Below are 72,089 nucleotides of genomic sequence, written 5' to 3' on the forward strand. Positions count from 1 at the left end.
AAATTCTCCTTGCCTGGCACATGAGACAAGACAAGTGAGATCTGCATTGACTCAGTGTTTGAGGGGTGATGATTTCTCATTTTGCTTTGCATAGTGAAACACCCCAAAGATTCTGGCATTTGCGAGCACTATAAATCTTGAGGACGCCACAGCTGTGACTGGATTATTTATAGCTCTGCCTTTACATTACCAGCTCCAAAACATCACACAAAGAGGAAGGTAATGAAATCTCCACCTCTCCAGCCATCACTCTCTAATCTGAAACGGCATTTCCAGGAGACATTTTCACTCAACCAGGGAGTCTAGGAACAAACACGTTCTCACCCTCCCACTCACTGTCAGACAGCCCCACAACTGGCACACACGTACACAATCACACACACATTCATTCTCTACATTTCTCACTGAGAGATACAAAAAGTCTCATGCATTTGCAGTTTATCACATGCAAACATACGCATTTCTTCCCTTTCAGTCACACAAATACACAATCACAAACGCATTCTGGGTTAAATTCTATTTTCACTTATGCTATGCAAATATAAAAGCTGAATACTTCCATTAAGATAACAGATTTACAACTGTGTAACTGAGATCAGAATATGGTGCTGACTCTCTCATACATAAATTTCCATACTTGCTCCTGAATTTGTCTTTTTCCTCAGCCTCCTCTCCATGCATTAATCATTCAACATGTAAATCAGCCATCCACTTGCTTCTTTTTGCTTTGTCAATGAAAATTGTTCAGCATTAATTACAAAACTCATTCTCTACTGAGGTTTTCTTGGCTTTTTTCATTAGTGGGTGGAAGTGTCAATTTACAGTCATCTTGTTCTGTCTTCAAAAATACCCTGTATATCAGCTATACTGCAGAACACATTCGCTGTGTGAGAGTGCCTGTGAATGTGTGTGTGAGCTTGTGAATATGTGAGCTTGTGAATGTATATGCAAGATTGGGAATGCATGTACATACATGTGAATATGTAAATAGATATGGAGATTGTGTTTGAATTCAAAAGGCTAAATGTTTCTCAGGCTTTATTTTACAGTTTGAATGTGAACTACTTTCTGAATCTAAAGATTTTCACCCTAGCAATACAGATTATTTCAGGTTACAAAGCAAAGAGTTTTTGGCAACAGCAAATGTGTTCTAAATTGAATATCTTTGGTGACAATAACATACAGTTCTAATTTTACATAGTGGTAAAACTTCTCCAGATTTCTTTCATATTTTATAGTCAAAAGGACTGGACATTCCTGGTCCAGCACCCTGTGAAATTCTGTAGTACAAAACCAATGTGAGTACTGCAGTGCACATGGTGAGATAATAAATCAGTATGCTGTAGCCAACAGCACAACACAAGGCAATAAAACACAAAGGCTAGAGGATTTGGTTTTAATGGGAAATACTTTAGTGTATGGACTGAATACAGTAAGGCACAGGCTGACTAAACTTGTCTTTGCAGATATGGTTTTCACAATTGTGAATGTTTTACTCCCATTACTACAAAGCAAAAAACTACACCACCAAGTAAATGCTTTCCAATCTTTTCTTATACTGGGATGCTGCAACCTATAGTTAACCCAAGGGGAGGGATGTACTCAAGAAACAATTCTCTCCTTGGCAATAATTTCTCTTACCAGTTGTATAGAAACATTAGACTGCTATAGCTGTCAACCAGGGTTTACAAAAAGGGGAGGAAAGGCAATCAGGAAAAAGGTGTATTTCTCTGCAAAAATGTATTATGAACTAACCTAAGATCTGAGTCAAGAAACTGAAGTAATCTCCAAGGCAACGACAAAAAGATGAGCAACGCAAATGCTTTTCCTCTTCTGTGATTCTGGTACGAATTTTTCTTGTCCTAGTACCCTTACAGTGTCATCCCCTTCATGGGGACCTTGCTTTGTGGAAAGCAGTGGTTCAGGTAACCAGGTATGTGATGTGCTGAATCTCTCCCTTTCTCCCAGGTATTAACTATGTCTGGGCTGGTGGCTGCTGAAATATGGTGTCTGTTCTGTATGCTCTGCAGTGCTCAGATGGACTTGCAGTTTCAGTTCAGTTTCACAGAACAGCTGCCCACCACAAAACCCTGCATTGCAACAGGCAGTAATTGCCTCAATTGCAGAAAACACCCAAAGTAAAAGGCTCAGAAAAGAGATCAAGAGTGGAATCAATCCTGAACACTAAACTGGGGAGGAACAGGAAGTTGTTGAGAGGAGAAAGTTAATATTATCCAAGCTATATACATTCCATGAAAAACAAGAAACCTTCAGTCTCCAAGATTATCAGCCAGTGCTTTTCTCTCCTACTGAAAAACTGGAAAATAGAAACTGTCTTTTTACTCTATGATGGAATGAAAACAAGTAGAAGTAACAGTATTTAGTCAAATAACAGAGCATCTCTCCAATCTAACAGAAGTTGTGCTTTAGCTAATCACCCAGAGAGCTGGGAATACAGCCCAGGGCTTGGGTTTATTTATTTTGTACAGAGCTCTGCATGTGCTGCTCTGATGAGGTTAGCACAGAAACAAAGAGGCAAGACACTCTGTTAGTAAAACAGTGCTCTCTCTCCCACTGACAGAACAGAAGGAAAAAGGTGAGTTTGATTCTCATTTACCTCAAAACTGTTTTTTTTAAAGGAGTTCAAAGTCAGGCCTGCATTAGGGAGCACTTCTCTGGGGTAGGTAACCTGGGAAAGCACTATAAATGTAGTCGGAGCCTATACAGGCAAGTCATGCTTCTGTGGTATCAGGAGCAGGCTCACCAGGTGAAGAGATTAAAGGAGCTGTGGCCCCAGCACTCCCATGGCTCCCCCCCCAGAGCACAGGCTTCCAGTCATACCATGAAGAAGAGCTTTGCACCCCTCCTTACTTTCCCTTACCCACCTGCCACTCTATTTTCCTATGGAAAGTAAAATTTACTCCAGTTTGTCTCTCTTTCTCAAGTGAAAAAACAAATTCCAAGAAAAACAGAGGTTTGCCATTATAAACATATCAACACTAGAAATTCCTACTAGCAAAGCTATGCTGGTCAGAAATAATCTGATATCATACTCATGTCAGCAGGGCTATGAGAAACCTCCCTGTAGATGGACAGAAAGATATTTTGTGCCAAATTCTTATTTAAACCCTATTTACACCCATAATTCCTTACAGCTCTTGTCAGCATGAAGGTGCCTGTTCCTTGGAAGAAGCATATACCATACCTGTTTTGACCCTGCTTGCACTTCATACTAGTGTGAATGAGAATTTGGAACTGTGAGTCCATATATGCCTCCAAATTGCTTCTAATTTTTCTACACACTTCTTTTAGCAGCATTTGTCATCCTTGTGTATGCAAATAAAGCTTGCAGAGGAGTTCTGAGTAATAGGGAGAAAACAGCCTACCAGTGTTTATTAGACTGCAGCTGATGCCGCAGTAAAAAATGCTACTAGTAATTTTAGTTCCCATCCTCAGGGACACTTCCTGCCCTTCCACATCATTATGAAAACTGCTGGTGACAACACTTCCTATCCCAGTACTGGGAGCTCCTCACAGAGACTCATAACAAAACAGGCTCTTGAGCCTGACTTTTCTGCTGATCTCCCAGGTCCAGATCTTCCTCCTCTTCCAGATCAGAGGTGGAACACATGACATGGCAGAACAATTTAAGCATTTCTATCCCTTGCCCATAGTCTCCTTCTCCTAAGGTCACATAACTTCATTCACAAGAACTGTCAGTCCAGTTCCTTTTATAGCCGTGAAATTATCTGAAAGAATTTTTAATGCACTTAGATTCTACTATTGCATTTTTACACTTTTCATCTTAGGTTTCATTGTCTTTTAAAGCATCTTAGGCTTTGAAAGTCAAACTTCCTTCTGAATGATTCTGTCTTTTTCCACTTGGTAAGTGTCATGTTTTTCTGTTATTTTCTTATGGCAATTAAAGAAACAGGAGCTAGTTATTTATCTCTCTGGGCATTCACATCATTGCTCACCTCTCAAGAAAAACACAGAGAGTCAGGGTTACTGCCCCTGAAAAATCATCCAAAGAAACCCACCTATTGCATCTGACCACCAAAACTGGTGACAAATTTTGCTTTTTCCTTAAATTAAAAGTCTGATTCAGATACACAGATTCGAGTTCTCAGCAATTCTACAAATTAGGCATATACTAAATTTGAATGAAATCATTTGCACATGTGCAACCTGCATTTATGCATGCAAATCAGGCAATTAGGTACAAAATTACTTGATTTGCATACATAATCATAGAATCATAGAATTATAGAACTATTCAGGTTGGAAAAGACCCTTGGGATCACCAAGTCCAGCCATCATCCCTACTCTACAAAATTCTCCCCTAAGCCATATCCACCATCACCACATCCAACGACCCTTAAACTCAACCACCTCCCTGGGCAGCCTATTCCAGTGTCTAACCACTCTTTCTGTGTTTTTTTTTTCCTAATGTCCAGTCTAAACCTCCCCTGTTGCAGCTTGAAGCCATTCCCTCTTGTTCTGTCGCTAATTACCTGTGAGAAGAGACCAGCACCAACCTCTTTACAGTGACCTTTCAGGTAGTTGTAGAGACTGATGAAGCCTCCCCTCAGCCTCCTCTTTCTCAAACTAAACATTCCCAGCTCCTTCAAGTATTCTTCATAAGATTCATTCTCTAGGCCCTTCACCAGCTTCCTTGCCCTCCTCTGTACTCGCTCCAGCACCTCGATATCTCTTTTGAATTGAGGTGCCCAAAACTGGACACAATACTCCAGGTGTGGCCTCACTAGTGCTGAGTACAGGGGGACAATCACCTCCCTACTTCTGCTGGTCACACTATTTCTAATACAGGCCAGGATGCCACTGGCTTTCTTGGCCACCTGGGCACACTGCTGGCTCCTATTCAGCCGCTTGTCAATTAGAACCCCCAGGTTCTTTTCTGCCAAACACTTTCCAGCCACACTTCCCCAAGCCTGGAGCGTTGCACGTGGTTGTTGTGGCCCAAGTGCAGGACCCGGCACTTGGTCTTGTTGAAGCCCATACCATTAACATGAGCCCAATAATCTAATCTATCCAAGTCTCTCTGTAGAGCCTCCAAGGATCAAAAACTCAATCATCTCATGATCACTGTGCCCTAGATGGCCTCCAACCTTTACTTCCCCCACAAGATCTTCCCTGTTCATAAGAAGCAGATCCAGGGCATCTTCCCTGGTCAGCTCACTTATCAGCTATGTGAGGAAGTTATCTTCCACACATTCCAGGAACCTTTTGGAATGTTCCCTCTCTGCTGTGATGTATTCCCAGCAGATGTCTGGGAGGTTAAAGTCTCCCACAAGAGCAAGTGACTGGGAGATTTCTCCCAACTGCTTACAGAAAGCTTCATCCACCTCACTGCTTTGGTTTGGAGGTCTATAGAAGACTCCCACTGCGATATCAGCTTTATTGGCCCTTAACCTAACCCAAACACTCTCAACCTCATCATGACCATGCTTGATTTCCAAGCTCTCATAGCATTCTCTAACATACAGGGCCACTCTACCCCCTCTCATTCCCTTTCTATCCCTCCTGAAGAGCTTGCAGCCATCAATTGTGGCACTCCAATCATATGATGCATCCCACCACGTTTCTGTGATAGCCACTATGTCATAGTTTTCCTGGTGTATCACAGCTTCAAGCTCCCCCTGTTTGTTGCTCACACTGCATGCATTGGTATAGATGCACTTCAGATGAGCTAATGATTCCAACACCTTTTTTCCACCGTGGGCCCCATTTCCTACAAGACCCTTCTCAGGTGCTTCCATGCTTTCTAAACATCTTTTCTCTCAAATGAAACGACAGAGTGAGAATCCTCCCTAGTCCACCATCCTTCAAGCCCTGGCAAGTTTTTCTTGGGCTTGTCCTTAACAGGCCCAGTTATCTCCCCTTCCCCCTTCATATCTAGTTTAAAGCCTTGTCAATGAGCCCTGCTAACTCCTGCCCCAAAAGCCTTTTGCCCCTCTGGTACAGGTGCATCCCACCTGCCACCAGCAGGCCAGGTACCTTGTATAGCAGCCTGCGATCAAAAAACCCAATGCTAGAACTGAGCATGTAATATGCAACAAAACATATTCTATTAATATTATTTTCTTCTGTTCTGAAATTAGCTGCAACTGGATTAGGAAATACTCAAGATTTTAATCACTCGAAATGATTAATCTATTTGATGAACATTTCTAGGTCTACTGACGTGCTGGCTAATTACATATGTCAAATGATACTGATTTTGTACCAAGTTTGGTAAATTACAATGAATTTTACAATAAAATGTGCAATTAAACCTTTTTCACATTTAGAATTTGACTTAAAATTTATTTGCACAAATAAATCTTGGGTGCATTCATATTAAAGCATTGCAACACAGATGCCCCCAAAATTTGCTTTTTAATTTAAATATTAATTTAGGGGTTTTTGCTGTTTTTGTAATCGGCTGCTTTTCTATGCATACAAATACCGAGCTGCTGTAAAAGTAGCTGCATATGTAGAAAAATAAGACAGAGAAAACTGAGTCTGTGGAGTCTGGAGGATATTTCTTACAGGACTGCAGTTGTAAGCAGACAGATCACACTTCATAGATAATGAGACAAGCTTCCCTTGGCACAGCAACACCAGAGGGACCTGCCTTACTGGAAAGTAAGTGCATATACCCTGGGAGGGCTCTGGTGACACCCTTGACCCTGACCTCTCCTCTCCGCTGACTCTCTCTGCCTCCCACTGCCTCGCTGCTCTGCACATGTGCCAACACACTTCTTTTGGTTTGCTTCCCTTTGCTGTGCTCTGTCTTGCTTGGAAGGCAAACTCCTCAGGCACAGACCTGTCCTATTTGTCTACAAAGTCTTATGCATACTAAGGAGCTTTAGCTGTAGAATAAACAAACAATAACTGCACTTCTGCTGTGGTGCAGAGACATTTTTGCATGTCTCTAACTGTTCTCATGGGCTTATCTCCAAACCCCTTTAACTGGTTCATTATAATTTTTAAGATGGGGTCACTGATACTCTTTGAGATAAGGGCAGATCTTCTGCTCCTGTAATGGTGGTACAAAGTTCCACACAACATTCATCATTTCATTCCTTATGCATCCTCATGCATGTGTTTGCTTTCTGATCAAAGACACCCAGAGGTGAGCTTTCAGTACCCAATAGCAATCAGGTCTTCCCCCAAATGTTATGGTCTGCTGGACCTTTCCTTTTAAAGTAGGCAAAATGCTGAGGAAAATGGTTTCCTCACAGTGTGTGCAACTGAATATGCCATACATTTCACCTGCTACTATCTGGCTCATTCGCCTATCGTTAGTGTGCCAGGTCTTACTGGCTTAATTTTTTTAATGCTCTTTCAAACAGCACTTTCAAACTTTTCAACATCCCCTCCTGCTCTTTTCTCCTTTAGTATTTACATTGTAAGTATTTCTAAAAGACTATGTCTCCTAAAAACTATACTTTGCATCTTTGGCTGATACAAGAAAATAATAAACACCATCAAGATACTTGACAAGATCCACGTTTAACAAACTTGCCATTCGTTATTTGTTGCCTCTCATTTCAGGAGCTTCTCACTGTTTCTTATTCATGGATGAATTGGTAATGAGAGACTCTTCACCTCACAACCTACTGGTCAACTACCTTATTTATTTTATTTCCAGTGCTTTTGCTACTCTGCAAAGTTTTGCTGCTAATAGCTATGCAACCATGTGGCTCTTACTTGTCTGTCCATCACAACAACTTCAGAGTATCTCCGAAGCATTTAAAACCAGAAAACTCTGAGTTGCCTCCCTCTCTTTTTCATGTCTGCCTGCTGAAGGCTAGAGCTTGTCTAGTTTTCCTTTCTTGCCTTTGCCTCTGGCACTTATTTCATTCTCTGTTTCAGGCTAATGGTCTCCATATCTCCGTGGCACACATCCCAAAAAAGGTACATTTCCATTTCTTGATCTTTCCTGACAGCAACCAACACCTTCCACACTCAGCAAATTTATTTCTATGAGGAAATAAATACAGTAGTAAGTCTTCTGTACGCTCAAGAATTTGTAAAAGGCACTGGAAAGCCATGCAGGCCAAGAACATAAGTGTATCTGTAATTGGTACATATTTCAAGCTATGGAGGTAAAAAAAAACAGTTGTTCTTCTGTCCCAAGTAAGGTGTACTTCATTCTAATCCTAACATCTATCATACTTCCAAATAAACAATAATACTTAGAAAGGATTCAGAGCCTTTCATCATTCATTTTTGTCACACGTATCAAGTTTAACCTCACAAATTCCTAAAGAGGAAAAAAGCATTTTCTACGAGATGCTATGCTTGTACTGTATGCAACCCTGATGTATTTGCAAACAAATTGCTAAGTATAACTTGCCTCTCTAAGGAGCCATAGATCTGGAGCAAACCAGCTGTGTTAGGTTATCACACCAGCAAGGAAAGAACCAAAGGAATTACAGAAAGGACTTAGTAGTGGGAGCAAATTAAATGGGTGAATTTGTGTGGTTTGCCTTGTTGTGGCAAACAGGCCTCTCTAGCTATGCGCTCAAACAGAGACAAACTGCTGACTGAATGGACTTGGGACCCTAAGACAGAGTAATCCTTGGGGAAAATAAACCAGAAGTTTGTGCACCATGAAGCATGTTGGCACGTGAACAGACAGCATCACTAAGAGAAAACTAGAGCAACTATGTAAAAGACAATGGCAAAACCAATAGGTAGATATGTCTCAATGGATTCTTCTTTTGTGAAGGGGAAAGACAGACATGTTCTTTATCTGCTCCTGAAAAACCATCAGCAGGCCAAGCACTCCTCCTGCAGAGTCAACAAAAGCAACAGAACTGCAGCTTGCACCTCAGCAGGAGAGACTGCTGCAATGTATGCTGACACGGGGCCTGCAGAGCGCTGCTGGACTGGTGGGAAGTAGTTTGAGCCAGCTTAGCTCTGTGCTGATGGAGCTAAAACATTACCCTCAAATGCCCATCTGCATCTCTGAATGCCTAGTGCTGCTGGTGTGGAGGGTTAAAATTGAGTAGCTACATAGCACCTCCCCAGTAACAGCAAGCCAAGCAGCATAAAAAAGTGTTGAGCTATTTGGCTGTTGTTCTGATCAGGCTGAAACTGGCTCTGGAGGCAATACTGTCATTGCATCTGGGCTGCATTACACTCATGGGGAATGTGATCATTTGTAGGGACCAAACAGCCAGAGAACATCACTACCTGCATGTTCAGAGATGAGAATGGTGGCCTTCGAAGGACATTTACAGAGTCTGCTGCTAGAACTTAAATGATTGCCACTCTAGGCACTCTTCTGCCCAGGAAATAGAGAGGGAGGGAATAATTCATGTGGCAGATTACAGCATTCTGCTATAAAAGGCAAGGAAGACTTGTAGCTTGCCAAAAAGCTTTAGAATTATTAGTCCTACATCAGCTTACAGAAGGTTGTCCTGAGAGCAGGGAAACTCCACTAATATGCAGCTGGTATGCAAACTTATGCATATGAAGGGATTGTTCACTGGAGCCTATGCAGATATGTGCCAGCATGTGCACATATGTCATGTGTCGTGGGTGGAGGTCTGCTCAACACAGCAGCTTCCCAGCATTAGGCAGCCAGAGAAAGTCTCAAGTAATGAGTGAGGGGTAAAATGTTGAACTGACACCAAGTAGTCTCAAATTGTGTGGGAACTCCACTGTTGCACCAAAAGAAAAATCAAGATAAGTCTGGTGACTGTATTGCCAAGCTTACTTATGGAACAGCAGTGAAAAAGGCTTAATAAATCTAGTAAAAAGAGCTGCCCAGGCCCAGATATCTTTAAGCATCAAAGAAAGCTGGTGTATGGGTATGGAGACTTGACAACTCTGAAATGGAACATCAGTTAGAAGTCTGTGTGGTAATGAGATGGGTCTCCACCAAACCTTAGAACTAGAATTAGAAAGACCTTGAGGGTAATCGTGTGTGCTTCTAAGGACTGATGCCTTAAGTGCTTGCAGCAAATAACCTGGTGACTCTCGTAGAGCTGGGAAGAAATCGGATGACTCTAAAAAGAGCTCATCTGAGGAGGAAACTGTATGGAGCAGGTGACAACCTACAGTTCTCATAGACTTGGACTGAGATATGAGCACAAAGGGCCTGCTCTGAGCAGAGAAATAACCTTCATCTAGTCTTGTCCCTTGGTCCTAATGTTTGACGAACTTGTACTGGCTTTAAGCATTTGCCATCTTTTCTGGACTATAGGACAGTCGTGATGGCTACACAAATGCTGGGCAAATGAGGAAGGATACAGCTGTTTTTACAGACTCTGTGCTGGAAGGATATTTTTCCTTAAAATGTTAAAAAATAAATCCTTTATTTTATGTAACTATTTATTTGCAACAACAGGAAGGAAGTGTGGGGTGAAATTTAACCTGATGTTGTTTTCAACAAAGGTGCTATTAACAACTGTTATTGTTATACAGTTCTATAGATGTTATGTGGTAATTAATTTCCATAGAAACATGATCATGTCATGTATTATGGATCATAACTCAGAGGGAAAGAGGATGGGAAAAGCATGGAATGAAGTCTGCAGAGCAAAACCTGTCCTGATCATTACTTGAATCTTTAATGTGCTTATTACTGTAATTTGTTTAAACAGTGTTTATTTGTAGATAATGTTGAGGATCCAGCCAGGCTGCACCTGCCTCACCAGGCATGCTCAAACACAGCCTGAGATTGCACATCTTCAAGGGAGAGCAGGGTGGGGTTCCTTCAAGTGACAGAACTTTCTGCAAGGAGGAAGTTTCAAGATGTGACTTGCAAAGTATGTACAACACACTGTTGTAAAAATCCAGCCATCAGAACAAGGAAGATTTAGGCAGAGAGCTGCAGCTAATCATGCAAAAAGCTGAAAGGAGCTGGTCTTTGTTTGTATTAAAGCATGTGCAGTGCAGTTCTCAAGAAACACTGTCGTGAGGACATACAGGTACACAAGAGCATGAGAATTTCTGCATCATTTCCTGGTATTTAACTGTCACACAAGCCACTAGGCATCCTACCAAGGATGCTGACTAATTAATCTATCTTAGCTGGCAGGTCCTTGATAGCACAAAGATACTAGATCACACAAAGAGACTAGATGTCCAGGGATCACACAACAAATACTATTCCTGATGGCTGCACCTCTTGCTGCCTCCCCCCCAGCAGAAATCATGCAATGAGCACACCTAAATGAGTACAGTTAGATGAACAGAAGAGTTGACTGCAGCACTGGGCGGAGGGAGGAGCGGCTGGACACACACACAACAGAGGGAGAAAACCACTCAAAACCACAACAAATGTTTGCCAAAATACAGTATGTATACTTACAAAGGTACAGCTCTTGAAAGGCTGCATCCTTTTGATAAGATACATGGCATAATCTTTCACTGAAGGAGGTGGGAAAAAATGATGCGCCAACTGGCCTTTCTTATCAATGCAGTCTGATTTGTTCAGGGAGGAATTATCTTTACATGTAACAGGGAGTCAAGTACATCAACAACACTGAGCAAGTAATAAAAAGTACTCCAAAATTTACTGCTGCAGGAAGATGAGAGCTCTTTCATGTGTTTTAATCCTAGATGTTTGTGCCTTCTCTTTTTCTTTTACAGAAGTAAGTTACAGACACTGAGGAAGAGTTCTAAGAGCAAATGTCTAGCATATCAAGCTAGATCAAATAAGCCTGCAACATATTCAAGTCAGTGGCCTATATTTTCCAGTAGCAGACCAGCTATTCAGGCTTCCCACTCCCTCCCTCTTTCTGCCCCTTGCTCCAACACAAATCATACCTACAAAAGCATGTTATCCTTAGCCCAACTGTCTGCGAGCCTGGACATGTTCAAATGAAAACCTGGGCTACACTATGATCTTGTCTCTTGTTACCACGGCGTGTGCAGTGAAGAGTAAGATTGCCTCAGACAGGTCCAAAATACAGCAATTCAAAGCAACCCCCTCCTGTCTTTGATTTGTATGTGCTGTACTTTCCATGATAGCCAAAGGGGAGCTCCTACCTCTGACACACAGGTATGCACTCTCCTTCACCCCAGTCCTTGGTATGTTGCATCAGCAAGAACAGCAACAGCCTCCAGCCTTAGAGCTATCTCTCTGAGTGAAGGACACAGGCTAGAGGCAAACGGCCTGGCACCGAACATGGTTGTTCCCAAACACCTGTGTCACACAAGTGCTTTCAAGATCAGCTGTACACAGTCATTACAACAACATGCCTTTATCCAAGTAGAAGGGAAAAGAGCAGTTGGGGCAGTAACCAAAGGCCACTGTCTCACTCACTCTGATAGGCGTTTGCTGTGTGACCTTGGCTAAAACACTTCAGATTACCCATCTGGAAAAAGGATAAACTAACATAGTGACTTGAAGAGTAACTTTGCCCTTTTCTGGTCACAGTCCTCGATTATGGTTTGCAACATCCCAGCCAGCTTTGAATAAAAAGCACTTACAGAAGGGCAAAATGCTGTTTTGGCTTCAACAAAGAGTTGGGGCTGCCCCCTCAGCAGAAGCCCCTAGCCCCTCGCCAGTCTTCGGCTGCCCGGAGGCAGAAACAGGCTGCTAAATCGGTGGTTTGCCCGAGGAGCGAGCAGAGGCTTGCAGCAGCATGGCTGCTTTCTCTGCACATTCCTCGGGTGACGCTGCTTATTACCCAGCATGCAGATAACCCTGAGTCAAGACTTTGGTATGAGTGGCGCTGCCAGGAGCTGCGTGCTCAGAATAGAGGGTTACAGTTTAAATCGAGGTGAAGCGCCGTCCCAGCCAGCTGCACCCTGCCTGCCTCCCCTCCCCGGCTGCAGCCCGCCACCCCTTCACCTATTTGCAGAAAAGGAGCTTTCCAGTCCCTCCCCTCCGCCCAACCGCTCACTCAGGGATCATTCCCATTGAGAAGCTCTCAGCCTAATAGTAATCCCGACGAATTTAGCTGCTGCTAATAAATCCCACCCCTCTGCCCCTCCCAACCTGCCTCCATGCAAATCCATTTGTAGGTTACTTGAACAATAGCGGAGCTGTAATCAGCCCTCCCCTCTGGCAGCCTGCAGGGAGGGAGGGGAGGAGGATGATGACAGTGGGGAATTCTGCTCGGCTTCTTGAAGCTGCACAGACATGTTTCATGTCCCCATTCCCAGCCCGGGCGCAGAGTCAGGCAGGCGGGCAGGCGGGCAGAGGATCACATGGCCGTCTAGGCCGGGCCCAGGCCAGCGGCAATGACATGCCGTCGTAGCCTGGTGCCCCCTCCCTGGCCCGGCCCAGCCTGGTTCGGTTCAGCCCGGTTCCGTTTGCCTCCTCCCAGTCCTTGCCTGAGCTGCTGTGCCGCAGCCGTGCCAAGCCACGCCGTGCTGCGATGGGGTTGCCAGGCTCAGCCTCCGCTGACAGAGCACTGAACAAAGCAAAGGGCCTTCGCGCTGGCCGGAAAAAAATCGAGTAAAAGCCCCCGTGAAGCAGGCTCGGGAGCAGGGGGAGCCGATCGCCCATTACTGCTGGGAGAGCCGTGACAGCGAGAGAGAAAGTGACAGCTCCCCATTATGGCTGTCTATGGGGACAAGAAAAATACAGTCTTCTCGCTTTTAAAGCTGATGGGTGTGAGAAGGGGGTGTTTTCCTGAAAATAAGTTGCTATTCGACAGCAGCTCACATCTGTGAGGTTTCTTTGCATAAAGCAGCAGCGAGTGCATGTGGCCGCGCAGGGCTGCTGGGGGAGGGCTGTGAGCGGATGCCAAATCAGCTGAAACCTAAGAAGCTTGACCTTCCTCACCTCCACCCCTGCTCCCACCGCCTCCAAATAACCTTACAAGGGCGCATCGGGAAGGCAAGGCACACAGCAGCGAGGGGAATGCGATCTCAGCCCAGCCGCGGGCAGGGCTGCGAGGCTGTGTGTCAGGGAAGGGGGGTAGAGAAAAGGGCACTTCAGGGTAGCTGCAGCCACAGTCAGCAACACACAGATACCAGCAAGATTCATTTCATCAAGCCAAGCACAGTAGTCAGACTGTGCAATCTTGAACCTACGTTAGCCTCAAGTGGTTCACCCAGTTCAACCAGTCAGAGACTGTACTGGCTGGACGGACTGGTGACGAGCATCCTCCCCCTCCCATTCACATGTTTAACTGCTCCCTTCTGCTTTTCACTCTACAGTTCCCTGAATGGCTGAAAGAGAGTGGGTTTGCTGTCAGAAACTTGAAATGACACGTAATCTCCCGTGTTTCTTCTCACAAAGGTAGGCAAGCCTGTTCCCGGGAAGAAAAGCTGGGTTCCCGCAGAGCCTCCCAGTCAGGGCTGGCAGCATGGGGCTGGGCTGCCCTGTGGCGAACATGTGGAGAGGGAGATGTTTGGCTGGTTCTTTGGAGGAGCTCAGTAATAGCCTCACTCAGTGCACACACACCTAATCCTTCATTTAAGACATACACCAGGGAAAAGACCTTGTCTGCAGTTCTTTTCACATCACCCCATCGGCCGAGGCATTCCCATTCCCAGTTTGCATTACAGGTTTTAAGGCAGGGACTGAAGCAACAAAAGCTCATTACATGGTTTTCAGACACTTTGAAAATAAACCCAGCAGTGCCTGTTTCTATATGGGAGGCTAAACTAGGTCCTCTGCATCTTCCAGGGGTTGGTTGTAAGTACAACCATGTAGGTATAGAGCTATGTTTTGGGTAAAAACTGCATGCTGTAATGGATTCTGATGGCTGAAAGCCAAGAGGGAAGCTGTTCTTGCTTCAAGAATAGCCTTACAAGAGTCAGCATTACAGTGACAGTTCAGTACTCTGCTGCAAATCTAAAGGATGTCACTTTGGCAGAGAAACAGACTGCTAATGCACAAACCAAACCATCCTACTATGAATGGAGAATGGCTGCATACCACCAAAAAAAAAAAATAATTAAAAAAAATGGCAAGACCTAGGGAAGAGGGAGCTGCAAAGCTACTGCATAGTAAGCTAGGAACCTGAGAGCTCTGAGGAGACAAAGCCCTTTCCCTTGAGGGGAAGAAAAACTCAGCTCGCAAGACGTGTAAAGAAGCAGACAACCCTTTTTCCAGTGACTGCTGCAGCTCTGCAAAGCTATGCTGGCAGCCAGCCTATTTTAAGAGATTTCAGCTTCAAAACAATGTTAGTCCTGACTAGTTTGGAGCTCAAATGTTAAAGGGGAGGTGGCAGAGGGGGGGAGAAAACATGCCTAAATGCACAACGTTGCTAAACAAATAAAAAAAGATAACAAGGTTTGTACTAAACACAGTTAGCATTGGTGAACTTGAGCTCCTGATGGAACTGTGTAGTATTTCCCTCAAACGGACATAGCATCTCTCCACTGCACAAACACTTCCATCTCCAGCTCACACAGAGCTGCCAATGCTTGAAAAACAAACAGCCAGTGACACACATGTTCTAACCCATTTCTTAGAAAATAGGCTACAAGGCTATTAAAAGAAATGTCGAGAATAATCTAACTGGAAAAAAACAAACAAAACAGCTCTCCTTGGGAAAATAAACCATGTAAATACTTCGCCATTACAAGAAGGAATGAGAACACAACAAATGACCACCTGGACAAATAAATTCACTTACAGGATTTATTCAAGCAAACACTGGGCTTTACCTTAAATAACTGGCAAATATGGGGGAGGGGAGCATTGCTGTGAAATACAGAAATCAGCTGAATCTCTGTACATGAGACTCACTCAGCAGCTCTCTTCTCAAAAAAAGGTTACAACTTGTTTGTCAGCTGAGGACAGAAAGAGAAAAACCTATGGAGTGGGTTCAAAGAAATGCTGGATAATATGCCCAGACGGGCTGCTTAATGAGCCACAGTAAAAGAAAAGGTCACATGGTTACAAAAAACCTCCATTCAACAAATGCCCTGTAGCTACAGTTAACTTTAATTAACTACAGTATTACAATTAACTTCAACTGTATTTTCTACCTATGTCTACTGCCCCTTACCTTTCCTTTACCTGCTACAAATCAAATTGATGAATCTCATAAGTGGGTTTATGTTTCCAAAATTCTGCCTGATGAGAGCCTTTCAAGAATGCTCTGCAATTAAAGAAATCCACCAAGTGGGGCTCTTTCTAACTCCAACTACTGATGACTGATTTCAAGATTACAGGAGTGGTTCTGTTTATATAAATCAGGGTATTCATGCTTCTGTGACATAATTAAATGTTGGATAGCCTGTAGTTTTTCTCTTTTAATGACAGTTGCGACTCAAACATTAATACTACTTCTCCACTCCTTAGGTTTAAACTCAGATTTCATCCATGTGTACCATCTTTTTCTGCCAGTCATGAGCTCACAATATTTAGTTCCCCTACCTCATGATTTAGACATAAACTGCTGTGAGGGAACTGCATGCTTATAAACAACTGAAAATAGAATTATGAAAAAATCTATAGTCTAAAAAACATTTAGGTTGTATCCAACAATTAACTCAAAACATATAGGTTGGATCTAGTAATGAACTCAAAACATTATTTTTCTGCACTATGCCTTCCAATTAGGTACATAAGGACAGTATGTTCTGAAATTTTTAAGCACAAATTTATAATTTGGCAGGAAAATTATATACAGAGTCATTGTCTGAAATCACAGATACAGTGATGCCAAAGACTAAATCTCAAAACATAACCCACCCCCACACAAAATAGCCCAAGAATGTACCTACACAAGAGAGCAAAGAACTGTAGACACACTAAGCTTATAGTCTCAAAGCTTCTACCATCCTATCCACCAGGAATACAAAATGAACACTGTCTTCTTAGGAGCAAGCAGATACCAGATGCCATCCAGACTTTTACAAAGTACCTCTTTATACAATGATGGGATCTGGGAGAGCAGGGATCCTTACAATTCAGTAAAACCCAGAGCTTATAACCTATGACACTGTTGCATTTGCAACAGCATTCTGCTGGTCAAACTGCAAAGGATTTCTGCAGTGCTGCTGGTTTTTTTCAGGTTTCCTATCTTCCCTCCATTTGCCTCACTGGAAAGGACAAAGTTCATGTTAGGTTTGTTTGCATTTTCTAGCTAGTGTGAGGCCTGTGTATTTACTTTGCCTGTTGATCCCCTAGCAGGTATTGCACTGCTCCCCAAGCTCCAGAAAATGCCAGTGTCACATGAAATTGTTAGTTATACAAAGAATTACATATGATCACTGCCAAAAGGAAAGCATTTCCTTTCAGTGCTTTAAGGAAGATTCCTCACCTGAAAACACAACACAGCCCTGAACTGTTCACCAACACTCCATTATGAAAAGTCATTGCCTAAATGGGGTAGCTCCCCACCAGCTGTAACACCAACTATAGGAGCTGCTATTTCATGCTACCTTTTTTTTATGCTGTGCTCTACTACAATCCTGCCTTACCAAGAGGCTACAGCTAATGTCGAGCTTTGATGACTGCTCTTAAAATCAACCAAAATTAACCACATTATGCTATTTTTTAAATTTCTTTTTTCTTTTTTTTTTGTGAAAGAGGGCTCCGTTTCAAATCCTTATTAAATTGCAGGCAATGGATGCATCCTGTATTGCTGTTTGCAGCTGGAGAGCTGGGGGGGGGGAGGGAGAAGGAAATGAGATGCAGAAACAGTAAATAGAAAATGCTTAGTCAGCAACTCTTACTGCAACATTAAAGGTGAAATGTAAATAGGCATAGTGCCAAGATCTAGATAGGTTTGATAACACTATCAACATCATCATCTTACTACATATATGTGAAAATGTGAGTCCAAGTGCCACAATTATGACAATGAACTTCAGGCTCTTGGTATAACGGAGATGGAGACTTTTTAAAAGGCAACGTGGCTGGCGCATGCCGCCTCAGCTCTGCGAAAAATAAAACTAGCTACTCCAGAAGTATTAATATCAATTGAATTTATTACAATTTACTAAGCTCCAAGGCACATTACAGTGTTCTGTTAACTACAGAAATGTATAAAGGACAAACAGAGCATGTTTTTCATGTACAGCATTTGGCTCTACTGTTCAAAAGCATCCGTGCATCAATAAAAGCAAAAACAAAAAACACATGAAGATTAAAAACGTTCAGATCAATAGAAACAAACTGAAACATTTTCCTTACAAACTTGCAACAAAAAAACACCCTCCCCCCAGAGCCACCCCACCGTTTTGCAAACAAAAAAACAAAAACGAAAAAAATAAAGTGAAGGACTAACACTCAGGGCTTGTAAAACATAAGCTGTCACCATTTTTGTAGCAATTTTTTTAGGCATCAACACTGGCCTTGGCAAAAAATTATTTTTTTTGTCTTTTGTGTTTTTCTTCTTCTTTCAGAGAAGTGCATACATTTACAAAAATACACACCAGCAGCAGGTAATCGCTAAGGGCTATTAACTTTGTACCTAGCCAACACACTGCCAAAGAAATGAGAACAGGTATTATGTAGTAACCAAACAATATTATATTCTGTTTAACAAAAACCAGCTCTATCCTTCAAATGAAGAAGAGTACATACCTTTGTTTCAAAATATAGAAACATACGACGAAAATAATGTCTATACATAAGACTAACTTTTGCAGTTTGTTATATTCACAATTCTACATCTTCAGGAGTCTGAAGGGATTGGATTTCCTACTCAAGGGTCTCTCTCCTTTTTCACTTTAACGTCCCCAGCTAAAATGGTCGCGATCTCGCCCTGCATAAACGCCCAAGGCACATTGGAACCGACTAGGGGGCATTTCTCTCCACTGGGGCAGTAGACTTCGCCAGTCGCCCCTTGGGCCTTGATGCTCTCTCTGGAACAAGGGAAGCAGAACTTGTGGCTGGGCACAGAGGGGCACTGAACAAAGTGGGTGTCCTCCAAGCGTTCGTGGCAAATGGTGCAGCACAGGGGCCCGCTGTTGGCCATGGGGGAGTCCGGAATGTTTTGGGGGTGCACTTGGTCCATGGCGGGGTGGGCGCTGGGGGGAGGAGGGGCCACTTGCAGGTTCATGTCCCCGTTGCGGGAGGCCAGGCGGCGCTGGCCCGGCACCGAGGCCGGCGACACGGGGCTGCTGCTGTTCCTGCGGGTGGACGTGGTGGAGTGCACCGAGCTGCCGTCCTTGGGTGAGTGGGCATTGCCCAGGGTGTCGGCCACCGACATGAGCGCGGCCATGGGGGACTGTCCGTTCTGGGGGGCGGACTCGGGCGGCGTGGTCCGGTTGGAGTGAGGCCCGAGAGGCGGCGGCGGCGGTGGCGGCGGGCCCCCGCCGTGCACAGCCCCGAAGCCCCCAGCCGACATGGTGAGCTTCAGCGCTTCGCTCTGGCTGGCCATCCACTGCTGCCGCTGCTGCTCGTCGCTCAGCTTCAGAGACCCCTCGGCCGAGTCCGAGGGCTCGGGAGAGGCTTTCCTCTTGCGCATCGCCCCGCCGCCGCCGCCGCCGCCGCCACCGGGTCCCCTAGAGGCGGCAGCCGTGCCCTGCGCCCCGCCGGCCCCGGCCCCCGGCCGCGGGAGACTCACCAGCGCCGTGGGCAGCATGGGGCAGCTGGCGTCCAGGTAGGGCTGCGGCAGCATGTCGGCGCCCACCAGCTCCTTGAAGAAGCGCACGGATTCGGGCAGCAGGTCTCCCAGGAGCCGCCAGTCGCCCGAGCCGTGCTTCTTCTCGTACTCCAGATACTTGAAGCCCGAGGACAGGCCGCGGCCGAAGTCCTTCATGCAGTCCTGGTACATCTGCTTGGCCACGCCGGAGGCGCTGGAGAAGACGGTGCCGGAGCCGCTGGGGTACTCGATGAAGAGCTTCAGCTCATAGTCCATACCCGGCTTAGAGACGGCGTCGAAGGCAAAGACGCGGCCCAGCAGGGCGTGATCCTTCTTGAAGCGCACCTCGTAGGGGGTGCAGCCGGCCAGAGTGACCAGCGTGTCCCGCACGATCTTGGGCTTGCTAGCCCACTCCTCGGCCCGGTTCCGCAAGCTCTCGCTGAGCTCGGCCAGCGCCTCCGCGTTGCGCTGCTTCTCCTTCAGCTCCCGTTCTTGGTCGCTGCTGGACACCGAGCCCGGCCGCTTGCCGCAGGCCTCGGAGGACGAGCCACCGCCTCCCCCGGCGCTGCCACCGCAGGTGCCCCCCTGGGAGGCGGCGGAGGGAGCCGGGGGACCCCCACCGCCGCGGCCGCTCAGGCCCCCGTGCGGCGGGGGCAGCGCCACGCCGGAGGCAGCGGGTCCGTTGAGCAAGGTCTGCGGCAGCAGGCTGGGAGGCACGTTCATCTGGGCGCCGGCGGCCCCCGGGGGCAGGCCGGACACCAGCCCCCCGTGCGCCCCGCGGCGGGAGGAGGAAGAGGAGGAGGAGGAGTTGGGGCTCTGCCGATTCAGCTCCGGCGGCCCGTCCTCGGGCGGCTTGGGGAAGCCGTTGGGCCCCCCCAGCCCGTTGGGCAGGCGGGCGCCCGGCGGCGGCGGGTACTCGAAGCGGCTGCGCTGCTCCGCCGCGGCGGCGCTGAGCCCGTAACGGTCCAGGCTGGACTGGGTCAGCCCCGCCGAGGCTGCCTTGGAGGACGCGTCCACATGATTGAGCTGCTGCTGGGCCGCCGCCGCCGCTTCTTTGGCGGAGAGCGACACTGCCTTGACGCCGACCGGCGGCGGGGGGCCCGGGGAGCGGCCGTCCTGGAAGCAGCCGTGCGCCCGCTTCAGCTGCCGGGCCGTCTCGATCACGAACTCGATACGGTCGGCGCCCTCATAGTTGACGCAGCCCCGACAGACAGGCTCCGTGAAGTCCCAGATCATGGCCCAGGGCATGCGGGGCAGGTCGCACAGGTAGCATGACTGTCTCCGGGACGACGACACCTGCGCGGCGGACATGGTGCTGCTGGCCGGAGAGCTGCTGCCGCCGGGGTAGGGACTGGCTCAGGCTTCCCCCCCGGGCTGCAGGGGGGTGGCTCTCCGTACCTGATCCTGTTGCCCCTTTCAGCAGGGGGATCGTCTGCTTTTAAGTTCGCTCCTGCTGCCGGAGAGGGGTTCTTCTACCCGGTCACGCCGCTGCTGCCCTGGTGGGGTGGGAACCGCTTCTACTGCTCCTCGGGGGGCTGGGTGGGGGTCGCCTTCTAGCCGCTTCTGTTTCCCTGCGCTCTCTAGCTCTCCGCTGCTGCTGCTCCTCCTCCGGGAGGAGGCGGAGGTGCACGGAGGAAGATGGGGGGGTCACCTTCCACCCGCCGTGACTGCTTCGCGAGCTCGCACTTCGGAACGTGCCGATTCACCGCCGCGAGCGAAAGAAGGGCACCCGCACGGAGCTGTCCGGTCCCGGCGGCGGCTTCCCCGAGCGGCGGCGGCCCGGGGGCAGCGGCGGCAGCAGCGTGGCGAGCGGCGCCGCCTGCTCTTCACTCACATCCTCGCCGCTGCTCGCAGTCCGAGCATGGGGTGCTGCGCGCCGCCGCCGCCTGTGCCTGCGCGCCCCCTCCGCCCCGCCGCGCCGCGCTCCCCCCGCGCCGCGCTGCCCCGCCTCCGCGCCGCGCTCCCGGCTTGCCTTGGCTCGGCTGCACCCGGGCGGGGCCCCGCGTCACCACCGAGCGCCCGCCCCCAGCTCCCCTCCCCCCGGCCGCCGGCGCGGAGCCCACTTGTTGCGCGGGGCGCGCATGCCCGGCGCCCTGCCCGCGGCCTCCCGTACGCGGCCGCAGCTGGAGCGCGGCGGGGCGCGGGCAGCCTGCGCTGCCGGCTATGTTTGGAAACTCGCACGGCAGATCGCGCCCTCGCCCTCCGCCCAGCCCGCCCCGCCGCCGCGAACAGGCGGCCGGGAAGCGCAGGCACAACCAAGGGGGGAGGGGGAGGAGGCGGGGGTGCTGTGGTGGCGGCGGTTTTTTTTTTTTCCCCTGGATGGGCTTTCTAAGTTCAAATGTCTAGTTTTCTGGATTTTGTAAACCCGCGGATCGCACCGCTTTGCCTCCGTGACGACTGCGCGGCGTCCTACCGAGGCTGCCGGTGGGATTCCCGTGCGTTCCGGCTGCTGAGGCAAATGGGGGGGATCCCGCCTTAATATCCGATTTCGTGTTTCTCTTTCAGTGATCCCGGTGACAGAATGACACAGTTTCTGTAAGCCCGTGACTACATCAGAAGCTCTTCCACTTTTGATTTGTTTCAATCGGCCATGTTTGCCGAGTGTTGAAGGTAGGGCTGGGAAAGACAGTGCTGTGCCTTGCTCAGGGCTGTAGGAGAGGCCAGGCAGGTGAGTAATCGCTGTGATCTCATCTCGCTAATGCAAAGGGACATAGGATTTCCCCAGCGCTTTGTGAACACACGGCTCATTTTTTTTTTATTTTTTTTTTCCCCTGTTTCCTCCGTTAAATAGCTTGCTGACATTTGCATAACACTGCTAACAGGCAAATTACTCGAAGCAACTTCGGCTCATGCAAATAAGCCGAGAATTCATTTCACTCGTAAAAAAAAACAACAAACCAAACCAAAAAAAAAAAACAACCCGAAGCCTGCCTTTTCCCGACGGCGATCCCCAAAGTTGCCCGCTCCCCGCCCGCCCTGGCGGCGACGCCGATGCCCGGAGGCAGGAGGGGCTCTGCACCGCCCGCCTCGCTGCAGTCGGTGGCTCTTTTTGCAAACACTCGCATCGCTGTCCGCGTCCAAAGAGTAATAAACTCTCACTGCGCGACCGCGGGTCGGCAAGGAGCCTGCGGGCTGCACGGCGGGCGGCCACCGGCCCCGCGTCATTGGCGCAGCGCCGGGCTCGCGGGTGCCCGCGCAGGCAGCGCGCAGCGGGGGGATGCGGAGCCTCTCCCAGCTGGGCTGTGCTGGATGGGTTTCTTTCTTTCCGTATCTCTTCCTAGTTCCTTTGTTGCTAGAAACGCCCAAAAACCCGTTCGTTACAGCTTTCCCTCTGCACTTTAAAGGGACTCGGTGTTTCCATGGCGCGGTGCCACAGCTGCCTTACGCGCCTACAAGCGCACGCCCAGCAGCCATGCAGCACCGGGCAGGAAAGATAACTTGTGTTCGGTTAATAACGTTTCAAAACTCACACGACAAAAAAGTTGTTGCTTTAAACAATTCGTTTCACATGCCCAGTGCGTCTCTTTTCCATTTTTAGTTGTCTCAAACGTGTTATGTGTGCCTGGTTATAAATCTATAGAGCTGGAGAACGAATTTGACGTGTGTCAGCAGAATTATTTTACAAGGAAGACTTAACGAAATGCATAGGCTGAAGTTACAGAAATGGTAGGAACAAATAAAATACAGTAAGAAAATCAGTTCTGACAAAGTGACACTTTCAGGGGAAGCTTGCAGAAGCAGCGAGACAGAAGAATCTTTAAATTATATGAGTCTCTCAGATGCAAAATGGCTGAAGAAGATGCGCTAAAGGAGGGTGTATTTCACACTTGGGAATTTCACACCTAAACTGTAGACATTGTAGAGGCTTCACAGAAGCAAACTTCTAGTAAGGCAGATAAAAGCTGGTCAAAGTAAAAGTCTTTGCTTCCAGCTGCAGTGATGTAGTGATGGCTGCAGGATTTCTACATTTAATATGACTTTACTTGACTAAACAAGCATGTATTCGCTCTGGTTCACACTGGAAGGTCAACTCCTTTCCTATCTCTTTACTGCCCCGTGTTGGTCTTCATATGAGAAGCAGAACTGGGCTGTGGGAAAAGGTCAGCTCCTGCTTTAAAAACTCCAGTTGAGAGAGCTGAGGCTTTCCTCTTCATCCCGAGAGTCTGGGAATGCAGAACTGCAGCATATCCCGACTATATTCCAGTCCCCGGGTTATACAAACCCAACATATGACAAGGCACTATGTGAGCTTGAACCGCCCCTCACCCTGGCTCCTCGCTCCACTGAATCCTTCTGCAAGAAAGCCCTTTTTTGGTAACACTCACCTCAAAGGAACAGACGGATTTCTTGGCTCACAAGAGCAGTCTTTATAGTGGGTGTAAATAATAATCACCTTTGATATAATCTAGCCTCAGAAAACCATTTACAGGTGCTGTCAACTCCCTTTATAGTTTGTGAATAGAAAAAGAGCAGAGATTAGCATCTGTGACCTGACCAAACTGCCTTTACTTTTACTTGCAGGATACACAGTCGCGGAAACATGTTTGTTTTTCCGTAATGATTAAACTTTGATTTAAACTTTGGTCATGGGCACGTACTGTACCATTACGCAAGCGGCACTTAAGGATGAAGTGTCAGCACAGCAACAATATGGCCAGCAGCAGCGGTGATCTCTGCAAAGTTGATTGATGAAGAGAACTGCAATGTAAATGCAAATAAATGCCACTCCGTGGCACCTTCACAGGGGACGAGTTGTCAGTATAAATCTAATCTGGTAGGGGAAAACAGTTGGAACGGTGGCGATAGAACAAAGCTGTGATCTGTGGCAGCGCTGTCCCTGCGAGGGTCGCGGCGTGTTTTCCTGCGCACCTTCCGCCTTTCCTCTCCTTTGCCATGCGAATGGCAGGACAGCAGAGATCCAGATCGGTCTTGCTGGATTTATACTAAACACGTCTGGTGTTTATTTAGCTCTGAAATAATCCAGGAATTAAAATTACGTTTGGAGGACGAAAAGAGGAAGCCCAAACAATGAAGCCATTCAGGTGCCTGATCTGGCTAACTGAAAGAAAGAAGCAAGCAAACAAAAAATAGTGTAAGAACCCGCCAGACAGTAGCTTGTTTAATAAGAGGGAGGGGAGCGAAAGGAGGGAGGGAGCCGCGGCCGCGAACAATTGCTACCCAGCTACTGCTTTTTGCGTAGGAACGCGAGTCAGCACTTTGGATGCAGCATTAGGGATTCTGCGGAGATTGCCCGAAGTTTACGACCTGCCAGTAGTCCCAAGGGACAAGGAATATAATTTTCACTATCAGAAGTGAAACTACTCCTACTAACTCCTTCCCTTCGGTGCTAGGATAAATATTGCCATCCTATAATCCCTTTCCCTTTATTCCTATTAACCTCTTGGAAGTGCACACGCACACACACACATCTGCGTAACATTATAACAGCAGGAGAAGCTTTGATTTAAACGAAGGAAGCAAAACGGTCATACGAAACACAATGCAGGAGCCGGCCAGCACTTTTCTCAGTGTCCCTGGCAGGTATGGGAAGCAGAGGGTGCAATGCACCGTGAAGAAGGGACAGAATCCAGGTGCCTGGCTACGCCCCAGGACTGCCAGGCTCTGCTCCCTGCCACCTTGGTGTGTGAGCTCGCAAAATACGGGGATTACCGTTGATCTGGGTGCTGAGGAGTGCTGTTGATCATCGAGCAGCAGTCCAGTGTTAATTATGCGGAATATAGGACAGCCCCAAAGTTTGCAATCAGTAGTAATTAGGAGCCCAGGATCTCGGCAGCTTGGGAATGAACGGTCTAGCCTGGCTCTAAATGCTCACAGCCTGGGAATGCGTTTAACTCTTTCCTGCTCGCCTTAGGGAGTTTTGGCACCGACCGGTGCAGCAGTCGCAGGCAGCTGGTTCTTCTTCAGGCGCTCACCTACAAAAATGGCTCTTTCCTCAATGGTCAAAACAGCAGCTATAGCTGGAAACAAACACAAGAACGAGAGGGGAAGAGCATCCCCGAGAGTGTGATTTACATGGATTTACCTCAGTATAGCAAATCAAATAAAATCCATCACAATCAAATTACTGGCTTCAAAACAATGCCGATATTAGCAGTGAACACAGCAGTCGGTGGTAAAGAGAGTATGTTCAGCAAATCAAAACACAAACACTTCAGGAAGGAGCTGCATAATTTTGTCAAATTAAAAGTTAAACAACATTGTCTTCTACTAGGAGCTGCCAGGGAGTGTCAAAACACCTAGTTACAAAGAATAGGAGTGTAATTACGTGTTTCTGTTTATCGTTTCGGTTCTCATCTCATTATACTTCTGTTTTTCCCTGCCATTCTTCAGGTAGTCAGCCTTGCTGACATGCAGATCACATCGCTTTCCCACCTAGGAACATTTCCCTGCTTCCTTCCTTTTTTTCTTTTTTTCCTTGGTCTGCAAAGCAGAGACATTTCTTAAAGGACGCTGCCTGTCGTGTCCTCCGGTTTTACCGGTTGCATTGCCACACTGCTGCGGGAGCGCGGAGCCCAGGGCAGAGCCGGGCGGGAGGCCGCCCTCCCGGCCCGCAGCCCGCCCGCCGCCGGGGCCGGGCCGCCGCCTCCCCCCGCGTCTCGCCGCCCCCCGCCTCCAGCCAAGGCAGCTCTGCACGCCTGACCCCACCAGCCTCTCGCTTCTGCCCCGGAAAAGCAGCCAGGGCTCCTCTCTGAGACCCGCCCCAAATCGATTTTCCTACAGCTGTCTTTATGGTTTTGAACCCGCCTGCTAGCCCACATTGCTGCACATTAACCTTTGCCAAATCTTACAGTGCAAAATAAGACACCTATAATTAATTCTGCTCGCTCCACAAGGGACTAGCGACTGGATGGCATGTTTTAGGCTGGAATATGCAGAGGCTGGATCTTCCGCTGCTCTTATTTTTACTTTATCCCTGAACTGTTTTCATCATACATCCTGTGGACGTAGTAAACAATCAACAATAATGAATCAACTGAATCGGTACATTTTTTAAGGCTATTCCCACTGAGAGCCACTTGCACTTTCGTGACAGTTAGGAATCTGCCAAACATTAGCTTAGTTACCAGCAAGAGAGGCTCCCCCCTCCCTTCACCCCATACACAGATTGTTTATCAAAACGTGCTGCCAAGAAAAATATCCCTGCTTTTGGCCTCCTCCAGTGATTAATAACACTTGAGAACTGCACAAAACTTCACTGTGTTTTCCAAAAAACGGGGGAGGTGGGAAGGGGGGGATTAAGACAGACAGAAAGACAAGACAGACAGACAAGAGGAGAGAGTGAGACAAAGTAAGGAAAAAAAAAAAAAGGAAAGAAGGAGGAAAAGAAAAGAAAAGAAAAGAAAAGAAAAGAAAAGAAAAGAAAAGAAAAGAAAAGAAAAGAAAAGAAAAGAAAAGAAAAGAAAAGAAAAGAAAAGAAAAGAAAAGAAAAGAAAAGAGAAGAAAAGAAAAGAAAAGAAAAGAAAAGAAAAGAAAAGAGAGGAAGGAAGGAAGGAAGGAAGGAAGGAAGGAAGGAAGGAAGGAAGGAAGGAAGGAAAAGAATGAAAGAGAGAGAGAGAGAGAAAGAAAGAAAGAAAGAAAGAAAGAAAGAAAGAAAGAAAGAAAGAAAGAAAGAAAGAAAGAAAGAAAGAAAGAAAGAAAGAAAGAAAGAAAGAAAGAAAGAAAGAAAGAAAGAAAGAAAGAAAGAAAGAAAGAAAGAAAGAAAGAAAGAAAGAAAGAAAGAAAGAAAGAAAAAGAAAGAAACTGCACTATCTTGAGTTATTTCACATGGCATAACCTCCTTTTCCTCTGTAACTAGGCCATCTGAAAAGGCCTAAAACAGTTTTCTCCAAGACCATGGTATAAATGCTGTTTAACAATGTTTTTGAAAGAAGGATGATATGGACACAGGATAACTGTGAGAATAGAAGAGGGAGGGGAGGAAGGGGGCAGTTTCTTTTATTAGCACATATCAAGATGAGCTATGGAGGGAAACTGAGAGGGAAAAAAAAGATCATTTACTTTCTTTTCAAAGACTGTTGGTAAAATTCCTAAGGGAGACTAAGTGCCAAAATTAACTGTCTTGGTGTATTACTTTTAGACACTACTGCCTGGGTGAATTAAGTCAAGTCTTCAAGCAGCAGCCAAAGATAGCTGCAAGCTGAAAAAGAGGCACTACATTTCCTTGTTTTGTGGTGAAACTCACAAATTTGTGGAGATTGTCTTTGCTCCAGGGTTTTTTTTCATCTTTCACTCTCTCTCTTTTGCTTCTGGGCTATTTTTACTATTTTATATTTGGCATTATAAATATGTTTTGTAATGGGAAGGCAAGGTAAGAAACAAGCAATTGTTAAGAAAACCTAGAAAAGTAAAACTAAATGTGTGTGCATCCATTTATAATGTATCTATTTATATTTATACATACATGTGAGATTATCCATATGTATGTAAGTCATATAAGGTATTTTTCATTACTCTGTACTCCAAAAGACATTATTTAGTAAAAGACAATAAACAGCTCTTGAACAGTGGGATATAGACTAGTGAAAACAGTTTACAGAAATTAATGATGCTGGATTGAACCAAACCTTCCCTTTGGAATTAGTGCCAGACATAGTTTTCCTGAACCCTGTCCAACTGCCTGAGCGACAGACAATTTTCATTCTATTTGTGCTAAAGGCTTATGACTAGTGCTGGAAAATGAAGCCCTTGCCCTTGATCTCAGTGCAGATTAAAAAAAAAAAAAAAAAAAAAAAAAAAAAAAAAGCAGAACCGTGCCAATTTCTTTCCTCTGCCAATAGAAGCCCTTGTGCTTTGGGTAATGCAAAACAATAAAAAGTTCACATGAAAACTCCATTGAAAGGAGACCCACCAAGAGCCATGTATCTCTGCTACATTCATCAGCCAGTTTCCTAGCTTCTCACAATGTCAGCAAAATGCAGAGGGTAAGGGCAGAAAATATTTCCCAGCCAGCAATATTGTTTCACTGCTCTGCATTTGGTGATGATTGCTAAAAAATACTCAACTGTAAATAACCACACTCTTCCTTCTGCTCATTCTGATCTCCCCATGCTCAGGTACTGCCTGTAGATTTGGGGCTGTGCAGCCCCTGTTGTTGGAGCTGATTCTGTTTCTGAGGGATGAAATACATATTTGAAATACACAACCTGAGTTACAAACAGTGGCTATACTGTACTGCTGTCAGTCAGCTAATCTCTGATTGCTTTTTCCTAGATTATTAATAAAATTAGAATCCCAAGCAGAAGGCATTTGCTTTCATTGTACAGTCTGCACTTGTGACATGGTACATGTGGAAAATTTTGAGTGCACTGCAGTGAATGGTCTGGGGGTTAGTTTTTAGCTTCCGCTAAGTACCTGGCAGGCTGCCATGGCTGAAGGATTCTGGGAACTGAAAGGCTCCCAAGTACAAACTGCCAGCATTAAGCAGTCCTGACAGCTCTGCTCCTTCCACACTTGGCAGCAGTTCAAAGTGCTCTTTCATTTGAAAGGCTGGAAGGCTGCCATGTGCAATGCAGATTTGCTGTGCCTGCTCTCATAAGGAACTGATAAATGCCGTTGCTGTTGCCATGGGGACAGGAGGCTATCAGAATGGCCTTGTGATCTGCAGCCTCTCAGCTCTGCAGGGTTGTGTTTTTTTAATTTTTTTTCCTTTTTTTATTTTTTTTTCTTTTTTTTTTCTTTTTTTTTTTTCCCTGAGATGGTGAAATAAATGTTCTAGAGAAGGTTAACTCTTGAAGGACAGGAAGCTCAGGTTTGAAAGGACAGGGTGATCCTCTCTGTTCATGGCTCCTCCAAAGTGCCGGGAACAAGATTAACATATACCTACCAACTGTCGCTATTTGGGAAGGACTGGCCCCAGAGATTTTTTTAAGGCTGGGAGGGTGGAGGAGGAAAGATCTCCTTCTTCCCACTCAGTCCCTTCAGATTTCTTTTGCAGTTCAAGATCTCCCAACATAATTAAAAGGCTGTCCCCTTTTTTCCCCTCACTATCTCCACATACAGTTTTCAGATGCTGGTGCAAATAAATTAATTTACCACTGGATCTTGTAACATGCCCTTTAGCTTTCATTAACATCACTGCACAGCTAGCAGGATTAGACCCATTATGTGAACTCCATGTGTGGTTAATGTGAGTAAAAAGAATGAACAGTGTGATATAAAACTGCATGTTTAAGAGAGATCTTAGCGACAATCCAAGTCCTGAGAGTGAATCTCTGCTTGTCCTAGTTCCCAAGATTAAAATAAACACACCCTCGAGCTATGCACAGTTTGAGTGTGTATATAAATGAGTGTGCACATCTTCTTCTGAAAAGGTGTCAAGAAAAATATAGGAAGCAAATATTTTCTGCAGAATTTATACCCTTTTCCTATGCCTTATTTTTTTTAACCTGTTATTTCTTTCCATTTCTGCTACAGCAATAAATTTTGCTGCAGTTCACTAAACAGAATTCTGTTTAACCAAGGCAAAGTCTGAGCATGACATCATAGCAGGGAACAATGGAGTGCATCACTCCTCTCCCTGACCATGCAGCAAACTTCACGGCAGCATTTAAGAAGATCAATATAGGCATGTATCTGTGTTTACAGAGCACATAGAAAACTCTCCAAGCATTCAGATAGTGGCATGAAACAGGAAAGATAAAACATTGGGAGAATTTTATTTATAGACTGGATTGTTAGCAGTTTGAAGGCTTTGTTTAAAACTGGGGAAAAAAAAAATCAACCACCCCCACAGGAACAAATCCCCCACCCCCCCCTTCCTTCTCTAAACAGTGATCTAAGCCTTTCAGAATTGTTTATTTGTATCTTTCCAACATACGTGAATTCTATTATATGAAATGGGATGTTAAAATTGAACAAACAGAATGTGAACCCAAATTCAGCAGATAATCTGGTTAACCACTTCATGGTTAACCTGTAGCTTTTAAAAATAAACGCCATCACTCTTACTTATTTTCATTTGACTTCACTTTAGTTTAACTTGTTTTTCACTGCACTCATTGTTTGAAAGCTTTTTGGTTGTGAAAGTGTTGAACAAAGGTTTGAATGAAGAAAATGGTCATTTGAAAAACATACAAGGGAGAACGTTTTAGAAATAACACAGAAATACCCACTGTATGTGTGTGTACACACACATGCACCCAGGCACACACATCCTGTACCTTTTCTGAATTCTCTTAGTTTCTGTTTTCAGACAAATTAAGGCATCTGTGATTCTGAGTTTTGTATCTGACATCAAATCCTGCTGGTTAAAACAATCTGCATATGCAAATCTAGATAAAAGCCACTTGTATACATTTTCAAAGCAATTTCAAAATGGCAAACAAGGCTGCATTTCACATGCCTTTGCACCATATCAAGCTAAGCCAAAGAAAATATTTCCTCCTGATTGCTTGGAATTTATTTTTTTTTTTACATAAATAAATGTGAAGTTAACTATAATTCTACTGTAATTTCTTTACCTGATTCTTTCTTTTCTGATTCATCTTGCCTATGGTTGTCATGGTAATTTGATAATTCTGGCTTGCCCTCTACACATTCTGTTTGTCTCACTGAATTTCCTGATTATTCAAAAACTCTTTTAAAAAACCCTCCCATCTCTCCCCCTCTGCCCCTGTTCTGGTCTCAATCCTGCTTTTTTTCATTGCTCTAGCATAAAGGAATGTGTATTATTTTGCTACAAATCTACTAAGGATAAATTGTTTGCTCCATTTACCTGAAAATGGAGACAATGAGATAAGCCTACATATTAGAGCACTTCTTATATTATCTTTCATAGTCTATGACAGGGGATAGAGAGGAAATGTGAAAAGATAACTCTATATATTTTTCTTATAAAGTACTAGGATTTAATCCTACAGATATTATTTAGGGCTTAACTGCAGCATTTCTGACAGCAGAAACATGTATTTAACTGTTGCCTTTTCAAATGTGACAGACACTTTTGTACCTAGAGTGAGAGAGTTAGAATATATTCTCTGTATATGACAGAGCAGAAGCAATATTTTTATTCAGGGGTTCAGGTGACAATTTGTGCCAGAAGAAGCAAACTGATCATGCTTTGAATGCACCAGTGAAACCCAAAGAAAAATGAATACTGCTAAGTAATATTTAGTTTGGGTGTGAAGTGACAAGAGGTTTATGTTATTTGTCATCACAAGTGTGCATCTTTTAAAAGTACTCAGTGTTAGATTACATATACAAATATATGTATACATACTATAAATGTATACGTAGTATATATGTATGAAGGTACATAAAACTGCTTTTTTGAGGGCTGTTTTTCTCCTACAGACACTACATGATTTTTGTGATAAAAACACAGAGCTACCACGTGTACCCATAGTTACTTTAAACAATTTGCTTTAATATTATGTCTTATATTATTTCCTTAGTTTAGTTCTTGTACGTTTAGCCTCTATGCTTTTCAAGAAAGGGTATGTATTTTACTGTGCTGGTCAATGCCTCATACAGTTATGCCCTGACATCAATTAGGACCTCAAAGAATTATTTCAAGGCAAAAAAATCACCACCATTTGGAGTAATAACTGAAACTGCAGTCCAATTTACTACAATTTAGACCCAATAGTTCCCACTATAGACTGTATTTCCAATGCATCAATGGAAACTGGAATCCCCCTGGATTAAATTTATCTGTATCAATTAAAAGTACTGATATTTATGGAATCTACAAATTCTCCTGTCAGGCCTCTGTTGCTTTCATCTTTCTTGTACTGGAAAGCACATTTGAGATTTCTTACTACATCCTTTGATGGCACCACACTGTGGAATCTGCAAAACTCAGCGAACATTCCAGCTGTGACAGCCCCTCTGCCCCAACCAACTGCCATAATCTGGGACATCTGTGACATCACCCTGTGAACCACAAGACCACAAAAGGCTGCTGTGCCTTAGTTACCATGAATTTAAAAGGTGTCACAAGTAGTATTTGGCATGTGACCGCAATATTCACACTTGATTTTAACAGTGAAAATGCTGCTAAAATAACCCCTTGTACATAGAATAAAGGACTAATAAATCTAGAGACTTTTCTACTGTACAAATCTTATTTTCTTCTTATGTCAATTTTCAAATGTCCATTTTCAGTAAAATAAAAATGACAAATATAATCCAATTCTTATGCAGTGTAATAAATCAGCAATGAACACATTTTCTCCTACATGCAAAAAAACCCACTTATGTCCCACTACTACTTAACAAAAGTAAAAGTTTCAGTAAATCATGTGTAGGGCCTCTAATGTTAAACTGTTCTTAAACTGACTTGAAATCTTATTTATTCATGTATTTCTACAATGTAGATACTGCAGAAATTCAACAGACTGTATGCTTCATACCTAGCAGAAAAATGATGGCCTCTCTTTTCTGAAAAGAAGACAGAGCAGGGGAACACCCTGTTTTACATTCTGCTAGCACCTAATTATTTTTACAAAATATATCCAGTAGCATTCATTATTTGAGTGAATCATAAATATTTACAAATAAATTAAAGTCTTGTAAGTAACCTCCAAGGTAATGCTTTTTTCTTTTCTTAGAATGTTGTTTGTTTACATACCTGCTAATAGTTAAAATTCACTAATCTGTAGTGATCTCACTTTTATTAGTATAAATCATCAAAGTCTTGCTGCAAAAATTAGCAAGACTTTGCCATGCAAATATAATAGGCTCGACTATTTCTTTTAAAAGTCAGTATGCTCTAGTCCATTTCTTTTCTTACTGTTATCTTTCGTTCTGTGAAGCCTTGGAACATTTCCCAGTCTGGATCTATAGAAAGTTTCCCGGGAAAATGTATAAAGGGCCTGTGTTCTGCTTTACTTTGTGCTGGCAGTGCCTGTGTGCTTTTGGTGAGCTAGGTCTTTGAAGACTTAGCCCATGTGTGGAGTCCAGTTAGGCTGAAAAATGTAGCAGTTGAGACATTTTACAATCCAAAATGTCTTTTAAACAAAGGTGTGGTTTAGCAGGACTGGCTGCTTCTGACCTCTTTCAGCCCCTTATTATTGCAGCTGCTATGATGTAAGGCTGAGTATGGTAGAGCTATAAAGTAGTTGAGGCTCAGGGAGAAATGCTGAGAACAGCTGTTTTACTGTAAACATTTAACAAGGGTTTGACTTCATTTGCAAGCTAGGAACACTCACATTTTCTGCACAAATAATACTTCAAGAATTTGATCTACATGTTCATAGCACTAAGAAAAAAAATCCCTTCTGTACATTACTGCAGCTTTGAATGAGGCAAATTCTCTGCACAGAGATACATCCCATTAAAACAACAATGGATTTTTCACATTAATACACAGCTTCACACAGACGATACAGATGCGCACACATGAGAAGAAGCAGCAGCAGTATTTATCTGCTTTAGCTATTTCTAAAGCTCCTATCACATTGGTATCTAACTGCCAATTAGATACAAAAAATACTCAGTTGTAGCCAGACACTGATGTCTGCTGGTTATTGCAGAGCTACAAACAGAATCCTATCCAAGAGGGCAGAGAGGGATTTGAATGCTTTCCCCTTAGCTCGGTGCTGCAATTTATGGATGTTAGGAAACAAATTTCAGACCTCATTTATTTCATTACATTCTCGATGTTGCTTTCTTCTGAAGCAAATGAAAAATCTCAGACAAAGTGACCTTTGCAGCAAGCAGGGACGTTCACTGACATCACATACATCTGCATATGCACACACAGACATGCGGGCCAGATCCTCCAGACACTGAAAGCTGTTTGGTGGGGTTTTTTTGCCACATTATCAATGCAATGGAGTCTGTGAGGCAGCTCAGCCAGCTACTTGCACATCAGCCAGTGCAGATATGACAAAGCTTCAGCTGGTTTGCAGCCACTGCAGGGAGTGCAATGGCCCTTTCTTTCTGGAGTGGTTGTAAAAGACATACAGTTTAGAAATGGCTAAACTAAGCCTATTTCTCATTGATTCCCAGTTGCCAAACTAATTTCTTGGGGCCAGTAGTAGCCAGTGCAAAATACAGTAGCTCTGCTGGTGTTAACAGTTTACACTAGGGACCATGCTGGCAGGCAGACAACCCCAGGATGATGCAAGGATGGCTTAAAGCTGCATTTTCACCACCCTTTTTGAGGCCTGCCAAGAACTGCTTGGCCAAAGCTTGGAGTTTGGGCAACAGTCCCTACTTACAGACTCTTTCTAGAAACTCCCCATATTAAATATAAAGCTATATAAATCCTGACTGTCATTCCCATTTGTTATTATTATGGTTCATGGACTAAGTAGCATAAATTCTGGTCAGCCCTTTGATAAAAGACCAAGGCAAACTTGGGGTCTGGAAAGCCTTGTTAAAATTCATAGCTTCCAGTGAAAATCTTAAAGTTGTGCCTGTGCTGTTGGATGTAGACCCCTTGAATGAGCAATAAAATTAACCAGTTGAATGTTTGACCTTTTTAATGTTCCCAGGACACTTCCCACAAACCTGTATCAAATTTAGTATCTCTTTAAAATTCAAACTAGTTAACTATATTCTGTTCTTACACTGTTTGTGTTTATGCAGGATAAGAGGAGGGTTTTGGTCTCTGTCCTGTTTTATAGTGTTAATATATTGTGAAGTTGAACAGCTACTGCCTCCTCCCCCAGACTGACTGTGTTTCTTCAGATCATGATTTGTTGCTATGTTTTTGGGATTAAATAACATAAAACTCTATCTACCTGGTACAGCTGTAAATACAAGTTCTCTTCCATTCCTGTATATAGTGGAAAATAAAAATATTCCAAGTGCCATTTATTCCTGACTCCAGGCAAATCTCCAATTAAAGTTTCACCATCCACATGTGATAATTGAGGCTTTGAAATGCACCTGGAAATGTATCTCTATTTCCTTACTTCCCTCGGACAGCATTTCATAGCTTTGGAGTCATATCTGTTGTGAGTTAATTTGTACTGAACAAATGTTCAAAAAACTAAGGAGTTGTTTGCCTGGATCTTGTAACCAAAATAAGGCCCCATCCTGTCTTCACTGTCCATGCCTATAATTGCTTCTCAAGCTGAATGCTGAATAGGGCTAAAGCCAGCATACTATTACGTTTGGAACCAGATTCCATCCAGGAAAATGATACAAATGAACCTGGGAAATAAGCTGCAGCTTGAGAAAACAATAATGCATGTTACAGTGCTCATATGTAACTGGAGATGGAGGAGCTGCTTCCAGAACAGGGACTGGACAGGACATACTGGCACCTGTGTGATTTCTGAACCACTAAAGTAAAATTCTTTCCCCTCTGTCTTGGCAAGTCCAGAGTCCAGATGAGATGCTGTGGCCTGGCCAAATGAGAGACTGCTCTGGCACTGCAGAAGCCTCTTCTATAGCCAATTCTTCCTGTGATAGTAGCTCTTCTCACCACCTCAAAAATGCTCCCTGAAACACCAGCCCTAGCTGCAGTTTCTACAACTGAAGGAAACACCTGTCACCACCATTACAACCATATAAGCAAAGAGTGGTATAAGACACCTCACAGCACCAGGCCAGCAAAGGATAAACCTGCAGGCTGGCAGCACACATTCAGGCAGTGGTACAGGCCATGGTAATTCTGAAGGGCACTGAATGCTTTTTCCCAAAGCACCCTGAGAAAACTAGGTGCAAAAGTTTGGATTTTGTATTGAAATTATCCATTAAATAGCCTTGTAAGTTGAAACATCTAGTCTTGCTGTCTATTCCCATTTACTAATCTCACCTAGAAACCTTCTTGTCTATAAACCTGTTAGACACACAGTTGTCCACCAGAAAGCAGGTGAAACCATCGAACTCATCACCTTTGTGATTCACACTAGCCTACACTGTTTTTCCTGTGTTAAAAACAGGACTGTCAAGGTATTTAGAGACCTGAGAAAATCTGACCCCTAAGCATGCAATCCAACCCTATTGACATGCAATCCACATTGTAAATACCTTTTTAAAAATTTAATCCATTTGTCTATCCATCAGAAATAAATCCTAATTTGCTAAATAAGACACTATATTTGAAAATCAGTCCATCACTTCTGGCCCTCACTGCTATCCTGCAACTGATTTGTTGCCACCATAGCCCAAGTCCAAATGTCCTTTACACCAGTGAGCCATCTCTGGCCACAAAGAAGTACATGCATGTCCCTTCCTGGTGCTCCCTCTCAGAATGCCGAACCAGTCAGGTTTAAGGAAATCACTGCAAAACTGTAGAATTTTAGGCTAGAAACTGAACTCTCAAAAAGCCAATAGTACTGAAAATCTTCCGGTTAAAAACAAAAAAAAGGGGGCAGAGGGGCAATTCCTGTGATTTTCCTCAAACGTTTTCCAAGTCATGTTTTCTCCAAGTATAAACCAACAGTGATCAGGAAGGTAGGTGTATATTGCAATCCAGGCACTCTTTTGGGGAAATGCATAAAACACCAAACTGTATCACTTTTTTTTTTTTTTTTTTTTAATTAGAAAAACAACTCCAGTCTAGCTTGTTAGCTGAAAATAGGCATAGTCAAACTTCTGTAAAGGGAAAATGGCTGCATTCTCTAGCAGGTCAAATATAAAACAAAACATGTACCCTAGTCAAATACAAAGTCTGACCTGATTTTTAAAGCATTTAATTTTAAAGCTATCTGGAAGAACCAAAGGAATAATGGAGCACTTGTAAGAAGGAATAAAAAAAATGTCAGTGCCAAATACACTGGGAAGGGAAATGTGATGGAGAAAGCTCATCTCTGCAATGGATTTTTGAGCTCTGAGGATCAGGTCCAATAAGGGAAGCAGTTACCCAGAACTTCAACCCCACAGTGCAAAGTGAAAGGTACTGGGTTCCTAGAGGGGTATTCAGACCCTCTTGTTCTGTATCTAGTTTTTCTATACAGAGCATGGGAAAAAATATGTACTAAACCATCTGTTTCTGTATTTTACACAGTGACTATTTATATGACATATTTAAGAAACAGTCCTGAAAGCTGGAAAGGGAATCTAAGGCGCTCTCTGCCAGATGGGTGCCTTAACCAGTACAGTCATGCTTTCTCTTATGGTTTCTCTGCTCTCTGTGACTCCCATTTGCTCTCTCTGGCCCAATGAACTTAAATTAGTTTCTGCAGTGTGGCACAGTTTCAATAGGAAGGGTGGAGAGTGCCTGCCTTCAAAACAGTCTGCAGTCTGGTGGTGAGGCTGCTCTCCTGGGACATGTGAGTTGGAGTCTCCTCACGCACAGAACATTCTTGTGCTTGCAGACAGGAAAGGGAGAGGGTGTACTTGAGAACTCACCTTGTTTTTGCTAATCTCTAACTGCTATTATACAGATAATAAAAGGAAATATTTAACAATAACCATGAGAATTACTGACACTTATAGACACCTTTAATCTTTGAGATTCCAAAGCAAACAATGGGTTATGCTGAAGCAAGTTTGCCCTTTGGACCTAGCAGAAGCTCCCAAGAATGCAGAAATGGACTTTGCTGTACGTCTTAAAATGTTCTAATGCATGTTTGTTGTTTTTTTTTTTTTTTTGTGAGTTAGATCAACTCCGTAGGCTGAGTCAGAAGAAAATTCTGCTTGCACAGTATCCATTTCAGCTTTAACTTCCTTCAGCTCCTTCTGCTTTCCTAGAGCAAAAACACAGCAATTTTATTTAAGTTCTGTGCAGGAGCTCAGAGGGGTAAGTCTTACCCATAGGAGGGTACATTTGAATCATGTTGCTTACTATCAGTGTTATTATCTCCTGGGGCATCATGCAAGCAACAGTGCATAAGCTTAGGCTAGGAGATGGAGAAAACTTCAACATGTTATTGAAAGTGCAAAAAAGAGCTTGAAGGAAGCAGAAAATAATAAAGCTTGTTGGATTTTGGCCAAGACAGTAAGAATTAATAACTTGACTTCCAACAGCATACCATGGGATCTACTGTAACTACAACTACAGCCAGTTGTCTGCCAGGTTGTCAGTTTCACGTGGTTTTGACATTTTTGCAGGTCAGTCCCCTTTGAATCTACTTTAACTCTTACTATATTTAAACAAAAGAAAGAGAGGAGGAATTTCTCACTCTGCTGACAAAGCTATACAGAGCTCACAGAACAGTAGGGAGGGAACTTTCCAGAATATGGATGTCTCTTTTTTCAGCCAAACCAACACTTGCTGCTCAGATAATGCCAGCCAGTCAGTCTCAGGCTGCCTCTGTGCTGAAGCCAGCCAGGAGTCCAAGCAGTGCAGGTCCTGCTTCCAGGGTCACTCCATCAACCCTCCAGCTTCTGCACGTACATGAGAAGCAGTTTAAATAGCCCCATACTGTGTCTCCATTTGAGTCAGTCTTTCTATGCCAATTGTTGTGCATTAGCAGACCTTGTGTACTGAAGAAACAAGAGCCAAACCTGTCTCATTTTCTGGGGTTTTGACTCAGGAAGTTTATGCAATGCAGGAAGTTACAGTTTCCCAAGTCCTTTCCATAAACAGTGTCTTTGCTGAGCACTTTGCTCCTCTATGACCCAATCAAATCAAGGGCAGTTACAATATAAATAATGTCATGTCTGTATTTAAACGTTTTGCTGAATCTGGGCCTAAGTAAAGATGTATTTAAAGATAAAAAGTTTCCTCAAATGATTGTTTCAGAATCTTTGTGCATACTTTCGAAAATTAAGGACTAATTATATTTTTTTCTAATAGCTTCATTTACATTCTACATTATTTCCTCCCTTTTTCTATTTAAATGCAGAGTATTTAAGACTTGTAACGTGTGCTTTTACAATTGGGGTTTTGGTTTGCTGTAAGTTTTGCTTTTGTATTTTTTGCTGTACAATCATAAGTGGTTTTCAATTTCATGCATTAAAGGTGACCAGTTTCGGCTATGATACAGGAGGACCTCCTTTAAAAGACTTCTCTTTATCAGCAGAAAATCTCTAGAACAGGACAGGGGAGGAAAAGGAATGTCACCTACTCTGTGAGTAAGCCAAAATTACATCCTAAAACCTTAGCACATTTTCTTCTTTTTGACTGATTGGCACAAATTCCTACTGCTGTATCTTATTATGGCATTAAATAATTTGAGTCCTATGTTGCTTACAGCTCAGTTTGTCTCTCACAAGCAAATACATACACACATATCCAGAAATACCTTCTCACCACTTGTAATTACGAGTCTTTATTGTAGTATTTGTCACCTTGAAAAAAGTAGTAGAAATATACAGCACATCGAGGCTATTTGAACTTATGATTTCTTTTTCTCTGGTTCCATAGCCAGTGACTACACTCGTAAAACACATATTCTAATTACATCTTTGGTAGGCATGTCAGAGAGCATTTTATAAACCTGGGTCATGCAGCATGTGCTGCAAACACTCTTCCAGCCTGAGGACCTTCTGCAGAGACAGGCTGTGCCCATACTCTCTGTGCATACACTGAATGAGCAGGTAAGAAAAACATCACAAGAGCTACCCTTGGCTCTTCCTGCCAGTAACACAAAGCCCTGCAGTGTGCATTCCACATTGACTCACTGGCCTCACACATAGCCTGTGACCATACAAACAAGGCTTCAGCCAACATAGTCCATCAGCTTCTGCTTTGCAACTTTGACACATACACATAGTGCCTCTTGCTGCAACTTCTGCTGCTGCTGCCATTGGTTTGGATTGGATCAAACTTTGAAGAACTAACTTGGACACAATGGGATGGGATGTGACGGTTCTCAATGACTAGGAGAGAGTTTGGGACTGCAGGTCTCTTCCTCACCCTAGACAAAGGGAGACTATTTTGTTTATAGCAGAACACCTCTGCTACTTACACCTAGAGTTACTTCCATAGCAGAGCCTATCAAATACAGGTCTCCTCTCCAGCAAATAGAGGAAGAGAGAGGGAGACATGCACCAGGAGGACTGTTTCTTGTTCTACAGAAGGAGGATGGACAATGACACCATCACTTTAGGATAACAAGTCACTCTGTGCAAACAATTGGAGCCTGCCCAGCAGAATTATTTGCTTTATCCTCATGTTCATAAGCACTGCAATCTGCTTGCAAAGCTGGGGCTTTTCTGACTCCTGCAACCAGTCCTGCAGTGATGGAAAAGTTCATTGCCAGGTAGCCAGCTGAAATGTGCTTGAGTCTACCATCCCCAAATAGTGTGGACCACTGTTGCCCTGCGATCATAAGGCAGTTTTGCAGAAAGGATGCTCAAAGAGAGGGAAAGGGGCCAATATATTAGCTATTTATGCCTGGCACAGAGGGCCTTTGACAAAGTTTTCAGAAGAGATTTCACTTCCTGACCTACAGAGGCTTGCTGAGTACAAAGAAGAATACAAGGACACCATGACAGAGTGTACGTACTGAACATAGGATTCTTGTATTTTCTGGATTAGGATATTGATTGCATTTTGATCAGTGCCATCTATCTTCTGCTCTCCTGGTCATGCTGTTCTACTAGACAGGGAGGCAAACATGAGTATTTCATCAAGCAGTAAACTGATGGGTAGGGGATAAATGAGCTTTCGATCAACTCATCAAGGCTACTATGTCCTCCAAAGCTTTCACTGCGGCCTGTGAGAGCTTTTCCATCCAGAATCAATGTTGCAAATAGAGCCCTTCATAACAACTTCTCAAAAGCTAGCACAAGTGTAGGCAGTGAGTCTGGCTTCTTCATGGGGAGACAAGTCTGAGAAGCCACTAGAGTTTAATTGGCAGCAGAACTTGCAGCATGTTCATAAAGTGCAAACATTTATCTCCACTACACTTTTCCCCTTTTCTTCCATCATCACCCAAAACTTCAGCCCCTTGTGACTGATATCTTATTCCCTAGGAATGTCATAGAATCATAGAATGGTTTGGGTAGGAAGAGACCTTAAAGATTGTCTAGTTTCAACACCCCTGCCATGGGCAGGGACACCTCCCACTAGACCAGGTTGCTCAGAGCCCCATCCAGCCTGGCCTTGAACACTTGCAGGGCAGGGCCTTCCAAAACTTCCCTGGGCAAAGTGTTGTAGCATCTCACCACCCTCACAGTGAAGAATTTCTTCCTAATGTCTACCTTAAATCTGCCCTCTTCTAGTTTAAAGCCATTACCCCTTGTCCTATCCTTACATGTCCTTGTAAAAAGACCCTCCCCAGCAAAGACTATTTAGTGTGATTTTGTGATTTTCCAGTCACTGAGTTCTGTGCATTTGGTAGGAGCTCCTTCCTACTCTGCTAGACAAGCTTTTCTCTTGTGAATACAGTGCCCTTCTGGGGGCGTTGCATTTCCTCACTTCCATCCTCAGTGCTCCCTACACATGCTACTTTCACACTGTACATTCTGGACCAGGGTTTCTCCCTCTACATAGGAGGGACAGCACAGACATGAAGGCCCAGGAAGGTGAGTGGAACAAAACTTTAAAAACTGCCAGTGCCTAAAAATTCAGAAAAATATAAGAGGACACATTATTGTAATGCACTATTCATTTTACAACAAGCTCATTATTTGTCAAAAAAAGCTCAAACAGAGCAATAAACTATTTATTATCAGCAAACAAAGTAACTGGGAATTTGGCCAATAGTAAGAATACAGCAGAAGGTTTGAGGGTTATATAGAAAGATCTAACGTGACAAAAAGGGACATGAATACTTTTACACTTTGCCATCTCTTCTCCCATCAATTCCTGCTTCTTACTATTCACCAGCAAGATGCCAAGTTTGCTGGAAAGCATTTGGATTAGCAAAGCCAGAACACTTGTCAGGGTATCTCTGGAGACCAGGAGCTTGATCAGGTTGAAGCTGTACTGTTTGTCTATAAACCAAAGCAAGTTTTTCCTGCCTTGAGACTTACTTAGTTTCCTCCTTAGAAAACTTTGGCATAAATTAATCTTGTATTCTGTGGAGATGGATGAGGAATGTGAAACAGGGGTGCATGGCATACAGATACACACAAACCAAAATAGTCAGGTAAACTATGTTGTTACTTGGGTCAGGTAAAACTATAAGGAAATGTCTCACACTAAAGCCAGTACTTTTAAAAAATACCAATAAATCCAGATTTTCCTCTTCAAACCATGATCACATTAACTGGCACATCATCAATTTCAGATTTAAATAGTCTAATGTTGATACAGTCAGCATATATTTCTAAATATATTAGTGGGAATATAGGCTAACTGTATTCAAACTTTTGTTCTATGTCAGAAGACTTAATAGGTTTTTTTGTTCAGAAGTTAGAATTTCTGAAAATCCCACCTAAAATTGGTAATAATACTGCACACCGGAACAGGGATCCCAGTTAGTTTTTTACAGAAAATAGGGGATGTGACCATATATATATTTAAAATTTAGTTATTAAAGTGTCATTGACTACACCGACAATAAAACAGTTAATATCAACAGCCCTACATAAATGCTAGTAAATAACAGAAGACAGAAACTGATGGAACTTGCAAGATAAAATTATTCCATTTTATATTTGGCATATGTGGGTTTGTTTCTAGCCAGCTACCAAAATAAGTACATTGTTTTGCTATAGGTCTATGTTTCATACTAAGGTCTTGACAACTCTTACAGTTTATAATGACTAAAAATGCTGAAAGGAGATGATTAAGGTAATTTTTTGTGTTTTGAACACCCTTGCTAACAAAATATGATGCTGAATCCAAGAGCCCTTTAAAATAATACTTTTTAACAATAAGGCTGTTTAATTTGTTTCTTGATTTCCTTAAATACTGGCAGTGAAACAAATCTGATTTGTGTCAGGGTTGTTTCTAATCAGTTGTGCTTTCTGAGTCTCATGTACATATCTCCCTATTAAAGCTTCAGATCTTACTAGGAAAGCTTTGCATTTGTCAAGAGCTGCTGTAACACAGTAATATTTTCCTAACACTTGGCATTATAAGGCCTTGGGTTAGTTGCTGAACTTTAACAATTTGAATTTAAACTTTCAGTGTTCCTGCCGCAGGCTGCTACTTTGTACACTGTCAGCATAGATGTCTTTTCTGATGAATAACACAATTGTTTTCTCAATGATAAAAAAATTTTTACACTTGTTTTCAGAAGGTTCAGTACCTTGCTGCTTCGGAACCACAGACCAAATGATAGTGTAGCCCTGGTAGAGAGAAACTTTTCTTCATTTCCTAGATAATTCATGCTGGTAAAGTAGAAAACAACCTGGCATAATAAAGTCTACAACAGCTAGCTGTGTACACCCAGTGTACAGGCTGAGCTGAGCTGACAGGGAGCTTCTTTCCAATACAGAATGAGACAGAAGAGGGTTAGAGCAGAGGGTCTGTAGCCATTAGTGCACATACAGTACCAGGACAAGGCTTCTGAGTCCCACCATTCCTCTATTGTCAGGAAATAGCCATGAAATCCCTTTGCAAAGTGCTTGTCTCATTTTGCCTTTAGAGGCTGGTTCTCATAAAGGATAGCTGCCTGTTGCTAAGGTCAGTTAGCTCAAATGGTAGAGGTCTGTACAAGCATATCTCAGTTCCAGCTCTACTAATGATTCATGTGAGACTTAATGTGGTTCCACATGATGGAATTAACACAGGAAATTACACATAAAGAGATTATATTCAAAGAATATTATGGCTGCAAAGCTGAACACTCCAACATTTAAAATGCTAAATTCACATTGCCATGAAATCTTCATTCATTCTTTTCTTGTTGTTCATATGGAGCGCAAGATAAGCAACGTGATTAAAATTGTGGGTACAAGCAGGTCCCAGGAAATGAGGTGTATTACCTTGTATTTAGCAGAGGACACATATTTAATGGTTGTGCTGAAGTAGACTCTGCAGCTTAAATATTAGGACAATTACATCAATGTTTTATCAGTCACTCATGTACCATGTAAATATTTTGAAAACGAAAGCCTAGTTTCCTGAGTGATGCAGATGTTCTCATCATCAAAGGTGCTTCAAGGTGGGTGAATTTAGGCCTCTTTCTTGTGTGTGTTTATCCCAAAGAGATAGAAAATTATTTCATGTTTCTAGGAGTGTGTGACTGGTACCCCCTGCTCCCAACCCCTGATAATATGGTTAGTATAACTAATGTAATTTTATGAAGCAAAGCCATTCTCTGTGACCAAGCAAGTCATGTATGAGTTGTCTTTCCCCTCATTATCAGGCCCTGAAGGTCCTTTGAACCAAGTAGACAAACTAAACAGATTTCTTCTTCCCCTCCCTGCTGGCCTCAAGGTTGCTGGGTGCCAGGCCGATTACTCCCTTCCCCACTGGCCTTGAAGGTCCCAGGCGCCCAGCCAGCCAGGTGTTGTTGAGGACCCCGTCACAGTACAGGGGAACATAACAGCACACAGAGCACTGTCTACAGAATTAAGGAGTTACAAGTTCTAAGTGGGGAACTTGGGCTGGAGCTGTTGCTGGACAGTGAGACCCGTCACCTGGCCAGGAATGCCTCCACTGTCATTTGCTTCCTCTGTGGACTGAGTGACTTGATTCTTCCTATGACTTTCAAGTCTAGATTATGATTGTTCTACAGCAAGCCATGTGTTAAGATCTTATCTGATCTGCAGAGGGTCTAGGTAATTAGAAACCGTACATTTAATTAGGGCCTAGGTGACAAGAAATCATGTTCTTATTAAAAATTCTGTATTAGAACATGAATTTTGCAATTCAAATAATAAATTCTGTGCTATACTAATCATAATCTCTTGCTAACAAAATAAAGTTTTAATTGTAGCTACAACTTAGTGCCACCATCATTCTGCCAAAGATCCCTAAAAGAACCTGTATGTCCCCTTTATGTCAGATGACAGAGTGTTTTAGTCCCATCAAAATTAGTAATAAATTATAACTATGCTGTGCTATGTAAGTAATCAGCTCTGTCCTGAAACAGAAGGTGGACTGTGAAACAAACTGTAAATTCACAATAGGAAACAATGCAAATGTTAAGTTACATACACAGCAGCTTAAACCCAGGAAATCCCAGCTTGGATGTGTAGTGACTTGGGCTCAATTTCCATCATTCTTGGTGACACTACTGCTTGATGCAATTACAGCTTTCACTTACAGTGGTGATTATTGATTTTACATAAGTCTTCATGCAAATAATTAAACTGGTAATTCTTTATTATGTATGATTAATGAGCAGTAAACTCAGCATCTCCTGAAGCTTGGAAATGTTCCTCTGTTAGTGATGTTACAATTTATTTTAGAATCATTGGATTGTTTTGGTTGGAAAAGACCTTTAAGATCATCAAGTCCAACTGTTAACCTAGGACACTGCCAGGTCTACCGCTATACCACGTCCCTAAGCACCACATCTACAAGTCTTTTAAATATCTCCAGGGATGATGACTTGACCACCTCCCTGGGCAGCCTATTCCACTGCGTGACAGTCCTTTCAGTAAATAAATTTTTACTAATATCCAATCTAAGCCTTCCCTCGGGCAACTTGAGGCCATTTCCTCCTGTTCTATTGCTTGTTACTTGGGATGAGAGCAACATTCACTGAAGTTTGACTTCATAATTTCTTCCACATTGTTTTCATCTTGCTCCCTATTGAACAGAATTAGCAGTTCATTGAATATCCCATTACATTTTTCAATATCAAAATCCTGGGTTCTGCTTCTGATACAATGGGCAGTTTCTAAAATAGAATCACAGAAGTTTGGTTGGAAGGAGCCTTTAAAGATTGGCTAGTCCAGCCCCTTGCAATGAGCAGGGACATCTTCAACTAGACCAAGTGGCTCAGAGCCCCGTCCAACCTGATCTTGAATGTTTCCAGGGATGGGTCATCTACCAGCTCTCTAGGCAACCTTTTCCAGTGTTTCACCACAGTCGTAAAAAATTTGCTCCTTACAACTAGTCTTAATCTGCCCTCTTTTAGTGTAAAACTATTAACCCTTGTCCTGTTGCAACAGGCCCTGCTAAAAAGTTTGTCCCCATCTTTCTTATGGGTCCCCACTGAATATTGACAGGCTGAAATAAGATCTGCCTGGAGCCTTCTCTTCTGCAGGCTGAGAAACCCCAGTTCTCTCAGCCTGTCTTCATAAAAGAGGTGTTCCACCCCTTTAATCATTTTTGTGGCCCTTCTCTGGACCCACTCAAATAGCTCCATGTCCTTCTTATGTTGGGGACCCCAGAACTGGACACATTACTCCAGGTGGCATGTCACCAGAGTACAGTAGAGGGGGAGAATTCCCCCCCCCCTTGACCTGTTGCCCACACTTCTTTTGGTGCAGCTCAGGATAAGTCTGGCTTTCTGGGCTGCAAGTGCACATTGTCAGTTCATGTCCTGCTTTTCATCCATTGGAACCCTCAAGTCCTTCTCCTTCTTGCCTGCTCTCAATCCCTTCATGCTCCAGCCTGTATTCATACTGTGGGTTGCCCTGATTCAGGTTCAGGAGCTTGCACTTGACCTTGTTCAACCTCATGAGGTTCACACAGGCCCAATTCTGGAGCTTGTCCATGTCCCTCTTGATGGCATCCCATCCCTCCTGCATGCCAACCACATAATTCAGATTGGTGTTTTCTGCCAGCTTGCTGAGGGTGCACTCAATCCTACTGTCTACATCATTGATGAAGATATTAAACAGCACTGGTCCCAGCACAGACCCCTGACGGAAACCACTTGCCACTGATCTCCATTTGGACATTGAGCTATTGACCACTACCCTCTGGATCCAACCAATTCATCCACCGAACAGTCCATCCATCAAATCCATATCTCTCCAATTTAAAGAGAAGGATGTTATGGGGGACCATGTCAAGGGCCTTAAATAAACCATAGTCTCCTAATAAAAAAATTCTGTACTGTAACAGCTCATTTTAGTTGTCTGATCCTCAAACAAGCTTAAGTACCTTAGGTTCCTATAATTCTGTGCCAGGAGAAAACTAAATGTCCCAATGCCCTGTTTTCAGCTGGGATGGTTTAAGCTAGGATAGAACTGATTTTCCTGAGTTTCCTAGAACTGATTAGTAGCTAAAATAGTGCTATGTTTTTGCTTTAGCATGGGGTTTGGTATCAGAAGAATGTTGATAGTACATACACTGATGTTTTTAGTTGTTGCTATGAGATCAAGGACTCCATGTTTTGCTAGTGTGCAGGTGCCCAAGAAGCTGGGAGGCAGTATAAGGAGAACAATGGATCCAAACTGTCTGATGGAATATTCCATATCATGCAATGTCATGCTCAGTTTATAGATGACAGCTGGCCAGAATACCTCTCTCTCCTCCTCTGGGATTGCTTAACTGGGAATGAGCTGGGCCTTCGTGAGCAATTGCATCCCTTGTTTGTATATTCTAATATTACTATTATTTTAATTACTACTATTATTTTTACTATAATTGCATTCAGTATTACTATTATGGTTTAATTTTATTTCAGTTATTAAATTGTTTTTATCTCAACCCATGAGTCTCCTTATCCTTACCCCTCCAATTCTCTTCCCCAACCCCTCAGATGGGGGAGGGTGAGCAAGTGGCTGCTTGGTATTCAGTGGCCCTGCCAGGATAAACCCTGACACCCAATCAGATAATTGAAAAGGATGAGGGGTGAACTGCACAAAAATGCATGAAGGGTGAGAATTGTGAAATGCTGTTGAACCCAGGAATGTCATATTCAGAGTGAAAACTCTGAGTACCAGGCTAGCAAGGCATGCCCCTTCTTGTCTGCCATTCATCTGGAACCACAAATCTTGTGCTCATTTCAGCATGAAGGCATAGAGCCAACAAGAAGAAAAATGCTGCCCCTACCTCAACCAGTTTGCTAACTGTTAGGGCAGACTTCTAGGCAGGAAGAAGATGGCACAGTTGAACCTCCTTAAGCAAACTAAACTCAGGACTCCAAGGACTTGTTGGTAAGTGCTCTCACCACTGGCTTAGAAGGTAAGGCAAGAGCTCTAGCTCAAGGTAAGGTAGCCACCATATAACAGGTGACCCCTATAATCTCATTTTAAGAACAAGTTCATTTTGATTCCATATGTATTTCCAGTCCTAAAACTACTATGTAGCATAACAATCCATTGTTAAACAGCCACATTATTTACATGCAGAAATGGCAGTATTTTATCTGTGAATGAGTAGCCACCTGGGATATATATAACTGGAAAAAGAAAAAGAGAGAAAAAGAAAGAGATCTGATTATCTCTGAAACATCTTTCTATCCTTCAGGATGAATGACAACAGAGAGAGTGTTTTTCCCCCCATAGTTTCATATCTTGCTAAAACAAAGCAGATAAATCATACTTATACATCACATTTCCTTGTCTTCCTTGTTCTTTCCCCACAAGCAAGTGCACACATTTACAATGGGTTTAGCTTTACGGTCTTGATAGGGAGCCATCTGCCCAAGTAGAAAACAAGAAAATTAGCAGCAGAGTGATATGTTACTTGACACTATAATGCTTTTCATATTAAAGTCATAAGCTCTTTCTTAAAAGAGTCCAGAAATAATAAATCCAACAGGTAATTAGCATTTGAGGTTTGGCTTCTTCCTTGTGACCATCTTTACCAGATATTTATTTTTAAATTTACTGGGGGGATGAGTGGCTACTAATACAGAATCACAGAATCACTGAATCTCTAAGGTTGGAAAAGACCTTTAAGATCATTGAGTCCAACCATTAACCCTACTCTACCAGTCCAGCACTAAGCCATATCCCCAAGTGCCACACCAAGATGACTTTTAAACACATCCAGGGATGCTGACTCAACCACCTCCCTGGGCAGCAATGTCTGACAACCCTTTCAGTGAAAAAGTTCTTCCTAATGTCTAATTGATGGAGGCTGATACATTATCTTGTTGATATTTCCAGATACTTTATACTGATATATAGATATTAATTTGAAAAGGCAGCATTTTTTTTTTTCTTTGACTTTTTTTCCATTACCCTTGTACTCTCTCTTGCTGAGCCATAATAATCAGAGGAGTAGATTGAGAGCTGTCGCATAGAGACAGCCTCCTTCAGTACCTGCCCTGAATACTAACAAAGTGCTTCCAGTCTGCAGGCTGGGACATGGATTCAGTTTTTCAACTCAGCCCAAGGCTGAAAATGAAAATGAAAAGCAATAAACCTCACTCAGCAGAATGGAAAGCATAAGGTTGCTAGGATACTGTATTGTGCAAGTTACACTCATGAATACAGTGAAAAGGACTAAAGGAATCTGCTGTGATAAAAAATGCAATGGATGAGGGGGATTTCTTAGGAGAGCTGGGTATGGATCTTAAGTCCATTTCATGTAATCTGCAATATTTTTAATCTCATTGTTCACACATACACCCCCCCTGCTTTTAAAGGTAAGTGCTCAATATATTACACACAATAGCAGTAGCTAGTGTTCACAGAATCACAGAATCACCAAGGGTGGAAAAGACCTTTAAGATCATCAAGTCCAGCCTATGACCAACACCACCACACTGGCTAGACCATGACACTAAGTGCCACCTCCAGCCTTTCCTTGAACACATCCAGGGATGGTGCCTCCACCACTTCCCTGGGTGTTCCATTCCAATGTCATCCTTGTCATACCCCACTGCTAAACTTTTGTCAAGTGGAAAATCTAACAGTTCTGCCTTTTAATCAGTACCTAATTCTTAAAAGTATTACCTCATATCTGTGACTTTAATAACTTTGTCTGAAGCCTGACCTGTGAGATTGATGATTAGTGAAAGTGTAACTGGAATTTTATGTTCCTACGTACTCTGAACCAACAGAGACCTGATGGGAAGATTGATAACATCAGGCAGCTAGGAGTTTCCTGTGAGATTTCTGTGCAAAGAAGCTCATACCAGGGGGAGTTAAGGCTGACAGTTGGGATGAATTGCAGCCATGGAGAGGTAAAGCACAGCCCTCAAATGCTGTACTACTTGGTTATCTCAGAGTGAGTTTGCTTTATTGTTCAGAACCTGAGAAGGAGAGATCTTGGTTATTTACATTTTGTTTTAGTTGTGTCTGTCTCTTGCTCCCGGATAATAAGCTCTAGCTGCTCTGATTTGCAAGGAGAAACAGCCTGAGATTCAAGGATTCTCTTGAAGAAAATGAAGATGACATTTATTTTTCCTTCCAGCAAAGAATGTGGAGGAGACCTATTAATGTGCATATTTATTGCAGATCCAGAAGAAATACATCTCTTTTGATGAGCTGTTGACAAACCAGAGCTAGAGTAGAACCCTCCTCCCACCTCTGCTGGAAAGATGCTGTGGACCTCACAAATTCTAGGGACTGTTCTGGGAACATACCTGGAAAGTGGACTGCTCTGCAACCAGAGATGCCATCTGGATAAGCTTATTCTGAAGACGAGTGATTACTAAAGCCCAGGATTGGATGTTCCCAATTTTTCTTCTTTAAAAAGAAAAACTCTCTCTGAGAATGAGCACATTTCACTATGAAACTGATACTGTAAGAAGCTTTGACTGGTGCACAAAGGAGTGTTATTGCCTGGCTGCCAGAACAGGGAGCTGGTAAAAACAAACGGTAGGCCATAATGTACTGATTGCAAAGTTTTCTCTGTGTTAGCATTATTCTCCAGAGAAATATTTAAGATTTGCTTTGTTTTTCTGATTGGATACTCTGTATCAATTGTGATTTTTGGAGCAGGCTAAAAGAAGGGCATCTCCATCAAAGTATTTTTTGTTGGTATTTCACATGCTAATTGAAAATGTCCAGAGTCCAAACCTCAGATGCTTATTTTGTACTTAAAATTCTATTTTTCTGGTATAGGTCATATCCAAACTGCACACCATTTTTCAGTTTAAAAATAACAAAATAATATAACCTGAGTATTCTGTTGTGGATATAGCTTGATCTCCTGTCTGCATTAAATTTTAGATACTCTCCAAACACATGTAAACTAGAGCCTTTTTGACACGCCACGTGGCCTCTGTCAAGGGAAGAAGCTGAAGTGGGGCAAAAGAAAGTCTTATTTTGACAGAGATTCTTCAAGTAATAAGTTTTCCAGAAGGCATGAACTACTCTGGTGTAAAAATGATCTCTAACGAGTAAGTTCTCTAGATAACTAATGCACCTGCAGATGTTAATGACAAACATAAGATAAAACCATTGTCATGCATTTTATGATAGCCTAAGGGCTGAAAAAGATCTGAAGGATAGCAACTTGAAAGGCAAGGGTCACAGCCCCCCAAGAACATGATGTTCTTTCTTGTCTTACTGAGATAAAGTTGGAAATTATTTAAAGGCCTAGAGACCAAATCCTTAGTGTTGAAAGGATGGATTATTTTCCTCTAGTGAAGCATGCAGAATTTCCTTCTACTGAGGTATTTGTCCAAATAGCATAGATTCAAATCCAGTATATGTATACACAGTGTGTGTGTATCTGGAAAAATAATACAGAAATTGAAACTATTCCTCCCAGAAATGTCTTCTATAATTTTCATTTTCACCATGGCCAAGTAATACACTTCGAGGGTGTTTTCATGAGCAAGATACCAGGAGCAGAAGGGAACCACCCTTTTGAGCCATTCAAACTGAAGGACCCAAAGAAAAAGCAAGACAGAGAATCATCATAAGGAGAGAAATTAAAAAATCTCTCTTTAGATCTCTCAGTCATATTGATACATGATATCCAGATTAAACTCTGGCTGTAATTTTGGATTTCAGGGGCAATTTTGGTGTCTTTTTGAAGAGGGCAAAAGAGGGAGAATGGCAAAAGGGGTGTTGTTCTTTGCATTCTTCTCTGATTAAGGCTGTTACATTATTGTGGTCTTTGCAGGTAGCCAGTTCCTAAAAGAGGACTAAGTGCTGTCACTTACAGAACTGAAAAGATTTCTTGCAAAAGCAGAGCTTGATTCAAGCCCTCAAAACTGGCTGTGAACTCTGTGGCTTTTAGCTCTTCCAAAACCTCATCTGCCTTGAGCTGAAGAGATCTGAGAGAGTCTAGTTTCTCAGATGAACAGAAAAGGAATGACCATCTCTCTATTTAAGTTCCTATGCTAGTCCAATCCCTAAGATATGAGTCAGTAATGTCTCCTGAGAGAAACCATCACGCCTAAAGACCGCCAGCAGCACAAAATATCAAAGGAACCTTGAGGAAATGTTTGGACAACTACTTAGCCTTCTTTGAACAATTCTAGATACTTCTGAACCCAAGAGCCAGCCATGAACCACAGTGAGTCTGTGTCTGGCCATAACTACTCAATAATTGGCAGCTACAAGTATTGAGAGAGCCAAAGAATAAACCTTTCCTCCAAACACGTTCAATTGTTTGGACACTGTCTCTAGGGGCTGATGACACTTTTCTCAGTTTTAGACTTGCAATCTTGCAGCCAAAACCACAACAAGACAGGGTAGGATGCAGGAAATAAATCAGATGCCACCCTTTTCTGGAAATCATTTTTCTACAGCCATTTGGCAACATTTTTAGGTTTGTGGACCGGAAGGTTGTCAGACTGAACTACTCAAGAGACAGGGAGAGGAACAAGTTGCATCACCAGAATTGCCATGCATTCCTGCCCCTCTTCTCCCACCCAGTTTAAAATCTATTATCTCTCCTTTAGGGCTTTTTTTTTTAAATTGTCTCTGAAAAAGCCACATGACCGGTCAGGTGAGGAGACAGTACTGGATGATATCTGTACCACCAAATTCAGATGAATCTTTAATGCTTGGAATATGAACCTAATATTTCCATCAACATTTTCTTCCCCAGAATAGTGTTGTGCCCAGCTCTCCCACAAATTCTTTTCTGGTATTTCCTATCTTCCCTATGTTTGCTTTCTGTCTAATGAAGGTTTGATGCAGGCAGCCACAACAATCCCCAATTTGCACAATGCTCCACCAGCCAGTGACCAGAAAATAGCACCTTAAACAAATAGAAACCAGCAAAAATCCTGAAGTGCCTTAAGAAGAATGCTGGACCTGCCAATAACCAGAAGTTACTCTGTATGCTATGACACAAATGAAAGTTACACTCACACTCACTCCCTATGCTACTTTTTCTTTCCCATGTACCTCCTTTTTTTTTTTTCTTAAATTTATAAAGCAAACCAATGAACCAACCAGCCCAGGACTGGCATCCAGCACCAGCAATTCAATGCCACCTAACTAATTCTCTCTACTCTGCTTTTTTTATGTTATAGCAGGGACACTCAATACCACCTTTTAAGGTTTTATATATAGAACAATCCAATTTAAGTCTACATACCTAAAAGGCAAAATAAAGATCTTGCTTAGATTCTTTTCTCCCCCATGTCAAAGCTCTTTTACCCTTCTTTCCATATCTAAGGAAAAACTAAAAGGGTTTAAGCGATCACTTACAAGGAGAGTATGCTCGGCTCTAAGTGCACTCACAGGGCATGCTACAGGCCACTCTAAAACCACTCGAAGAAGTATTCCCCTGCAAGAGGGTGATGCCTGAATTTCTATACAATAAAAGGTATAGAATCAATGTTTCTTGCCAGAGGGACAAGCAATAGATGAGCAGAACCACAGGACCAACAGCCCATGCTATGGAAAGCCTGGAAGAAAATTCAAGGCAAAAGGTGAACTCTATATCCAAACTATCAGCAATGGCTTCAAAGGTGTTCTCTTGCTTAAACATGATTTTTATTAAGTGGAATTTCAAAAGAATAATACGAAACCAGATCCTTGACTCTGTGAAGTTTATGACAGCAAGATGGGATCTATAGATTTCAGAAATTCAGTGACATAAAATTATCTTTGAACTCTGACTTTCTTACACAAAGGACTAATGTTAATGAACTCTCATTTAGTCCAGAGAAAATGCTTCCTAAAGATGATGAAGTATCAGTAACTGTTTGATTATTTGACATTTGTTTCATATGCACCTCCAAAGATGCCAACTGATGGTATCTTGGCCAAGCAACCTTAAGCAGCACATTATTATAGATGAAGCATTCTAGATGCAAGAAGCTCTTATTCTTGAGATAGGACCCAAAGTTGTTGACTAAATAGATCCATTTACTGTTAGAACACCTTCTCTTCCTTTCTTTACTCATATTACAGGAGTTGATCTCCTTCACTTCATCTGACAAACTCTAAACTTTTACCTCTGGAATCCACTTAACAGTTCTGTGTCAGGGATAACACACATAAACCCCTTCCTGGTTCACTCTGCATTTAAATTCTCCCACTGTGTGAAAACAGGAAAGTAGCTCCTACATGCTGCTTGAACTAACAGCTGTGACTTGTTAGACAGCTAGAAAGAGGAGTTGAAAACTCACTTCTTAGTAGGGGAGGCTATAAAATAAGAAAGCAGGGGTAGAGAGGAGAAGGAGGTACATTCCTTCCACAGAAGGAAGGAAAACTAAAAGAAACCTAGTAAGTCAAGGACACTACCATGGTTTCTCTACAGCTTTTTCTAGTCTTGCTTTATAAGATAATTAATCCTTTAAAAGATTAAATTAAAATAAGCTGTACTTACCATACCTATATGGTCTTTTAGGAGGCAGTCTAGTTTTTTAGATTCAGTGGAAAGGTTTGAAAGACTAAGATGTCTAAGCTATGAACTGGGTCCCTTCTGGACCCCTTAGGGAAATGTTTTCAACACCACACCCCTAACAGCATGTTTCTCAATGGCACAAAGGCAATTTCTGTGCCCTGTGCACTGAGAATGGATCTGCCATGTTAGGCAAGGCCCAAGGAAGCAAAAAATGTCCCAAATTTGATAACCTGCCCCAAAATAATATATTTAAAATAAATTTTGTGAACCTACCGTAAAGATTTTTTAGAATAACCTACAGTTTTACAAATTTCTTTCTTTTGTAAGGAAGAGGTTTGTTCTGAATACCGATCTCGAGTGCAGCTACTTGAAAATAAAGTCTCTGACAAATTAATTTGTTTTATTGTATCTAATTTATAAATTCAGTATCCCTCCCAGCAGCAAATAGGTACAACATTTACCTTTATGCAAATATTTGAAATATCATGGTAACTTATTTCAGGCTTTTAAAAGTAGACTGAATATTTTATTAGCAGCTCAGCTACTTCAAGAACCCTGTAAAGCTTAAAAATAGATAGAAGGTGTTGTGTTTTTTTTCCATTAGAATCTCTCACATCTTTTAAATTCTTCTTTACACCTTTCATTTGGGCTACATTTTTATTTTCTGAAGGTAGAAATACTAATTTGTCTTGAATTACCACGTGAACTACTTCACTTAATGGTTTCCTATACTGTTTGTCTGGTTTGGAGCTTTATCATTATAATCCCCTTTAATGTAGGGAATGCTTTTATACTTCATCTCATATTTAATAGTAAAGATGTGTAAATACCAGTCATAATAATTTAATAATAACATAAGATGATAAATGTTAACGCCTCAGCACAATGTGTCTTAGAAACTGCTCTCTGCAAGACAGCATGAAGATTATTATAATTTTACCTGTCTCATAAGTTAAAGGCATCCAAACTTTCAAATGCAGAAAAGCACATAACAGCACTACACAGCAGTTCAGGAAGTGATGCACTGTATCATGCCTAGTTCAAACTTTAGAGGGCATGTAGTCAGTCAGCTGGTAATCAATCACACAGCTGTAGTTAGCACCTTAACTCTTGAGAAAGATGCTACCAATCTTTAATAAAATCAAACAACAAAGTTCTTGGGTTTATACTTAATCAATAAAACAGTACTTTCAGAATCATAACTCTAGCATCAATATCATACATCAGTTCAATCCTGGAACACAAAACTAAGAAGGACACTACAGACACAAGAACATGCACACTTTCCATCTTCTAGAAATCACTTCCAAGACCTCTATTGGGGATCCCACTAAAGGTGAAATGAAATGAACCTAAAGTGAACCACTTCACTAACTAGTGGGAAAGCACCTTCCACTCCAAACCCTCATGCCTAATATCCTTGCCAACTTGACCAGTAACAAGATTTTTTTTCTGACTTGAAATCAGTGGACCAAACCTGAAATTCCATAAAAGCTGTGGCCAGTCTCATCAGAGAAAGACTGGACAGTGAAAAACATTTCAAAAGTAAGATTACACTACCAAAAAGGAGAGAAGAAAACAATATTTTTTCTGTTCTTCAGGCAGTGAATGGAAACTTTGAAATATGTGATACGTTAATTAAATGCAACAATTAAATACTACAATTACTCCTGAAAGCTCATAAGTCCAGCAAGAGATGAAGGACCTCATCTAATGAGTGGGTCTGGGTTGGCCCAATCTTCTGTCCTGGCACATACCAGCTACAGAAACCCTTGGGCCCCGTAACCAATACATGTCCTTGACCAGACAGACAATTTGCTTTCATGGACATACCTGGTATCTACAGGACAGAAATTACACCAGTACTTAGCCTTACCTTTTCTGTGTGCCATTGTACCTTGTTACCAACTTTTCTGGCTTTACCCTCTTCCACTTACTAGTTTTGCAGCAAACAAAACACATGGCACCAAACACTCCCTGACTCAGCCTTACATGCAAAGTAAATCTTCCTTTAGTGCTCTAGTAAGAATGACAGCAAACCAAATGCTTCACCTTGTAAGCCATTCAGATTCCTTGCACCCATTACTTTGTCTGGAAGACAGTTTCAGAAGTTAATTTCTCTGATGGCTAGAGAACTTCTTTTAACTTCCTGTCTAAATGTATTATTGATTAATTTATACCCATTTGATCTTATCTTTTAACTTTATTGTTCTTCTCCCTACTTTCTATTTACCCCCAAATGTATTTCTCGAAAGTAATCATATCCTCTTTGAATCTTCATCTTGGTCAGCCAAACCAAGCCACATTCTTCTAATTTCCTCTCAAAAGACTTTTTTAGCATTCTGTTAATGGTCCTTGGAGACCTTTTCTGGGTTTGTTCCAGCTTAAATTCACCTTTTTTCCAGTACAGATGGTCAGACTGATACCAGTAATCCAGATGAGGTCTCAACAGTATTTTGTCCTGAGTATATCCATATTTCCCAATACCCACAGAAAATGTGGTTTTGACATTTACAGCAGTCTTCATCATGGCTGAAAAATACTATTATGGCATTTATCTTAAAAAACACAGAGGTCTAACTTCCTTCATCCCTGCTGACCAATGAGCCTCCACCTTTCAGTAGAAGGTCCCTAAATGCGTGACTCTGCAGTATTCAGTGTTTTCTCATTGTGATGATTCCTATGGGCAGTTATCTCATTCTTCCTATCTTACAAGTAGATTTTCCTTAATATTAATAATACCTCCCAACTGTCTGTTATCTGCAAATTTCATGAGCACAAATTAGGCTTTGCTCTGAGGTCACTGGTGTGAAATTCTAAACTAAATTATTTCCAAGATGAATCCTGGAAAAATACCATAAATAATCTCCTCACATTTTTACAACCTCTCTTCCAAAATAGCCCAATGTAAGTCTTTAGCAATTTTTTTTATTCCAATTCCTGCCCTCTCCTGCTGAAATCATTATTTCCATGGACACAGTTTAAAATGCTTTGCTTAAATCCAGATGTATCAGGTCCACTGCATTGCCCTTTTTAAAGAAATCCCTTATCTTATAAAGGAAAAATGAGGTTTGTCTGACATGATCTACTTTTGATAAAACTATCTCACATTTTATCCCATTTCTCATTTACCTCCATTTACATGATCTTGATTACTCGTTCCTTTCAAACTTTTTCTAAGACTTTGCAGAACACCAAGGTCAAAAACCACAATCCTGTAGCTTTTTACAATTTTTTACATTTACCAATCACATGGTACAGCCCCAGAATTGGAAGATTAATTGAAAATCCTTACTAGCAAAATTACAATTTAATGTGCCTGTTCTTTCTGGCATATAATACAAGTTTCCTGTTTTCTCAGCATAAGAAGTCTATATTTTCTATATTCTTCCACACTGGTGACAGTAATTTCTACTGCCCTATCATTATTCCCATTGGGTATACTAACTTTGGCCTTTGAATGTCATGATTTTCATTCTCCATCTAATTCTCAAATCATGAAGACCACACTTCTTCCTTATAAAACCTCTTTTCATATTTAAACACAGTAGGTCACCAAGCTAAGAGAAGAACGTGTCTTATACTAGCACTATAGTTCATGTGATATAAGAAATGGACTACAAAGTATAAAACAGTATGAAGGAAACTTCATGAGCAGTGTTTGGCTCAGTGATACTTGAAGAATAAATGGAACTCAAGAAAAATTCACAACAAGGTATAATTCCACTGGTACTTCCTACGAGAGCCACCAAGGTTGTTGCAATTTTTTCCTTTAGTGTGAAGAAAAAGATACTACTTTTATTTCATTCCTTATTTCATGAGAGGAGGATGGCAAGAAAGGTGTTTCAAAGGGAAATGAAGAACAGCTAAGTTTTATGCAATTAAATTTTAACAAAGTGTATTTTCTATAAAATGTAAGCTTTTAGTTTGCAAACAGAAGAACATACAGATTCACTGGCTTGCTATATTTGCTTCTTATTATTCTGTATTACTTTCTTTTTTACTGTTACTGTTCCATGAGAGAAGCCCATTTAAGTTCTTCCCGAGGTAGCATATGGCAGCAAAAGCCATCCCTAGGCCATTGTATGCAGCTGACATCAAGAAGCAATCACTAAAATTAAGTTCTTATTCTCTTTTTATTCAGAGTTATGACATTTCCTCTATCTGCCTTTTCAGCCCACAGAAATATGAATTAAAAGATGGAGTCCTCACAGTTTTTCAGTCATACTTTTCAATCATGCCTGAGACTGGAGAAGTATGTACAAAATTTACAGAAATGACATTTTTTCCTTTCATTCCAGCATCTCCAGACTCCCATCAAACTCTGCTCAGTCAACCTAGTATGCTTGGACAAACAAGGTAACTGATCAGTCTGGCAATTAGTTAAACGTAATAGCCTTTAAGATGTGTCCTAAGTTAACATACAACAGGACAAAGTAAATTAAGAATTGGGTCTAAACAATTACTTTGAAAGCAGAAACGGAGGTAATTTTCTTCTACAACATTTTTAAAGCCATCTATAGCCTTCTCAGAGACATCTGCCTTTAGGATACTCTTTTCCTATTATACTGCCTTGCTGTCCTTCTCATTCCTCTTCAATCTCACTGCTCCCATTAAAGGATCACCAATGTTGCAGAGACAAGCCCTCACAAGCTGTAAATGCCAGCAGTAGTTTTGTTCATGCATATTCATTAGGATAAGTTTTTAATTGCATGATCGCATAATATTTCTATGGTACTATTCTGATGCTCTACCCAGGCAGTGCTTTTTACCCACTTTTATACCTTATCCAGTTTCTACATGACTTCCAACATCTAAGAACATGTAATTGGACTATTTCATAACACACAGAACAGTTTGGAGTGAACTTTGCCAAGGAAGCCTATATTCTGTTCTTCCCTTTTCTGAAAGCATGTCTTAGAACTTAAAAATTGTTTTGTGATATTTTTGTAAGTAAAATACTTTTTTTTCCGATAAATTCATAGGTTAGAAATATTTTTAAATCCTTCACTTGAATCTCTGGCATACCACAGTCTATTAAATTTCACTCTATACTAAGGCTGCTGACTTATTTCCTACTAATACATATTAAAAAACCCAATCCTGTTTTGATTTTAAGGTATTCATATTTCTTCAGAGAAACTTTCAAATTTTCATCTTAGAGGATGAAGAATTTCCATCTTCCTATGTAGCTTATTCTACCACTGTTAAAAAATTTGAGTTTTGTTTCTAATGTGAATTCATTTGCATGCAGGTTCCAGCAGAAAAGGATGCTATTATACTATGCCTATCTCCCTGAAAATGAAAAGCCTTTTAGAATGTGGGGTTTTCCCCACAGGAAAGTATTTCTACATTGTAATCAAATAACTTATTTATTTGTCTGTTTATTTATCCTTTTGGGGTTTTTTTGTTTGGTTGGTTGTTGTTTTTTTTTTTTTTAATTAACCAAGCAGACTGGGCTCTTCTGTTTTCAAACTACAAAGTAATTCTCCAAAATTCTCCCTCTGGCTCTCTATTCATTCAAAGTGCTGACCGTTCTTTTTAAAATGCAAGCCCCCAAAACTCATTCAGGATTCCAGTTCCAAATCCATATCAAAAAATGTAAATGACCTCTATAGTGGTTCATTTCCTATTCAAATGACCTTTTTTTGCCAAATCATTACAGTGGGAAACCATGTTGAGTCATTTTCCATGGTGATCCTGAAATTTTCTCAGAATCACTGTTTTCCTGAAGACAACTCCTCTTCCTATAGAGCAACAGACAGTATGTTTTCTGCTCCTAAATAGATGATCTCACTTTTTGCAGTGTTAAAATATAACTTTCTCTGCACAGACATAAATTAATCAGACCATGGGGTACTGCAAGATCACCCTGACTTAACTAATTATTTATTCCTTCTCCCATTTTTATATTATCAAAAAATATTACAAAATACATTTAGTAGCATTTATATATTAAAATAATGAGGAAAACATTGAATAGCATTAGACTTCCACTAGCTTACTGATAACATTATTATCAAGCTCCGTACTAGGTAAGCTCCATTCATGTTGATTCCCTATTTGACAACTAAGTTTTTGTGTTCTAAGTTATCACCCAGAGCAGCACATGCCTTGCTGGCACTGTACAGGGTTCATTCTTGAATTAGAATATTTTTTTACTACCAATTCAACTGCCGTAAATGGATCTGTATATATTACTTCTATAAATTAGTAAACATATACATTTCAGTCAGACTTCTTCAACTAGACTGATTTTCTGTAAATCTACTTTGACTGGCATTCATTATATTTCCATTCTTTAATTCTATTTTTTTTAATAAATCCTTGATAATTTTCCATTATATCATCATGGATTGATGCCAGGCTAACAGATCTGATGGGATCCATCCTAGAGTGCTGAGGGAGCTGGCAGGGGAGCTCGCTAAGCTTCTCTCCATCATTTATCAACAATCCTGGTCAACAGGGGAGGTCCCAGATGACTAGAGGCTGGCTAATGTGATGCCCACCTACAGGAAGGGCTGGAAGGAGGATCTCGGGAACAGGCCTGTCAGCCTGATCTTGGTACCAGGAAAGATCATGGAGAGGCTCATCTTGAGTGAGCTCACATGGCAAGTGCAGCGCAGCCAGGGCATCAGGGCCAGCCAGCATGGGTTAATGAAAGGGAGGTCTTGCTTGACCAACCTGATCTCTTTCTATGACCATGTGACCCACCTTTTGGATGAGGGGAAGGCTGTGGACATTGTCTACCTGGACTTTGGTAAGGCCTTTGACACCATCTCCCACAGCATTCTCCTGGAGAAGCTGGCAAATCACGGCATAGACAAGTGAACTCTTCACTGGGTAAAAAACTGGCTGGATGGCTGGCCCAGAGAGTTGTGGTAAATGGGGTCAGATCTAGTTGGTGGCCAGTCACCAGTGGTGTCCCTCAGGGCTCAGTTTTGGGGTCAGTTTTGTTCAATATCTTCATCAATGATCTGGACGAGGGGCTTGAGTGCACCCTCAGTAAGTTTTCAGATGACGCCAAATTGGGTGGGAGCGTCGATCTGCTTGAGGGGAGGAAGGCTCTGCAGAGGGACCTGGACAGGCTGGATTGATGGGCAAAGGCCAAGTGTATGAGTGTTACAGGCTTATATATCATGTACAACATCTATAAGTGTCAAAAGAAGGAAGAAAAGTAGGCTTAGAGTCTACTTACCATATTTCTGCTTCTTCCTAATTTAGACCAAAATTTGGCAATTGTATTCATAATCAGCGACGCTGATTATGAAACATTTCTAATTATAAAAACCCAATAACAAACTAAGAAACATTTTCTCCCTGTGTGCTTCTAGCTGTCAGTTAGACCTGCCATTTTTTCACCGTGACCATGACAACAGACTTGTATGTCCATAAACTTTCTATACCTCAAAACCACAATATAATAGCTTTTGTAAATGCAGCATCTCTGTAAAAAAAAAACAACCCAGTAAATTCTGTTGTGTTTCAATCACAGCTCACTTTGGGCTCAATAAAACTTGAATGCCTGCATTGTTTCTGATGAAAGTAAAAAGACCTTGTTGAGCTGATTTCCTTTGACAAAAAGGTGACACACTACTGTGTGGATGGTGTAAAATGGACTTAAAGGTGTCTAGGTCACTTTGTGCAATGAAAGCCATCAACTTACTGTAAATGAAAATCAGGTCAACAAGTTTTCAGAGTTCCTCTGAATGCTTCTGGGAAGGTGCAGCACCTTTTAATCAAGCAAACACAAGAATGATCGTTGCAGAAAAGTATCTGAATTCCCAAAATGTGCCATATGATGGTGTCAGATGCTACATTATTTCACAATTATATTTCCAATGTATATTAAACACCTACCACATAAATGTTTACAGTTATTTTTAATGTAAATAGCTTTATTCTCTTTATTTCCATCATTAGAACAAATAAAAAGATCCCTTTCATGCTTTTCTTTTGAACTAGTACGCAACATCTGTACCAATCTGGACACAATATTATTTGCTTTTCTTTTCAGACACAAAATCGATGGCATTAAGCAGGAACTAATCTTTCTCTATGGACACTTGCATCCATTATTGGATAATTTCTCATGTGCAATGAAACATCTGCTTTAGTGTTAAAGTTTATTCTTTTAGTTGTTCCTTTAATTTTTTGTCTTCTGTTTCTTCACTTGCAGTATCTAATATGAAACCACAAATTTACATCTGTCTGAATGAGAGAATTCAGGGCAAAACGCTTCAATCACTTTTAAATTGCTCATTTTGTGCTACACTGAAGGTGATGCTTTTAGAAGAAAAGAAGGTTGCAAGATTCTATCAAGTTCAAGCCTTTGCCTTAATTTATTTCTTTTCTTCCCTTTTTTTAAAGTGCAGTAGCCAATTGATCTGTCATATTGTGGTTTTCAAAGTGAACTGAGAATGCTCTGAAAGGAGGTTGCTGTTGAAGAGCTATTGGAAGACCTAGGGTAGGGAATTACATTTTTATTGTGGCTAACTTTCAATGACACTGAAGACGTCTCACTTGGAAGATCATCAAACCTATGTTTTCTCTTCCACTTCAACAGACAAAGCTTCATTCATTTGATGTGGAGGCTCTGAAGAAACTAATTTTCTTTTTGAAATAAGTGTGAATTCTTTTTATCTTGTGATTTTACAACTCTTGACAATGCTTACATTTTGCTTCAGAAAAATCAGCTGTTTTCATAAATTCAGTCTTTCCAATCATCTTTTCCCACCAAGACTTTTAGTATTTCCTTTCTCAACCCAGTTTAACGTAAATGAAGTTTAGTAATAACTACTCCTAAATTACCTATTTGTTGTATTAATTTCCCGTTTACAAAAATTGCCATAAAAACCCCCACTTCTTAAATTTTTCACTCTAAAGAATGAAAATAAGATGTGCTAATCACGTTCTCCAATGATTTATTTCTAGCAGATCAAATCCATCCATGATTACATAATACTCTTATCTATTTTCTCCTTCACGATAGCTAACATTTAGGCTCATCCTTATTCTCCTGTGACTAAGAATATCATACAATCCCTGTAAGGCTTCTAGTTCTGTAACTGTGCTAATGCTTAGTACAAAGAAAAAGCATTTTATAGTTTTACAATGTGTATTTGACAAAGATTTCATGTACAAAAAGGGAGAAAGGAATAAAATTAAATGAGACCTAACTGCTGGAAAAGCAGAATGTTGGAGAGTTTGTTTTCTAGAAAAGAATCCTGATTTTTTTCAAGTCTGGTGGTCTGCAACTAGTTTTCTATTAAACAGTTCAACATACATTGGATTGGGACTTACCACCACGTTACTGGGCTATAAGAATAATGCTCCAAGTTCTTATTTTACAAGTACAGTGGTGCTAAGGGCTTGTGATCTCCTTTGGTGAGCAGATGCTTTACACAGAAATTGCCATTTCTACCTGAACTGCAGATAAGACTTTCAGAGTTTGTTAGGTGAAGCCAAAAATTTCTTACTAACTTAGAAGTCAATTTGAAACTCCTAATGCAGTATTTTTAAAAGCTTGTGGGGGGTACACACCCCTGCACATTCCAGGAATGTCCTGGATTGCTTATGCCCACCTGTGTTGTCCCTCCAACAGATACCTGGGTGAATCAAGTCTCCCATGAGGACCAGGGCTTGTGAACATGAGGGTGCTCCTATTTGTCTATAAAGGGCCTCATCCTCTCAGTCTTCCTGGTCGAGTGGTCTGTAGCAGACCTCCACTATAATGTTCCCTGCCCTCCCTTTAATCCTGACCCATAAACTCTCAGTCTGCTTCTCACACATCCCCAGGCAGAGCTCCATGCAATCCAGCTGGTCATTGAGGTAGAGGGAGACACCCCCTTCCCAGACAGAAAGGGATACTTCTCTGTGGGACAACTTGCAGCTGAAGCCAGGTAGCTGCTGGGACAACTGTCTGCTGGACAACTTGCCACCAGGACATCTCTACAGCAGGACACCTCTATGCTGGGACATCTCTAGACATGTCCAGTGGAGAGTTGTCCTGGTGGCAAGTTGTCCATGATGAAATGTCCCATAAAGACTTGGTGGTGGTGCATTGTCCTAGACCCCTTCCCATCTCCCCTCCCTAAAGGACAGTCATAGGAGTCATCCTACCATGTCTCCATGATACCAACAAAGTCATAGTCCTGCAGACATGCACACATCTCCAACTCCTCTTATTTATTCCCCATGCTACATACATTTGCATAGAAACATCTAAGTTGGGCCCCCACTGAAGCTGACTTACTGGCTGGAGTGGTTTGAATTCCTTTGAGATATCTAATTGGTACTTCCCTGTTACATCATATTACTTCAGGAACCCCTGGCTCATCATCACAGTAATAGAGATTTGACATAATCTCTTCATAACATATGCCAGTTCTTCATTATTCCTACTTATTCTTCCCAGTATCCAGTCTGAATTTCTCTTAGTCTGTATTTCTCTCACTGCATGTTAAATCTCTTATTTCTTGTCCTACACATTCTGAATATGAAGCAAAATTATTCCCTTTCTTTCTTGAGCAGCGCAGAAGACACGTCTGAAGACATGGCTCATCTCAGACTTTTTTTTCCCCATAGACTAAACACCACTAGTTCTTCAAACTCTCATCATAAACCATGATCACTCTCATTGTTCTCCCTTGGACTCATTCCACTTAACCCACCTACTCTGTGAAGTGCAATGCTAAATGCTAACCACAATAATCTAGCTGAGACCTTACTGATGCTCAATACCATAGTTTCCTATATCTTATAGATACATTTCTGGTTTTGCATCCAAGGAAGACTTGTGCTACCCTCAGATCCTATTCTAAAGGACTAGCCAGTTATTTCCTATTCCAAGCTGTTAAAGCTGCTTAATCCCACCTAAATACAAAAATTCCCATTTCTCCAGATTGAACTGCATCCAATTTTCCAGATTGCTTCTCCAACTGGCCAAGTCCATTTTGAATTTGAATTCTGTCCTCCAACTTGCTGTGGCCAGCCTAATGCCATCTGTAAATGGAATAAATATACTCTGTATTCCAAGCCCAAGCCACTACTGAAAATACGAAATAGCATGAGACACAGGAGAGGTGCTTGTTCAACCCAGTTGATACATCCTTCCAATCTGACAGTGCTGATTACACTTGCTATTTCACTACTACTACTGCTGCTAACTATTGTCTAAGTATGCTTTCCAAATAATTCTGCTTTACTCTTACTGTCATGATGTTCATATCAAGTCTTCCTGCTTTGCTTATAAAAATGTGGTATACTGGTATGTCATGTAAAGAGGGTCAGAAACCCTTCTGAAGTCAAGATACACAACATCTATTACTGCTCTTCTGTTCACAGTCCTATTAGCCCAAAGCAAAAGGAAAACAGATTAGTTTGATGTGGCTGCGCTCAACAGATCCATTCTCTCTGTTAGCCATTTCTTTACTCTCTTCCAGATGTTTATATACAACTCATTTGATTATTTGTTCATTATTTGTTCTAGTATATTTTTAGGAATTGAAGTTAAATTGACTGATGAAAAATTCTTCAGCTTCTTCCTTTTTACCTTTTAGCACTATATTTGTCCTTTTTCAATTGCTTAGAGCCTTAGTAAGCATTTCCAGGTTATCAGATGTCTGCTGACAGTTTTAAATACTATTGTCCAGCAGTCTAAATAAGCTAGAGTAAATTTTATTAGGCTGCAAGATCACCCTCCTTTGTCTTTCATAATAATTGTATCAGCCACATGATTACAGTAGACTTCTTTAGTGAACACTGAAACAAAAAAGGCTTTAAATGTTATGGCCTAAGACAATTTACATTACTAGTTTTCTCTCTCAACAGAGTATTGGATAGTTTCTCAGTCTTTCTCTTATTCTTTATAGAATTGAAGTAGAAACTCAGTGTAATATTCTTTACAAAAACATATTTTTTTAAGCTAGTCACTTATAAGAGGTTTTTTGTTCCTCTTAATTATAACTTCTTCTGTGCCTTGTTCTTTTTTATTTCTGTCCCCACATACTTATGCATTCCTTTATACTAATCCTAGTAATCTCACATAATTTTCATTTCCTGTATTACTCTTTCACATGTTTGAGGTCAATGTATATGATTTAACCAGATGATTTCTGGCTATATACTGGCTATTCTTTCCTTGCATTGGGATCATTAAATTCTGAACAGCATGTTTTTAATCAGGAAGCGCTTAATTCCTTTAAACTTCTCTTCCATGACACGTGATATCCCAGCACCCTGAGTTTGTTGAAGTCTACTTTCTTGAAATCCTCTTTTTCTACTCTTCTGTTCTCCCTCTTCTTTAAAATGATCATAGACACTTATGTTTCATGTTTACACAAGTTCTCTTCCACTCCCACGTTCTCACCCACACCCTATTTAGCACAAGGCTACTGTAGGCTGCATTCTAACCTCTAGTTGCTTCCTCTACTTTCTGTACCAAGGCAGTCCCCCCAAAAATAATCAATGTTGCTTTCTTTCTCTGTAAGCTATTATATTCCTTTCCAGCTGAAGTCTACATAAACTCTTTTGCCTGTTTTTATGAAGTTCTGTGCTTTAGAGGATTTGGCTAATCTCTCAAAGAAAACAGAACCACCCCAAAACAGCACCACCCCCACAAAAGAGCCAAAACTGAACTCAAGCCTTATGCAACAGATATTTCTGGCTTGAGATTTCAACAGAAATCTCCCTGATCTCACAACAGGTGCATGTATCCTCTTTCTTGACAAGCCACTGTGTGCCCTTACATTCATATTTTAGTCATATGAGCCATTCTAACAAGCCATAACTGTGCCAGTTGCAATGGTGTTTTGTATTAAGAATTACAGCATTTCTGTTCCTATTTTCTGTTCCTGATATCTATGTTTGAGGACACATTTCTAGATTTGAAAGGACAGCACATCATTCAGGCTTCAGGTTGCCTGCTTAGCCTGTCATCGTGAGAGAAAATTAACACCCATTCTCATGGAACTGTTTATATCAATATTTGTCAATGAAAATAATTTTTCCTGATATGAAATCACCACTAGGGAGCTTTCTGATGACCCTCAGTCTGAGGTGTGTTTTTTGGTGCTATATGCTCTGACAGGAAGGAATTGCATTCATAGTCCAGACTTAGTAGTATTTGCTATATACAGAACATAATAGTGAGGAATATTTGACCTCAAAGCTGGAAAATAAGTTAGAAATCTCAAGTTATTTTCTCACTATGCTACTTCTGTGGGTATTGCATTTACTACGAAGAACGTGTACTTTCCATGTGCTTGAAATAAAGTACAGGTGTAATGGTAGTGAAGACAAGAGACTTACAGCATGAATCCACATTAACTGCTTGAAGTAAACACGAGGATTAAAACCCTTTTTCTGGTGATGACACTACCCTGGTGTGCGAACTTTGGCAACTCATTTATCTATCCCTTAATTTTTTGTTGCCCAGCTTATCCTAGTGATAACTTCATCCCTAAAATCACTAGAAGATTTAAAAGCTTACAGAAAATGCTGAAATGAGGCAGCTTTTCTCTCATCTCTGTAAAGCATCCTGCTGCACTGAGAGCTCCAGCACACATCTGTCATCTGGAGGCCAAGCAGACCTTCCACGATTCCAGGAAATCAATTCCAAAGACTGTAGATTGTCAGTTGCTTGTACACTGGAGGCCGTCCAGGCAGCAGATTAAATTGTATGAGAAAATTGTAGCAGGCTCTAGACTGCACGTAATGGAGACCCTCAATGACCTTTCCGAGGACTCGGGAAACATGCATTGAAATTACCAACAGGCCCTTTTGTAGCACCAAAACTGCATACTGAACTTCTCTTACTCATCACACAGAGTCATTCACAACTAAGCTATTTCTGAACAACAAACCAGAAAATGTAATCACCATCCTTTCTTCTTTCAAAAAATGTACAGGAATAGCAGAGCTGTATTATATGTTTGACAGGAAAAAAATAAAGTTGGTACTTGTGAAAGCCACAATCTTTAGCAGTGTTTAATGGGGCTACTGTTCCTGACTTTTTCACCCCTGAGAGATTTCAGCAGAATACCCAGACCACTGGTCAAAATTATTGCTCATGCAGAAGGTGGATTTCGATCAGCAAAAGTTTCAACTTTGTTGTTTTATTCAGAATCTTGTTGACTACCCCCTGGTTTTTTATTTCACTGTTTCTAGAGTATCCTTGAGATGGCCAGAGTTCAAACTGCTAAGGTGACTCTTTCAGTGCTGCTCACTTGGGGGTTCAAGCTACAGCATGTAACTCTCCCTGTCATGAACAGGAATACCACGTGTACACAAAGAACCAAACCTTTTTGAAAATAATGTTTTGCGATACTGGCAAAGGATAAACTATGTGAAATTCTGCTCATTACTTCTGGTCAACCTATGGCTTCAAAAACTGGGGAGTTACACCTGCTTCTGGCTTGTACTTTCCTGTTGCCATCAGTGGCAAGCTAGGCTGGTCATTTTTCCTCACTCCATAGTAGTATTCCTACTCTTTAGGAAAGCTGCATGGCTTACTGTATATTTGTACTTTTTGTTTTAGATCTAAATCTATTAGAAAATATTTACAGGGCATTTTAAGCGGATGGGATAAATACATTTGTTGGTTTAGAGGGGGGCTGTGCCTTTTTTTAATAGCCCCTTTACAATCACTATGACAGATAAACATGTCTTTTTCCTTTGCTAAAAGATAATATGAAATCATATCACAATCTGCTCATAACTGAGAATTTTGTATTTAGATCCAAAGCAGCCTTTACGTCATCAGACTAAGTGCGTTCTTAATCTGATGGCAATGCCCTACAAACTCTGTAAGGCATATGAGACAGAAATGGTGAACAGTAGCTGCCCTTATCATTCTTGTGTTTTTCTGATTCTGCCACAGACTTCCTACATGATCTTGACCAAGTTTTTATATTTATTTCCTAATTCCACATGTGCTGTTCTGGGGTAATAATTCCCCAGGTCAGAAGTGTCTGAGTATAAATTTATTGCTAAATTTCTTTTATGCTAAGAATTCTAAGTAATACGCTTTCTCAAAGAAAATTATTTTCAGCTAAAGAAGCAATTGCTCTATACATTATAAACTAAGCTGGTTTATATTTTAAACTTTGCTTTATCAGAGATCTTGGTCTGATTCATCTGTAAGTTGTACCTGATGCATCCATTTACCCATCAGTATTTTTCTGTCACTTATATTTGATAATTTTACACACATTTTGATCAGCTATAGATAACTACTTCTAGTGCTAGGCACAGTAGAATTAGAACTCCTGTGTTCCGGGGAGGAAAGATGGGGAGAAATATATGGAACAGAAATCCTTGCACAGACACAGCAAGAAAATCTAGGGCTGAATGAATGAAGAATGGAATGAAAGGCATATGAACATGAGGAGGGGACTTTCAAAGACTGTTTTAGCCACAGGCCGTTTCATGCATCCAAGCTGTAAAAAGCAAAGCAGGAATTTCTAGGATCGATTTCACCCCTTTGACTCATCCCCTTCCTTTGCCCATTTGCTCTCGTAAGACAAGTCCAGAGTGTGCAACAGGAAACCAAGCAAAAACAATACCAGAAAAACGCATTTTAATTTTAGCCATACAGCTGCCTCTGAGTTCTTTAAATACACTCCCCTCTAAGTGCTTCCATACACCAAGCTATCCAAGTGCTCTAGACAGGCTGAGTCTCAACTACAAACTCATTCCACAATTAATCTCCGTCTGGCATTGTTACAGCAATCAAACCAAGTTGGTCAAATGCCCAGTTGGGGCAAATTGGGTCCTTATCCAAGCACCCTCTGTTATGTGGCTTGAAGTGATGAACTACAGTCTCCAAGTTCCTTGGGCAGGGACAAGTTTTTGGATATGGATTAAAAACAACCTCTTTTTTTTTCTTATCCTCTCCCTCTGCACATTAATACACAGGGTAAGAAACTAAAAATATCTTTTGAAGTCGTGCCTGTGACACTGTGCCCTAGTATAATGTGACGGGTGACCTATTCTCCTTGTGCCAGGCTGCATGTAGCCTTGCTGTCTAAAAAACTATCCGGGGAATTTAAGGACTGCCAGAAGAAAAATGGGAAATCTAACAGTTCAGTCACACACTCAGTTCTTCATCTTGGGTTTTTTTTTCTCCACGGCTTTTGAAGGTGAAACATAAACTACTTCTGAATTCCAGAGGCTTTTTACTGCCATCATGTGGAGAATTTCCTAAAAAAATTAAGAACTCTTCCCTGACTGGATATGATTTTTCCTGCCCTTGGCAAAACTGAAAAAAAATGTAATTCAGTCTTACATCTACACAGGACTAGTCCTGGAGCCACAAATGCAGTAAACATCAGTTAAATATTCTACCATACTTAGTTTAGTTTGCTTTCGCCCTACTGAAGCAGTGTATTTGCTGGCATAGCAGAGCTGGTCAAGAGTGTGACAGCCTGGGTATGCTTGTCATTTCTGATATTCCATTATAGGTTTCCTTCTCTGGTCTGCAGGAACATATGAACATTTAATACCAATGCTATTTCTTTGCATGCTGCAATGATACAAAGGAAAACAATATTGCAGCAGGGTATCACAAATCAAATTATATTAATTATCTTAGGATCAGAAATATATATTTTTCAGGCATTACTGTTCCAAATATGCAATCCTCCATTTTATCTGACCACCATAACAATCACACTTGAGAAATCTGATAAAAGTATTAAAACTTTTCTGGAAGGTTAGGAATTTAGAGGGCTATATTAATTTCAATAAAAGAAGAATATTCCTACCTTCCAGAAAATTCCAAGATTTCAAAAGTTTTAACCAAAACAAATAATTACTTTTCAATTTTAAAAAAGCAAAATGGAACATCACCAAATTTTATTTCTACAGTTATCTCTTTTTAGTTTCATATTGTACTGATTAATGTTGCATTTACTACTGTAAATGTCAAAATAAAATAGATAATTTTTCACTTAACTTTTCCTCAAAATTGACACATTTTCCTTTAAGGTTTTACTTTTGTTAAATCAACACAATCCGGAAGACAATTACTTTCAGATCATTTCCAAGAAGCTGTTTATATCCTAAAGATACAGAAACAAGTGGCCTCATTTTCAAGAGTGGTGAGCCCCCAGTAGCTCCTCCTGAATTTAGCACAACAGAAATCAGCCTTGCTTGTGGGTTAGGAATCCAATTGGTATCTTCTGTCCATTCTGCTGTCTCACTTGGAATCATAACTGGTTTTTAGTGTCTCCCTTACCAGAGGTTTGCAAAATAGCAATGATGGACCTCAGTGAGGTCCATAAATGACTCCATAACAC

At 41.8% G+C, this 72,089-nt stretch overlaps 1 protein-coding gene and 2 long non-coding RNA genes across 4 annotated transcripts; 1 reads left to right on the forward strand and 2 right to left on the reverse strand.

Annotated features, from left to right (window-relative positions):
• Positions 1–17,848: 17,848 nt before the first annotated feature.
• Positions 17,849–21,384, reverse strand: IRF2BPL (interferon regulatory factor 2 binding protein like). Of its 2 annotated transcripts, XM_051621484.1 has the most exons (2): positions 19,396–21,384; positions 17,849–19,171 (listed from the first exon to the last, which is right to left on the reverse strand). In XM_051621484.1, exons 1-2 carry the CDS (start codon positions 20,778–20,780, stop codon positions 18,613–18,615), a joined length of 1,944 nt encoding a protein of 647 aa, XP_051477444.1. In that variant the 5' UTR covers positions 20,781–21,384; the 3' UTR covers positions 17,849–18,612. The 2 variants fall into 2 exon arrangements, with proteins under 2 accessions (XP_051477444.1, XP_051477443.1); XM_051621483.1 differs by having other exon boundaries at positions 17,849–21,384.
• Positions 21,385–21,775: 391 nt separating this feature from the next.
• Positions 21,776–24,047, forward strand: LOC127385605 (uncharacterized). The gene is made up of 3 exons (XR_007889712.1): positions 21,776–21,893; positions 21,975–22,137; positions 23,991–24,047. It is a non-coding gene; the product is annotated as an uncharacterized LOC127385605 (long non-coding RNA).
• Positions 22,198–25,523, reverse strand: LOC127385604 (uncharacterized). The gene is made up of 2 exons (XR_007889711.1): positions 25,140–25,523; positions 22,198–24,528 (listed from the first exon to the last, which is right to left on the reverse strand). It is a non-coding gene; the product is annotated as an uncharacterized LOC127385604 (long non-coding RNA).
• Between the last annotated feature and the right edge of the window lie 46,566 nt (positions 25,524–72,089).

Source organism: Apus apus, chromosome 5 (genome assembly GCF_020740795.1).
Source record: "Apus apus isolate bApuApu2 chromosome 5, bApuApu2.pri.cur, whole genome shotgun sequence".
Taxonomy (NCBI): domain Eukaryota; kingdom Metazoa; phylum Chordata; class Aves; order Apodiformes; family Apodidae; genus Apus; species Apus apus.

Coding starts and splice junctions, on each gene's coding strand:
- IRF2BPL (XM_051621483.1), bottom strand. CDS start 20,780: ATGTCCGCCGCGCAGGTGTCGTCGTCCCGGAGACAGTCATGCTACCTG.